Raw genomic sequence first — 72,089 nt, forward strand, 5'->3', positions numbered from 1 at the left:
GGTCTTACCTCCCGTACCAGACGGGCGATGAACCGTTGTCGTCGACTCGGGCCACGACTCCTATGCCGTGTGCGAACCCGAGGGGCCGAGACGATATAGTAATTGTCGTCCTTCCCTGCACACAGTTTATATAATAATTTATTTTTTTTAATAATAATACCCTTCCGTAGGGTTAAAAAAAAATAAAGTCCAATTGTTTAAAGTCCAAAGTCCAAAATAAATAAATAAATAAATAAAAATTACAGTTTTCCTCACACACTCTAAAAAAAATATTAAAAAATTAAAAATTAAATCCTAAAATTGTCCTTTTTTTTTCTTCTCTTTTCGCTTTTCGCTTTAAGCTTTTTCCTCTCCAAGTCCTTAGTGCTCCACTTCGAACCTGTAAATCAAAGACAAAAAGACAAAGTAAAAAGGAACAAACAAAAAAAAAATAATAAAAAAAAAAAATAAACCTAAAAATTCTACCTAAGCACAAATCCGCGTCGGTGGCGCCATTTTGATTAAATATTTTCTGTGTGGTTGTAGTAATGAGGTTCAAACTCTCGGACTTGTGAAGGATTATAGAAAATAAATATATATACAAATATTGACAAATTGGTAGAGAGGTACTGGGACTAATGATTCGGCCAATCTTCATAACATAAGGGTTAATGATTTATTCTCAACAATAATAGCTCAAAACATATATGGACTCTTATTTTGCCAAAGTCGATTCTCAAAACATTGCTTGTAAGTACTAAGCATGATGTATCAAAACACCTAAGCCAAGCATACATCATCAAATTAAATAACAACCAATTAATTCAAATCATATTTCAATTTTAAATTAATGCAAAAGTCTTAAAAAGAATTAATGAAATTACCCCAAGTATGAAGTTTGGCCTCCTCCGTCGTCCCAGTGTTGGGTTTTAGCTCATCATAGTAAAAATGCTCTCAAAATAATTATTTATTGCTCAAAAAGTTGTTTACAAATGATAAAAATGAGTAAAACAATTGAACAGAAAAATCGCAACAGAAATAACTGTTGCAAAGGCGCTGTTCAGCTGTTACAAAAAGAACGATAAATGTTAACTGCTGTTGTACGAAGAACTACGACCCACGCGTGTACGTCTTAGACACTGTTGATAAACGACTGCTTCTGCGAGTCCGTTCTTCGTGTTCTTCATCTTCATCCATGGCAGCAGCAGCAGCAGAGAGAAATCATGGTTCTCGATCTGCAGCGTTCCTTCTCTCCTCCCAACTCTCGACCCTCTTCTCTGAGTCTCGTAACCTCTTTATATAGCCAACAGGGGATGAAAATATCTCGTCATAACTCTGAATCCTCTCGGTTGAATGCAAGAATATTTTCTCTTTACTCTCACAGGAATCACCGAGATTTCCTTGTATATATTCTAAACATAGAATCCAACGTCGCAGTGAATATATTCTCAAATAACTTCCATATATCCGAACCAATCACCAGAGATATTCCCGGTCCCTGTTGTGAACAAATTCTCGAGAATATCTCCCAGAATATTCACGTATACCCTGTTTAGCTCTTGATCGTCTTATCCAGACAATTTGGATCCATTCCAAGACCCTTTCCTCGCCTGATGAGGGCTAAGAAACAAGCCCAAGAGAAATCATAGCTTTAATCTCTTCATGGATAGCCCAAAATCTCGATTCTTAACTGTCAGACGTGAAACACTTCTTTCCCGCCAAATTTTTCATTCAAATTTTGGGAGGAAAACTGATCTCCCCCTAATCCAGTTCTGGTGTCCCTTTAGCAATTTGGGGCTGAAATAGTAATTTTTCTGGGTTCCTCCGGGATATTTCTGGGACGTTTCCGGTGAATTTCTGGGTGCCTCCGGTACATTTTCCGGGGGTGTAAAACACTGCTTTTTGAGCCCATTTCGCCGCAAGGGCTTATTTCTCTAAAAATACCTACAAAGACATAAAATCACACAATAAATATAAAATCGAGCACTAACAATGCATACAATTGAGACATATTAGACACAAAATGTGTCTATCAATCAATCCTTGTCTTCATCTTCGTCTTCGGTCTTCAACTGTCGATGATAACTCTTGAACTTCGTAGAATCTTGACAATGTGATTCTTTCCTCTAATTCCTTGTTGCTTGAAACTTCATTATGAATATTTCTACTTCCATTGGCTTTATTGAAAGAATACAAAACTAAAAACGAACTAAACAAACCAAAATATGATACAATGAATTTTTTTGTCTTTTTTTTTTTTTTTGTTTTTCTTTTTCTTGTTCTTGTTCTTCTTCTTCTTCTTCTCTTTTTTCTTTTTTTTTAATGAGATAAGAAAAATAAAACAAATACAAAATGAAAACAAAATAATAAAACTAGTAATGAACCTAACAAGGATTGATTGCCGAAGACGTTTCTATGGATGATGTGAGAGTGGTGCTAACTGCACGTTGAACGGATAACGAGGTAAGTAAGCATATTCTCACCTTCGTTAAGTGGTTGATTTCCTTTCTTAGAGATCGTCAGAAAGAAGAAGGCTTTTCAAAATGATAAAAGATGTGGGTTTTCAAAAAAATTCGAAGGGTTTTGTCTTCCTACTATTCAACGTGTCACAAGATTCTCTCTTCATTCCCACTTGGACACATGTGTGACCCATAAAAAGATGTTTATTATTGAGAGCAACTTCATAAAACCCTTTCTGGTGAGGCAGAGTCGAGACTTTCGATCACTCTCGAACCTGGATTCTTTCGATAAGGGATGGTTATTTCTCTCTCAGTTTTTAAGGATGAGATTGTGTTCATATATGTGTTTAACTTCTTATGACTAGTGTGCAGAATTTCTATGTCTTCTTAGCACGTTGGATGCTATCTTTTCGGAGAACTTGTAAGTTGGAAAAGTAGGTTTTGTGGGTATATCTCTAGTAAACCCTCACGAGACTAAAACTCGTCCACTAGGGACGCCTAGGGGTTTAAAGGCTTGTTATACATGCTAAGTGTGACCGTGGCCTCGACGAAACGGAGTTGTATGTTTTAGAATAAATTTAATTTAATTTGCTCGAGGACTAGCAAAGTCTAAGTGTGGGGAATCTGATAGGTGTCTAAAACACCTTGATATTATCTATTGTTTATGCTTTCTTTGCTAGGTTTTCTTGTAAATTTTGTATCTTATGTTTGATTTTGAGTATTTAGGTACTTTAGAGTCATTATGAGCAAAAGAAGGAGAAAACGTCCATTTGGAGCGTAAAAGGCAAAGAGGTCATGCAAGCTATACTTGGAGCGAGCTGAGGCGCGCGAGAAGGAGATGAAGAATGAACTGTCAGTTTTATAATTGAAAGTTGAGTTGAACAAAAAGTTAGGTTGTCGGTTATTCGGAACCGACAAGCCATATATGAAGTAGGTGGCCCTCTATCCAAGATATGGGTGCCTAAAGTCATCCTGGGTTCCCCAGAGCTGCGGTGTTTTAATCCAAAATCATTCATACACCAACCCTAGATTTCAGAGAAAACTCTCTTAATCATTTTTCATAATAAGGCTGCACCATTATGGTTGAGATTCACAGAGACGAATTAGATGAATTCAGTGGAAGAATGGGTTTTGGAAATGATATTCGGGTGATACTGTGAATGGATGGAAGATGTTGAGTTTCATGGGTTGAAACTGGTGAAGATGCAGATGAAGTTCTTGAGCTGTGATGGAAGGAAACAAGTGAATACTGACGATGAATTGTGGTGGTAATTGTGATCTGGGGTTGCTAGGAATGATGGAAATAAGGTTTAATTGAATCTTGAAACGAAGAAAAAGAGGGTTTTGATGTGAATCTGAAGGTTAGGGGTTTGGTTTGGAGTTCACAGTGAGATGGGTTGAATTACAAGATGTAGGAGCAATTGCAGGTGATGGGTGATAAGCACGAAAGTGCTACATTTTATACCCATATTTATATTAGGTATGACTCAATATTTTGACTAATGACACTATTTTAGTGCTTTTGCAGAAAGTACAAGTGAATTCGATCATCCAGCGAATAAACATCAAAATGTGAGACTTAATGGTGAAGCGAGTCGATGTCAGCACACTAATGCCACCTAAGATTGGTCAAGAGTGACTTTATTATTGTTAGCATAATAATGGAAGAATATCACCTCCATGACCACGTGCAAATGAAGAAAAGGAAAGATTAATATATCTTGTCCTTCCATAAGTTCTCTTGCTATATTTATATAAAGAATCTGAAGGAATATTTGAAGCCAACTGACGTCATTTTGCAAATACAGTTAAGGTGGGACCCAGCACATGCAAGAAAATATCATGCTTTCTAAATGAAATTCATATATTATGGAAAGTGGAGATTCGGTGATACTTTACAATGTCTCGTCATATTATGACACGCGGCACAACATCATTGGGTGAATTTATATTTTCATGACATGTGGCAGACTTCTATTGGGAGGTGATGTGGCGACGAAGAAGAAAAACGTGAATTCATTTGTGAGCTATATTTATGTGTTGTTTCAAAATATACTAGGGGGCGCCCGGCCACAGAACTGGAAGAGAAACAGGAGAGGGATTTTGGAGTTTTGTTTTCGATTCTTCATTTATCTTTAGCTAAAGTTTGATTTTAATATGTTTACGGTTTTTGAGAAAGCCATGGCTAGCTAGAGTTATGTTAGGGTTTGGGTAGAAACCAATTTAATTATGTAAACTCTACATTTATATGCTCAATAATGATTTAAATGACTAGTAGTTTTTCTTCATATAGCTTGGTATTTTATTGTTCATGTGATTTTCTTGATTATTTATGCTTTTGAATTGATATTTCGTGCTTCGGTTAAATCCCTAGACGTGGTATGCAAGGATAGATAGGTAATGCTTTAGAATCACTACTCATGAAGCGAAGAAAACTAGAGCGGAGAAACAATATTTGTAAATGCATATAATAGATTTTTAAAGATTAGTATAGTTTGCATAATTAATTGGTGGAAACCGAAAATCCTAACAACCTTCTATCATTCTGTTTTTTCGTTAAAACTATTTATTGTTTCATTTTGTTTCAAATTTCTGAAAACTCATTAAACATTATCTATTTGATTATTTGGTCTTGGCATTAGTTAGAAGTAGTATTTTCACACTCCTCGTGGGAATGAACTGTACTTGCCATTGTTCTACTAGTGAGACACTGTGCACTTGCAGTATTTTATTGTAGGTTTCCGAACCTACCAAGTTTTTTGCGCCGCTGCTGGGGAGTGGTAGCAAAATACTCGCTAGTTGATATCATTGTATATAGCTTATTTTTAATTTTTGTAAATAATTTATTTTTATTGTTCTTTTAGTTCTTTTTACGCAGTTTGTTTCATTTTTTTTAGGTACTTTAGTCTGAAGTGCGGGCGAAAAGAAAGTATGCATTCGCAAGATATTTGCAAGAGCCACTTGGGAGATCCATTAGAGGTTTGCTTAGCTCATTTTGGGTATGATTTTGATGACGATAGTGTTATTTGTGGATTCAATGCCTTGTTAGACTCCACACCGCTGTTAGACACTAATAAATGGAAATCCAAACTAGAACCTCTAGTTTTGTTCTTGTCTCGACTAGTTCCATCAGTCGAGAAAGTTTCGACCATGACCTTTAAGCCATTAAGTTCATAATTTTTTTGTCTTGATGATATTGATAATGAAACCGTTTTAGATGATAACGGGTTTATGAGTCATGATATTATTGCTCCATTTGAGCCAACATATGTTCGTATGCCCTATTTTGCTCAACTGGAACCAATATCAGCCATAAAAGTTATTTCCGCTGATTTAGAACCTGATTTAGGGCGTGCACCTCAACTAGAAGCTATTGAAAAATTTATACCTCTTTGTGTGAATGATTTACATATCCTGACAATGCATGGATTAATTACTAAGGATTGTTATTTATGGGGAATGGATTCATATATATCTTTGGATGATTACAGTTTTTGCAGGTGCATATTTTCAGCTGACCGGATTGGTTGGGTTGATCCCCAACTTTTCAGACTCTATAATATGGTTGGCAGCTTACTTTGGGATATCAACCTCATTTTGTTTGAGATTATGTGCTATTGAAAGCAGGGAAACAATACGTTTCGTTTTGTGGGAGTCAACCCATCAGATCTGTTCCTTTTCTCTATCTTTTATTTTTATTTGTTTATTTTTTTTTGCAATTTATAATTTCCCACCTTGATTTCTACGTTGGATGACTCAATTACATTGAGGACAATGTAATATTTAAGTGTGGGGGAGTGGCACTTTGGTTAGGATTTAAAAAATAAATAAAAAATTATGACCAGTTGTGTAGCGGGTCTAAAAAAAATGATCAACTGTGTAGCGGTTCTTAAAAAAAAATATTATTATCGTTATGGTTTTTAGGGTCATGACCAGCTGTGTAGCGGGTCTTTTGTATGGTATTTTCTATGACCAGCTGTGTAGCGGGTCTCTCTCTCTCTTTATCTTATTATTTAACCAGCTGTGTAGCGGGTCTAAAAAAAACAAGAAAAAAAATGATATGACCAGCTGTGTAGCGGGTCTCTATATTCATTTGACCAGCTGTGTAGCGGGTCAATTCTTTGTTTTGATCGAGGACTAGCAAAATATAAGTGTGGGGGTGTTGATAAGCACGAAAGTGCTACATTTTATACCCATATTTATATTAGCTATGACTCAATATTTTGACTAATGACACTATTTTAGTGCTTTTGCAGAAAGTACAAGTGAATTCGATCATCCAGCGAATAAACATCAAAATGTGAGACTTAATGGTGAAGCGAGTCGATGTCAGCACACTAATGCCACCTAAGATTGGTCAAGAGTGACTTTATTATTGTTAGCATAATAATGGAAGAATATCACCTCCATGACCACGTGCAAATGAAGAAAAGGAAAGATTAATATATCTTGTCCTTACATAAGTTCTCTTGCTATATTTATATAAAGAATCTGAAGGAATATTTGAAGCCAACTGACGTCATTTTGCAAATACAGTTAAGGTGGGACCCAGCACATGCAAGAAAATATCATGCTTTCTAAATGAAATTCATATATTATGGAAAGTGGAGATTCGGTGATACTTTACAATGTCTCGTCATATTATGACACGCGGCACAACATCATTGGGTGAATTTATATTTTCATGACATGTGGCAGACTTCTATTGGGAGGTGATGTGGCGACGAAGAAGAAAAACGTGAATTCATTTGTGAGCTATATTTATGTGTTGTTTCAAAATATACTAGGGGGCGCCCGGCCACAGAACTGGAAGAGAAACAGGAGAGGGATTTTGGAGTTTTGTTTTCGATTCTTCATTTATCTTTAGCTAAAGTTTGATTTTAATATGTTTACGGTTTTTGAGAAAGCCATGGCTAGCTAGAGTTATGTTAGGGTTTGGGTAGAAACCAATTTAATTATGTAAACTCTACATTTATATGCTCAATAATGATTTAAATGACTAGTAGTTTTTCTTCATATAGCTTGGTATTTTATTGTTCATGTGATTTTCTTGATTATTTATGCTTTTGAATTGATATTTCGTGCTTCGGTTAAATCCATAGACGTGGTATGCAAGGATAGATAGGTAATGCTTTAGAATCACTACTCATGAAGCGAAGAAAACTAGAGCGGAGAAACAATATTTGTAAATGCATATAATAGATTTTTAAAGATTAGTATAGTTTGCATAATTAATTGGTGGAAACCGAAAATCCTAACAACCTTCTATCATTCTGTTTTTTCGTTAAAACTATTTATTGTTTCATTTTGTTTCAAATTTCTGAAAACTCATTAAACATTATCTATTTGATTATTTGGTCTTGGTATTAGTTAGAAGTAGTATTTTCACACTCCTCGTGGGAATGAACTGTACTTGCCATTGTTCTACTAGTGAGACACTGTGCACTTGCAGTATTTTATTGTAGGTTTCCGAACCTACCAATGGGTGCAGCTGGAATGGAGGAACTCAATGAGAAATTGAAGGGTTACATATGGAATCAGAAATGGAGTAATGGGTGCGAACCAGCTTCAAGTTTACTGAGCTGATGGTGGTGTTGTGTCAAGGGTGTTGTCTGTGTGATGTTTTCCAGTGAGAATGATTACAAGATGGAGGACCTGGTGATATGAAATAATTGATTTGAGATGCAGATTTGCAGTTGCAAGTAATGGATTGAGATGTTGCAGAGTGGTGAGAAGAGAAGGGTTTGAATTGGTTTGTCTGTGACAGTTTCAGAGAGGGGTTTGATTCAGAGATTGCAGGCTGGTAAAGGCAGTATCTGCTGGAGAGTTGAACTGAAGCCAAGTTGAAGATTTAATTGCTGAATTGTAGTTGATGTTGCAGTGAATATAAGTGCAATGCCTAAAGCTGGAGGAGAAGCAGTATTGCAGTTAAATGGGTGGAGCTGTAAAGTGTGCAACTGGTGCTAGTGAAATTGCAGGTGCAAAATAGGAAGAAATCACTGAAGATGTTGCTACGAGTAATTGTAAGTGTTGCAGATATGAGAAGTACTAGATGTTAAAGGAGTTGTTTGGTTACTAAGGTTGCAGGTCTTAACGCTGCCGCAAACATGGAAAAATTGGTGAACTTCAAAGGATTAATGGAATTGAATGGTGTTGTGTTGTGGTCCTGGTGACTGAAGGAAATGAAGCTGACTATATGACCAGATGGGTTTGAAGCTACGAAATGAGCTTAGATGCATGCTAGGAACTTTGCAGAAAATGAAGCCACAGAATATTGGTGCAACTGAACTGAAGTCCAGGTTGATGTCGTGACTTGTTGATGATTAGTTGTTTACAGAATTGGTTGTAGTTCGAAGAATTTGGCAGAGCAGTGGAACTGCAGGTGGCGCTGTATTGTTAAAGATGCAGGTGAATGGGTGAGTTTCTGGGCAGGTATTGACGCTGCAAAATGGTCGAAGCTGGTGCTTTCGTTGGTTATTGTAAGCAGGTGCTGCAGAAAATGGAACTGTTGGAGTTTGAAGCAACGGTGAGGATTTTGGTTGTTTGGGTGTGAATCGTTGGGAATAACAAGATGATTTGCAGCTGGTATTGCAAGTATGAAGGAAACAGTGAAAGCTACAGGAACTGAGAAAGCTTACATGGGTTTTGGTGGTCACTGCCATGGGAAGATAGTTGTGTTAACTGCAATGGAGTTGGTGAATGGCAGTTGGCGTTTCACAGGAAAGAAGAGAGGTTCAGGCAAATAAATGGAAATGTTAGTATGAGGCAATGACGCTGCAATTATAAAGATGCGGTATGGACTTGAATTATTGCAGTGGTTGGATGTGTGTACAAGGCATGATTGACATTGGTTGAGAATGGGTTTGAAGTAGGTTGTCAGTTCCTTAGAACTGACAAGTTAAATATTAAATGGATTATGGGCCTAAGTTCTTGCAGGCAGTTTAGAGAATTCTATCCAAGTTTATTCATCTCTTGACCTGAGAGAGTCTATATAAGAATCTCAAAACACCACAATAAGGGATTATCCCTTCTTCTACTTTTGTTTATAGGGCTCAGAGCAACCATAGTGGACGAGTAAAACCATAAATCTGGTCCAGAAAACAGACACAGTGGGACGGAGTAAAGATTAAAAATTAGAGTATAACCAAATATCAAACTATATTTGGTCTGAAACCCGGACCAAAACTATATTTGGTCGAGCGGAGACTAAAAATTCGTTTGGAGTGGGGGGTTGGTATAATAACCGTTTGGAGTGGGATGGAGATTAAATATGCGCGCGGCGGTGGAGCGAACATATAAAGTCCTCCTATTTAATATAACCCAATATATTAAACCACACACTTGTGGCACATGTGGTGAATCATCACCGGGCCAACGTATAAAGTCCGCCTCACTTGGGCGGACATAAAATCTATGTTTGACCAAATTTTGGTCATTTCCCATTATTCTCCACCATTGACTAAACCCTAGAAACAAAAGTAGAAGAAGAAATAATCCCTTGCTGTGGTGTTTTGAGATTCTTATATTGCCTCTCTCAGGTCAAGACATGAATAAACTTGGCCAGAATTCTCTAAACTGCCCGCAAGAACTTAGGCCCATAGCCCATTTAATATTTAGCTTGTCAGTTCCAAGGAACTGACAGCCTACTTCAAACCCATTCCCAGCCAATGGCAATCATGCCTTGTACACATCCAACCACTGCAACAGTTCAGGTCCATACTGCATCTTCATAATTGCGGCGTCATTGCCTCATACTAACATTTCCATTTATTTGCCTGAACCTCTCTTCTTTCCCGTGAAACGCCAACTGCCATTCACCAACTCCATTGCAGTTAACACAACTATCTTCCCATGACAGTGACCACCAAAACCCATGTAAGCTTTCTCAGTTCCTGCAGCTTTCACTGTTGCCTGCATACTTGCAATACCAGCTGCAAATCATCATGCTATTCCCAATGATTCACAGCCAAACAACCAAAATCCTCACTGTTGCTTTAAATTCCACCAGTTCCATTTTTTGCAGCACCTGCTTACAATAACCAACGAAAGCACCAGCTTCGACCATTTCACAGCGTCAATACCTGCCCAGAAACTCACCCATTCACCTGCATCTTTAACAATACATCGCCACCTGCAGTTCAATTGCTCTGCTAAATTCTGCGAACTACAACCAATTCTGTAAACAACTAATCATCAACAAGTCACGACGTCAACCTAGACTTCAGTTCAGCTGCACCAATATCATGCGGCCTCATTTCCTGTAAATTTCCTAGCATGCATCTAAGCATATTTTGTAGCTTCAAACCCATCTGGTCATATAGTCAGCTTCATTGCCTTCAGTCACCAGGACCACAACACAACACCATTCAATTCTATTCATCCTTTGTAATTCACCAATTTTTACATGTCTGCGGAAGCGTTAAGACCTGCAACCTTAGTAATCAACAGCTCCTTTAACATCTAGTACTTCCCATATCTGCAACTTTCACAATTATTCGTAGAAACATCTTCAACGATTTCTCTCTGTTATGCACCTGCAATTTCACTAGCACCAGTTGCACACTTTACAACTCCACCCATTTAACTGCAATACTCCTTCTCCTCCAACTTTAGGCATTGAACCTATTCACTGCATCATCAATTGCAATTCAACAATTAGCTCTTCAACTTGGCTTCAATTTAACTCTCCAGCAGATACTGCCTTTACCAGCCTGCAATCTCTGAATCAAACCCCTCTCTGAAACTGTCACAGACAAATCAATTCAAACCCTTCTCTTCTCACCACTCTGCAATAGCTCAATCCATTACTTGCAACTGCAAATCTGCATCTCAAATCAATTATTTAATATCACCAGCTCCTCCATCTTGTAATCATTCTCACTGGAAAACATCACACAGACAACACCCTTGACACAACACCACCATCAGCTCAGTAAACTTGAAGCTGGTTCGCACCCATTACTCCATTTCTGATTCCATCTGTAACTCTTCAATTTTTCATTGAGTTCCTCCATTCCAGCTGCACCCATCACCTGCAATTGCTCCTGCATCTTATAATTCAACCCATCTCAATGTGAACTCCAAATCAAAACCCTCATTTTCTTCGTTTCATGATCCAATTAAACCTTATTTCCATCATTCCTAGCAACCCCAGATCACAATTACCACCACAATTCGTCACCAGTATTCACTTGTTTCCTCCCATCATAGCTCAAGAACTTCATCTGTATCTTCACCAGTTTCAACCCATAAAACTCAACATCTTCCATCCATTCACAGTATCACCGGAATATCATTTCCAAAACCCATCTTCCATTGAATTCATCTCTGTGTATCTCAACCATAATGGTGCAGCCTTGTTATGAGAAATGATTAAGAGAGTTTTCTCTGAAATCTAGGGCTAGTGTAGGAATGATTTTGGATTAAAACACCCCAGCTCTAGGGAACCCCAGGATGACTTTAGGCACTCATATCTTGGATAGAGGGCCACCTACTTCATATATGGCTTGTCGGTTCCGAATAACCGACAACCTAACTTTCTGTTCAACTCAATGTCAGTTATAGGAAACTGACAGTTCATTCTTCATCTCCTTCTCGCGCGCCTCAGCCCGCTCCAAGTATAGCTCGCATGACCTCTTTGCCTTTTACGCTCCAAATGGACGTTTTCTCCTTCTTTTGCTCATAATGACTCCAAAGTACCTCAATACTCAAAAGCAAACATAAGATTCAAAATTTACAAGAAAAACTAGCAAAGAAAGCATAAACAATAGATATTATCAAGGTGTTTTAGACACCTATCACACATTTTTTCATCACAAATAATCATACAAATTTACCTACAAAGTAATCATACAAATTATCATTCATTTTCTTCACAACTAATCAAAATTTCATTTTTTTTCCATCACAAATAATCAAATTAAACCCCAAAAATTCTAAAAATCAATTTCAATCACATATCATCTAAATCATCTAAATTTCAATTTCAGTCATGCACTGTAACACATATCAATCATCAATTTCAACAAATTTTCATCATAATAAAAAAATAATAATAAAAAAAAACTATTTTTTTTAAAAATCATACCTTAATCGATTTCGTGGACGGAATTGAACGAAAATACTCTCAAACGATCACAAATTCAATGTAGAACAAACCCACATAAGGAATTGAGAAAAAAATCTCTAGACTTGTTGATTGAGAACATGCATTTTTGGGAGAGTTATGGAGAGAAATGAAAAATGGGGGAAGAAATGAGGAAGATCGATCTTCTGTTGAAGAAGAGACGATTTCCCTGGCGCTGAATGGTTCGGCGCTGGCGTTCCATGAAACAACACGGTCAACCTGGTTGACTAATCAAGCGCTATTCCATTCGGCGCTAGGTTTTTGCGCTGTTCAATTCAGCTCCCAACGCTGTTTTATTCTGCGACTAGCATGCTAGATTAGCACTACCATAGGACTTAGGAGGTTGTCCTAACTGATGTGGACTGCTAATCTAGCTGCTAGATTAGCGCACCATAGGACCAAGCCACGTCCGCATCTATCTTTCCAAATTTTCCAAATAGTGTTTGCCATTTTGATAACTCAATATCCATCACAATCAAAGAGGTTATTCTTAAACCAATCTAATCTTGCACAGTTACAACTGCAGACTACGTTCTTATTTTAGCAATAAAAATAGAAAGGCAAATTGCCATAGAGAAATGGTAATCCCACGAGATATGTTTTGCTCTGGGGAAAATATCCCCTCAATGTCTCATAACTCTGACCGGTCTTTCAGTTGAAGGGACAATATCAATTACACACTTCCAAAGAAAATTTACAATTTTTTTAAGAGTATTTGATCCCAATGGAGCTTTCCAAAACTTTACAGTTTCTTCGTCACTATTACAAATGTTTTTCTGCTTAATCTCCACCAGTTTGTTATAAGCGGAATTGAAAATAAAATATTGATTTCTTGTTAAGGTACACATGAACCGAACTTTTGTAGAAGCTGGAATACTCATGTTTTAGAATCCTATCAGCTATTTCAGGGAGAAATATTTGATGAATTACGACGAATTTCCATGACTTGGTGTCGTGGTTTATTAAATCATTTACGATATTATAATTATGAGCTTCATCAAAATAAGTTGCAGGTATTAGAGGTGATTGGCTATCATATATCCATCCATCCTTTCATATGAGAATACTGTACCATACCCTACAAAATTTATATTACCTTGAATACTCTATGTCATACCCAAGTTGCATTTTTCTTGTGTTTACAAATGAGTCAAATTTTCAAATTCATTAAACTTCAGATTAATCATTAATAATCATTTTACAAGACATAAAATTAAACAATAATAATTTGGAAAAGAAAATAACTAGACTTTAAAAGTAAAAATTTGGGGCAATGTTCTTCATCTTGTTTATCTTCTTCATTTCACAAAACTTCCGATCAATGCGCTCATGAACGGAGTTTCCTTTGTTTGTCTTTTTGTTTGTCTTCAAATTTGTTTTTCCTTGATTTTCCTTGTCTTGAAATTTTCTTTGTCTTTTCTTAGTTCCATTTTTGACTTGATTGATATCCCAAAGGACCCAAGCTTGAAGACTTCTTTGCTTTTTTACCTACTTCTTTATAACTATCACATATTTTCTTAACGGCACCTTTAAGCACTATTTCATAAAAATCAAGTTGCATTGCCGAATCAAGTTGGGTTTGAAATTGTTCCATTTGGTAAGAATTGAGAGATAGAGAACTTTGATTGAGAAAGAGAGAAATACAGAAAAAATTCTACACAAAAATTTTGGGATAAGTTTTGAATTTGAAAATTACCTATTTATAGGAGATAAAGAACTAGCCGTTGGCACTAGACTTAATATTGAACGATTTTCGCGTTGGCGATAAAAACTTTATCGCTGGCGATATTATCAATATCGTTTCCTAAAATTTCCGTTGCTCTGTGGTTTTTCATAGTAGCGCGCAATTCATTTACCGTACCACCTGATATGTCAAATAAGTTTTTTTAACCTTGCGCATACGAATAGGTCTTATGGCAGCCAGCCAATCCTAAATCCATTCGTGGTCCGACAGTTGCATATATTATCAAAAGGTAATGTTGACTCGTATGAATTGGAGTGAGCAAGAATTCACTCACAATTCACACAAGTAGATACTGTCGGACACCTTTTTAAGATGGTGAAAACGAGTTATCCCAGGTCAGTTTATTTTACACTTAGCGTAAGCATATCACTTCGTAGTCGTACTGTGTACATTTACTGTCACACTCTCTAAAAGTCTAAACCCTAATTTGACAAAACCCTAATTCTAATATTCTTTTCTCTTTCTTACCAAAATAAACTGCAAACCTACCAAAGCCGTAAACAAAGAACTGAAACCAGAAGAGACTGATGGATGGATAGATAGATATTATGATTATATCATCCAAGAAACAACGAACAACAATATCTAAGTGAACTTCAGATAAGAGATCACTTTTTGGAATATTATTTGGGCATTTTTTTTTTCTGCAGTTTTTCAATAATTCCCTTGTATCAGGCGATGGAGTCGGACTCCATTGCAGTTTCTGCGGTAATAGTGAAGAAGACTATGAAAAAGGAAGAAGATTTGTTTTCAGAAAAAAAATTGAGTAATGGCGGCACTGGTGATGGGGTAGATAATAAGAAGAATTCGGCTTCTTTAACTAGTAATGGTGATGTTGATGATCAAAAAGAACAAATTGGATTGAAATCATCAGCTTGGAAAAAACCTGTCTTTAATGAAAGTAAACAAGGTATTGAAGTTCCTGTAATGGGAGCTAAATCTTGGCCAGCACTTGCGGAAGCAAGACCCAAAAATTCAGATTCTGTTGCTCATACTGCTGTAAAGCCCATTGCTGTTGCTTCTGCCACCACTACAACGACTAATACTCCTTCCCAGGTATAAGTAATTTCATTTTAAGTGACTATTATCTTGTTGTTGATTTGGATGTTACAATATTTAAGCAACATTGTCTGCATCTCATATTAATTTTGTAGCTTTTGATCTATTAAAATGAAATTAAATATACTTATGTCAGGAAATTATTTGGTACATGGATATGAAAGTGAAATCCTCACTTATATTGTCAAAGTTTTGAAATTTACCCATCAAAGTCTTGGATTAGATTTATTATAGTTCACCACTGCCAGGTTTTGTAATCCATATGCTGTGATACAAGTCTGACCAATGCCTATAGAATTAAAAATCAGAAAGTCAAGTGGATTAAAAAGAGGAAAAATGGATCATTACAGGGGGTTAATCAATAGGAGGGGTAAGGAAGGGAGAGAAAGAGCAGGGAAGACTCCAGGAATATACAAAGGTCTGGGTGTGTGGGCTAGCAAGATCAAATAGTCAACAATTAAGTTTATATGGTTGTAACACGGGTACAATGATATATTGCTTAACTTCATTGCAGATGTCTATCATTTATACAATTTGACTAACAAACAAGTTGGTTCCATGTGCAAGTGATTTTTTTGTTTACGTTTTATCAATGGTTACTGAACATTTTTTTTCTCTTTTCCTAGGGACCGACTGGGCCGCATAAATCTAATAGGTCCGGTAGCACCTTCTCCCCAAAACAACCTGTGTCACATCATAAAAAATCGAACACTTGGCGCAATCATCCTCCGAATGGTGCACCACCATTTCCTGTTCACCCCTATAATCAACCACCAGTGGCACCTGTTTTTCGCACAGTTGTACCGCCGCCGCAATTCCCCGTTGTTTACCAGCCTCGCCCTGTACCCTTCCCCAATCTAGATTCTCCCATGGTAACCACTGGTGAACCCCCAATTCCAGCTTTTGTTGCTCCTGGTCATGGTGGTGGAGTTGATGCTAATAGAGGATTTCAACCTCCACCTCAAGGAGGTCTAAACAGTTTTGCTAATAGGCGGCATAATGTCCAAGAACCTGGTGGACGTTTCAACCATACAATGCGTCATCAGCATCCATTCAATTCTAGAGACAATATTAATGTGCAGCAAGGTTTTGGGCCTAATACATTTATGAGGCCACCTCCATTTATAAGGGCCGGTACAGGGTTCATAAGTGGACCAAGTTTTCCTGGTAAACTGGTGCTTTTATGTTTTTAATCAATTGTTCATTTTACATTCTCCATTAAGTTCATTAATTTCAGGCATCTTACACATGTGACGTTGTACATATTCAAGTTCTTCTACATTCTTGCTGTCTAAAACTGTTTGTATGTACAGGTCCTCATCCAATGTACTATCTCCCTATTGCACATCCTGATTCCACCATGGGTCCAGCTCCTCGTTTTATCCCATATCCTCCACCTCCTGGGCTTCCCACAACAGCACCAGTAGATACACAAGCCTTAGGGATTAAAGTACTGAATCAAGTTGAATATTACTTCAGGTGACGGGGTCTATAACATGCTCTCTTGTTTGTTTTTTTTAAGTGAAATAATGGATTTATCAATTTTTTTCTGGGACTCCTTTAACTTCGAGACCAAATGAGCCTCAGATATGCTCTTGTGTAATCCTATTTGAACGATACATGTAACACAAGTAATTCTGTTTGTATACCTTATTACTTTCTAAATGTGCTTATTGGTCTCTTACAAATTCCTGCTTTTATTCTTGGCAGTGACGAGAATTTGCAGAAAGACCATCACTTGATTTCTTTAATGGATAAACAAGGATGGGTTTCAGTTTCCAGAATTGCTGATTTTAACAGAGTAAGACTTATTTTTTTATATATTGGCTAATGGACTGGAGTATGCGTATGGATGGAAATCTAATGCTACTATTGAATTCACTTTGGATGTGTTTGTTTTATATCCCAACTGATGTAACTCATTTTCCTTCATCTCTGATATACAGGTTAAGCAAATGACAACAGAGATACCCTTCATTCTGGATGTACTGCGTGGCTCTCAGACTGTAGAAGTGCAGGTAAGGCATCTTTACTTCTTCAGCTTCTTATACGTCGTTTCCAGTTATAAATATGTTTCATTCTAATGCAGTATTTCCAAGTCTCCTATATTTTAATGCTTCTTGTGTTGATTTGGTGGTTTCTTATCAGGGTGACAAGCTACGGAGACGTGATGACTGGTTAAAATGGCTTCCAACCTCTGGACAGCACACAGTCCAGTCTCCGAAGGGCCAAGTTGACGAGAAGTCTTCTTCAGCTTGCAAGAGCGATGATGTCAAGATAAAGGACATCTCTGAAGTTCAAGGGACACAAGTTCCATTGAGTAATCTAACCATAGAAGAGCCGGTGCCCTCAGACAAAGATTCTTCGAGTGTAGCACGTAGTATGAACTGTAACAAGGAGAAGCTGCTTCATGGAGTTGAAACAGAAGCATGCCAAGGAGAAGTTAGGGATTCAAGCAGGAAAATGAACGGTGCATCGAGTTTAGAAATGAAGGACTCACAGGCTAATACCCGTTCTCAGGTCAGCTCTGAATGTTCAAATATGACAACTGCACGTGCAAATCGCTTAGATGATGAATTTGAGAGCCAGCCAAAGGATTTTACACTCGAGTCTACTGAAGAACAGAGCACGTTCATGCTTGATGAGGAGATAGAGTTAGAGCAAACCACTGTCAGAAAGGATCATACTTCATCTGGTTTAAGGTAGCAATCTGCTTCTTCTGTTACATCATATTCGTTACCGCAAGTATTTTTTGGTATCATGCTCCACTCATTCAGAATAAATAAATAAATATATATATATATATGCTGCGAAAGTTACTATATTACTCTTTATTTGTGAAACAAGTCCTTGTGCATCTTTCTAGGGTATAACTGCATTTTTTAAATATGTAACCAGGCTTCTTAGTTTATGTGCTTAGCATTAGTGGGAGGAATACCTGCAAACCAACAAGTATTATTACTTTGGAGCATTTTATAGTTTCACTCATCGTTATTTGAGAATGAGATGAAGGTTTAGAAGTAATTCAAGGATGGAGGGATCTAGATCACAATGCATAGAAGCAACTAAACTTGATTTGATGATTTTTATGGATTACTCCACATTTATGAATTCTACTGAGAACAACTACCTGCAGAATGTTTGTGAGAGGTGAAAGTTATAATCCAGTTGTATGAGTGCCCAAGATTATTATGGGAGTCGATGTTTTCTGCAAGACTAATGACAACTGTTTTGGAGTAACCTGTACCTGATACCAGTGTTCATGACTAACTTTTGCTTGACCTAGATTGCTTCGGAGGTGTTTTTTTCCCTTTGTATAGCAGTGTAGAAGGGTTTGGGTTTTGCAGGCTGTTAATTTTGTTTATACTTTGATTTGTTTTTTTACAAACTGGAGAAGTCTTCGTTATATATATTCAACATCAAAAGTGTCTTGTATAACTCGTGTTTGGGGGCATCTGCACATTCTTCTGTTTGAATTTTATTGGGTCATATGAAAAGGGAACGACAAAACGTTTGAAGGCGTTGCAGTATTTTCTGGAAATCTGTTATTTTTCTTTCATTATTTGTTCTTGTGTTAAGATAAGAGCATTAGCTGTTCCATGATTATGTATTCCAATAGGGGTGCTTCTGTGTCTTGTCTCCTGCTTTCCCCTTGTATCTTCAATCATTTTGTTTCTCTTTCAAAAAGATTATTATGTTCTTGTTCTTGTTCTTTTTTTTTTCTTTTGGTATTTATCGTGAACCCTTCTGACCTCTGAGAGGTGTACTGAAGTGATGTTGTCTTAGACCGTCTGTGCTGGTATTGTGTACTGTAATTGTGGTCTGGCTGATCTATTTTGGTGAATTATGGCTGTTCTTCATTATCCATATTCGTTAGTGGTTAAATTATTGTTAAAGGGTACTCCAAAGCTTGATTGTCAACTAACTAGATGAATAACATCTGCGCTTTATGAGGTTGGATAAAAAATTCAAAATGGAGCTCGACCTTTTGGTCAAAAACTATTGCCTGGTCAGTACAGCGTAACATAGTACAAGCTTATATCAGAGTTTCCTAAAGTGAGTCCCCTATAGTATGATCACCTAATTAGCTCTGACTGTAGAGATTATGCATGGATGGTTTATTTGTAAACATCAACTGGTTTCAAATTTTCTTTTGCTGGAAAATGTACTGGTTTCATATACCGCCACTAAAATGTGGCTGTTGATATTTATCTGAAAGTTTATGGCTATAAGGATTTTCCTTCTTCTTAATGTCCTCATTTCTGATTGACAATTGCTCCCTTATGTCCATAAGGATTGATGAAGAAGACGAGGACACAGATCTCAATGATCAGGATGTGCAGAGACTAGTTATTGTAACCCAGGTAAGGTTGACTCATGGATCAAGTAATTACCAAATTTTCTCCATTTAGACACTTTCTTATGAATACATGGTTGTATTACGCACATGCAGAACAGGATTGGCGAAGATTACAGAGCTAGAACAAGTGAATCAAAACCTATGTCGAATGAGCTTGCTTCTGCTATTAATGACGGCCTCTACTTTTTTGAGCAGGTTGTTAGCTGATTTTCTTAGTTGTTGGTTAGTGTCATTTCCGTATTGCAGTTCTTATGCACATCCTCCTTTCTCCTTCCCAAATGAATGTTTTTACTTTCTGGGTTGTTTCGTTGAAGAATTCTGTTGTATGGCATTTTCAGGAGTTGAGATCTAAACGCTCTATTAGTAGGAGAAAATCCTCGACTGAGACTAAAGAAGGGGATTCTAGACATCTTAGCTCCACAGCTGGATTACCAAACTCCAAAATAAGTAGTAATAGTCCTGGGAAAAGTCTCCCTGAAGATCCTGGATCCTTGCATCCAAAAAGGAAACAAAACAAAGGTGGTGCAAACAAGCAACAATCAATCCCTAAGCAACGCTACTTTCCTAGCAGCCTGCGGAATCAGGGCAGTGGTCGTAAACGTAATGCCATAGTATCAGAAAGTCCACCCAGTAGTTCGGTTGGCTTCTTCTTTGGTTCAACACCACCAGAAAGTAGTCACGGGTGGGTTTCAAGTGATCCTGTCTCCCCATGTTTCTGAATTTTTTCGATTTTCAAATTCCTGACACTCACTTGATGTAACAGATCTTTGTCGTCCAAGTTGAGTGCTTCCCCTCATGGGATTCCAGCTGGGAGTAGTCCACCAATAGGCTCTATCCCAAAGCCCTTCCCAGCATTTCAGCATCCAAGTCATCGGCTATTGGAAGAGAATGGTTTTAAACAACAGATGTATGGAGGCTTTCACTCATCTTGGTTCTTGCATTATAATCGTACTACTGGTTAGGATTTTCTTGCTTAGTTGTTTAAATGTTGTGGTCCACATGGGCATCAGTGGGGGCATATATGAGCATAAAGCTCAGATAAACTTAATTTTCTAAATGGCACACGATTTGTGTACTATTGGCCGCCTACTGATGGAGCTAAATGTGTTAGGAAAGACTAAATTTTTTGTCCTCAAGAAGAATAACTTCTTTAACCTACACCCATCCCCCTGTGGGCCCAACAAGTCTGTACAAGGTTAGCATCTAGCATTAAGGGTCAACTTCTCTTTGGAATATGTGATGTAAGGTTCAGGCCTACGTTCAAGAGAAAAGGCAACCAATTGTGACATGGGATACCCAATAGAATGGTGACAGCTGGTTCAAGACTTCTATGGTTTACTAATTAAATGGTTTACTATCGTTTTCGCATGAATATTAGAATGTTGAGGGGAAACACACCCCGAAAAAGATATTCATAATCTAGGTTTTGTGTAATTGGTACATTCACATTTATTGGGTGTTGAGTGTGTATCTTGAAAGTTGACTTGTTCTTGTGCTTCTTTAGGTACTTGAAATACCACAAAGGTTGCCTAAGTGATCGGAAAAGATCAGGAATTGGCTGCAGCGAGGTGGCTTTTTATTCTTTAAGCTTATATATTTCCTTCCCTGTTGATGCCTCAATTTGTTAGCCAGTCAAATTCTTTGGATAGTGTGCCACACACTGACCAATTTCCGATGCAGATAGACATTTTGATTTTTCCAGAAGGCGCAGTTCTTAAATCATGTCAGTGAAGATGTGAATTTGTTTAATATGCAGGAAATGAATACATTATACCGGTTTTGGTCTTTCTTTTTAAGGAACATGTTTGTTCCTTCCATGTACGATGAGTTCCAAAAATTAGCTCTAGAGGATGCAGCTGCCAAATATTACTACGGGTTAGAATGTCTTTTCAGGTTTTTCAGGTAATTAAATCTTACTCTTCCATTAGTAGCAAAACAGAAATGCTTGTGCAGTTATTGCTCTCCTGATATTCATTTTGTGGTCTTTCCTCCTATTTTTTCTCTTGAAGTTATGGCCTGGAAAAGCACTTCCGAGAAGAAGTTTACCAGGATTTTGAACGTCTATGTCTTGAATTCTACAAGAAGGGGAATCTTTATGGCCTTGAAAAATATTGGTAACTCTTCTTCATACTTTTGACTTATGTATCTTGGTTTCGCTGCATATATGTGAGATGCAAATAGCAAGTTAGTGCCAATAATTATCCCCTAGGGGTGAAATTAGGCCACAAGATGAAGTAAAGCGACTCCTATGCGTGTTGCCAGATTTCGTGCAAACTGTTCAAAACTTTCATAGCTAGACTATATTTCTGTGAACTACGGGCCTTTGAATCCTAAGTGTCAGAAATGCGAAAGGCCACTGGCTGCAGTGGTTGGAGCAATCCCAAGTGTAGACCAATACCAAGATCATTTTCCTACTTGAGCATTTGTCGGATCTGTGGTTTGGGCAGACACCAAAATGGCACAACCAGTCTAGCCTGCCTAATAAGATAAACTAAACTGCCAACGTTTTATGAGCTTTCCGGTTTCAGTGTTATAATATGGGGTTGCTGTGGCATACATCAAAACTCGTCTGGCCCGCCTGATAAGATAAACCAAAACACCAAGGTTTTATGAGGTTTCCAGTTTCTTTGGTGACCTGCTATGGATCTCCTATCATTCTGCACATATGGAGCTGCAGTTTAAACCTGTGTACTTCAGGCATAATAACACATGTTTGCTGTTCGCCTGATGAAACTTAGATGTAGAGTTGATGCGCAGATGTGCTATTTGTCATTTGTAAGCATAACAGTGAGCCATCCTAGTACGAATAGTGCTGTCTCAATCTGAATTTACAGATGATTGTCTTGTCTTGCAAAATAGTAGCACCCTATTTGAAGTTTTCCTAGTTTGGCATCAGATTATCTACTTTAGATGTTATACCTTCTCGCTTACTCCAACCTTGCCTGATGCTGCACCCCCTAATTCTGGTACTGCTCTCAGTTGTCATTAATACTTAATTGAAGACTAAAACAACAGTTCGACTGTAAGTGTATATTAGAATCATATGTTGATCCGTATTACTAGGTCTAGTTCTAGAAGATTTTGTGCAGGTTATAAGTGTGACTATGTGCTACATAATTATTGGTATTTCTGTATCAGGGCTTTCCATCATTATCGAGAGGCGCGAGACAATGTAAAGCCCATGAAGAAGAACCCTGAGCTGGAGAGATTACTGAAGGAAGAATTTTGTTCCTTGGATGACTTTCGTGCTAAGGAGAAGGCACCTGCAGCAAGAGAAGCTAGTTGCAGCAATGGGAGTGTTTGTGGTCCCTCTGAAAAAGAAGATAACAGAGACACTCCTCCTCCACCTTCCTCAGGGCAGGGAAGAAGGAAATCTAACCTGTCAAGAGAGCTGGAAAAATCTAGCAAGTGAAGGGCCACTGGGAGTTGATGCAGCCAACATTCATTTTGTATGCTGAAAAATAGAATGTGAGCTGGAGAGATGCATGCTGGAAGACATCTGCTTGGGAGAGCATGAGCCTGACACTGTTGTAAGTTTCCCTTTGTTTTGGTCTAATACTGTCCCCGAGAAGCTATGGGTAGTCATTATGCAGATTTTGGAGTTCTCTGCTATAGAGGGGTAGTTCAAATGGTTTCTTTCTGTTTTTATCTTTTCTCCCATGAGATTTGTACATAAACAAAAAAAAAGAAAAAAACAAAAAAAAAAAAAAAAAAAAAAAAAAAAAAAAAAAAAAAAAAAAAAGGAAAAAGAGGAAAAAAACAAAAAAAGAAAGAGAAAAGAGAGAAATTGAATAGCTAGTCTGGAAATGGTGGAAATTGACGAATAAGAGATTAAAATTTAACATGCTCAGCCTCAAGTTTTCTTGTGTTCTCCTTCATGCTTCTATATTTTATGTCCATAAAGGCAAACCTGCTCTGTTTTTAAATTGTCCTTCGATCACATTGCAGTTTCACCTTCATTCAACATCCAATCCAGCAAGTTATCTTGCCACCAGCAGCTATAAGCTGTATAATGTATACTCAATGGGGAAGCATAACACATACTGTATTTATCATCAAGGAAGAAGCTGCTGAAGCAAACTGGTGGGAAGTTGTCGAAGATGTTCAGCTCAGCTAGATCCCATCCTTGGTGGAAAACCCTTCGATAGAAGTTAGAAGGCTGTAACCTTCTTGCATGAGTAGTTTTGGAAGTAGGACAATAGAAGCAAGTCGAGTCTTCCAAAAACGTCCGTGTTGATGGTTCAACCCCAAACTCCAAGTCGTTAGAATTAGCTGGGTATCCCTCTCTAAGACCGAGTGGTCATTCGTTTCTCCAAATTAGGCAGATAGTCCAGTCTTTACATCAGAAACTGTTTCCCAATTGTATTATTCTCCTGCCACTGCCCTTTTCCGGTTATAAATAAGGCCGACATGCAAATTCTAGCTAGTTCTGGTCATATTCGATCTTCGTATTCCTTCAAGAAAAGAATCAGTTAGACAGCGACAAGGCTAGCTCATAAATTCAGAAAACGGAATGAATTACTCCTAGTTAGTTTTATTCTGCTGTCAATCACAGTTTGATTGGTAAAATAGTTCCAAGTATACTACTAAAACCTGGAACATAAAGTTCGATCATATACATTTACTCACGAAACATTCATAAAGGGGAACAAAACTCGTTGTCATAAAGAAACATAAAGAACAGTAGGATATATAGCATTGATAAAACCAGTATTCCAAGTTTTCCGCAAGTAGATGATACCAGAAAAAAGAGAAACAGACAACTAGTCCGAAGAGAAGGCTGTTAGCCTGTAACAGCACCTAACTAGCCAAAAAAGAGAGCTGTGATAGCTGTAACAGCACCTCCAGAACAAACAAAAGACCTAATAAGGTTTACCCGTCCCTAAAACAGTCATAACCTACAACCAAAATAGGCTGCTGCACAAGTAACAGTCACAGCTTTATGTACACCCCTTCCAAAAGAAAGGTCTATGTTCTCAAAAACACTTTGACCATTTACAAAAGTATCAGCAGCTCACTTCTCAACAGAAGAACATGGAGCTGCTCACGTTAGCATGAAGCTTGGGAAGTTCAGGCACAGGAACTCCAGTGGCAGATGTTACCCCACCATGGCTTGATGAGGATTCAGACATATCTTCAAACTTGAGAAACTGTTGCATCTGAGCTGCAGCAAGATGTGCATAGCACACAGGGGCAACTGGAATAAAAATGATAACACAAATCACAACATACTCAACTGACTACAACAATTTGGTTGAAAATACAGGCATTGAATTTTGGGTGAGGTCTTTTAGTAGGAAAAATCAGGATACTGGATAAACAGGCTTACCAACAGATATCGCAGTAGTGCTTCTTTGGTACCTGCAACAAGCAAAGAATTTAAGTGTTACTAAAACTCTAACATTTGCTAAGCTCCACATGTAAGATAAGTTAACATGTAGTCGACTTACACATAGGATAGTGAGTGCACCAACTCCTGCATGTCATCAGCCGTAAACCCAATCTCATCCATCAGAACATGATAATGAGTGGGACGAGTGGTTCCCTAAAGAGAAGAATGTTAGAAAACCATTAATGATCAAAGAGTATTGAGAACAGTGATGAACTACAAGGAGCACTGAGAACACGTGTGGCAAAGAACTTACAATCATTCCAGCATGTGAACATATGTAGAAATCATTGTTGCGGGGATGACATATCTGTTTGTCAATAATTGTACCTACAATAGGTAAACAAAATGTGTTTCAGCATTTAAATTAGAAGAAATTACCATTCTCAGTCAAAATGATATATAGGTAAGTAATCCTAACCAGGTGGAACATTATCAGGAGATCCACTCTGAAAGAACTTAGTGTGATGATTTTTCTGTGCAATGATCACTGTAAACTTTGGGTTCCATTTGTCATCAAGAAACTTGCAGGCCTACATCAACAAAGAAAAGTTAATGCTAGTATTTTAGTCTATCAAAGAACTAAAGATAGTATTAACAAACAAAAGATAAAAGGTCACCTCTATGATTTGGTCTAACTCAATGTTCAACACTTGGTTGAACTGCGACTCACTGACCCTATCAAAGAACTAAAGATAGTATTAACAAACAAAAGATAAAAGGTCACCTCTATGATTTGGTCTAACTCAATGTTCAACACTTGGTTGAACTGCGACTCACTGACCCCATCCCTGAAACCAAACAAACGTAAATAGACATGTAAGAAAGATATGGAAACAACCTTATTTTTAAGGGGAACCACAGAAAATACTATAATTCACACTCAGTAATTATGAACACAAGAACACTGTTCATGTTCGCAATCACAAGGATCCATGGCCTTCCCTGTTATTCTCACATTAGGAGTTGAAAAACTACCGGCACACCTGAAAATTATTATTTGGTCAGGCTTTTGTTTACGCGAACTCGTATAGAAGTCCAGAAGCAGCTCCCTGGCAATGAAAAAAAAAAAATGAAAACAAACCAAACCATGACGTCAGACCTAAAAAATAATTATAAACAAAAATGACTGAGCATACAGCCCATAAGAAATAAAAATAGATTCTAGCAAAGCATGTATGCATGTGATGAGACTCCACTAAAAAGTATGAGCTGTATTGTAGATTCAAAATATCCCCAGATTCTATACTCAAAACAGCTAGTTCACTTATAGGGGAAAAAGTAAACAACAAACCTAACAATGCCTTCATCCACTGTATCTGACACTTTCTTGAACAAAGAATCAATCATTTCAACTTTCGGAGACTGGGTCCTCACTGAGGCTCTATACTTCGAGATCAAAGGCCATTCCCTGGAGCTAACCACCTAATGAGCATAATCCAAAAAATGACCAAACATTGTAAATCAAATTATCCTGCTCCACAGAAATAAACTAAAAGCACTACCAAAACCGTAACACACCAAGGAAGGAGACCAAACAAAGGGTGACACTTACTGCAGCTATAGATGGTACATCAGATTGGCCAGGAGACCCGTGCGATACATCCATGCCAAGGATAATGGTGGGAGCCTTGCCGACAATGCTAGCGGGAGAGCGTTCAATAGACAAATATGAATTCATACCACCAAGCTATGAAAAACAAAACCAAGATATAATGAGAAAAAATGCACAATCAGACAAAATATCACAAAGAACGGATCAAATGCAATTAAATTTGATAGTTACTTTGGCGTTGATCTTCAACAGCACATTTGTAACATACTGGTCGTTTACTTTAGTTGGTGCAATACACTGAGTAACGACTCCAAATTCTGTCAAGCATTTCCTTTTCCATGGTCCTACAATATTAACCTTGATAAGTAAAACGCTAGGCACATTATTAGGAGAGGGACAAAGAGATAACAAAACAAAAAATGTTAATATCAGCCAACCATAGACATCTGAATTTTTCCTCTCTGCTAGAATACAGAGAAGAAATTGAGGGGCCCCAGGAAGTTTTGCTTTCATTTGAGCAAACATATTATCTACACGGACATTAGCTGGGCTGCGTCTGTGCTGGGGATTCTCTTCGAAGACATCAAATGGCTCATCAATGGCCTGCAGGAAGAAAATAGCAAATAAGAGCAAGACAATAGCACCTAAAGATAAGCTATGGCGAGGAAGACAAAAAACACTTACAATTCCTTTTTGCTGACCGCATCTGGTTAGGTTTTGAAGAAGACTAGGGATATTACATCTAGCAGAGAAACAGACAACAGCCCATTTCCCAATCTTGGTTGGTTCCACTAGTTTCTAAAAAACAAAGTATTACTTGTTAGGTAAAATAACATGTAAAAACTTCACCAGAATAGCAGTCAAGACCATTAAGCACCTTATTATTGAAATTCCATCTCCCATTACGTGGACAGAAATCTTCACCATTTCCCACCTTCAACTGATACAACAAAACAACATACGAAGAATTAAGCAAAGCGTTGCATTATCAGCTTTCAAGTATATTCATAAACAGAACATCGACCATAGAGAATACGAAAGTAGAGTTCCCTAACAATGAATAATACCTTGGGAGCCATAAGAACACGCCCTTCAATTTGAGTAAACTGACTGCAAATTGTAACACCACTAGATTTTAGCATTGGATCATTATCATAGTTGCTGATTTTCAACACCTGCAACAAAGTTAAATTTAATAAAAAAAACGCCATAAAAAATAAAAGCTTTGGCGGCATACAAATAAATAAATAAACAACGGACGCTTACATTACTCAAAGCTTGCATTCGCTCCTGGGGTTTTTGCCTTGATTTTTCCACAAGCGAAGATCTTTGAAGAGTAGACAGTGCCTTAGTGTAGCGTTGCAAAGATACCAATGAACAAAGCTACAAAGAACAAGAACCACAATCTACACTGAACATCAGTACATTCAATGCACCAGTTTCAAGGCAAAACATACTACAGGTGTCATCTTTACCTCAACTGGGATATATGTCGGCCTTTTCGGCTTCCCAACATTGATGCATGGGTAATCAGCAGAGTACTCTAGCTCAGTATGCCGATGGTTAACAAAATAATCATACACTGTAAGTTCGACAGTTCCACCATCTGCATCTGCACCCTTCGACTTCATCGAAAACCTGCAATGTTGAAAGGTTTAGAGACACGAGATAAGAATCTGTATGCCAGATAGTAACATCAGGATACTATCTTTTTGTTAAACAGTAAGGGGAAAAAACTACTATAGAAGCAATGGATGCTTACATTTGTTGACGACAAGGCAACTCACTCAGTCCAGTGATCTTATACTCTGAATTTGAGGGGCTAACCTTGACCCTTAGATTTTTAAGGGTTCGCTTAGCCTGTCAACATTCAAAACTTTCAGTGAGATAACTCTTATCAATAAAACATATGCCAATGTTTGAAGAGAAATGATGTTTACCTTGTCCCAGTTAATTTGGTTTGGATGATTCACATTTTGGTTGCCCAATAAAAAATCAATTACAGGTCCTGGCCTTATTATCATGGTAGTGGATACATCTGCAGTAAATTCGAAGTGATTAAAATATGAGCCCAAATAATACATTAAATTTGCAGCACCAAGAGAATAAGGAAAGCTTACCAATATTCAGAGATAATCCACCTTGAGTGGTCCTAAAACTGGAATGAAACCCTCTACATCCAAGGACTCCACCACCCAAATCAACAAAGTTCCGTGGCTCATTGTGGAAGAAAGACTGACGGACAAGTAGACAACCCCTGCAATTAAGCAAAGCATCAGCTGAAACACTTGTATAGCAAACACAAACCGTTCCAAAATTAGATAAAAAGATTCACTTACTGTCTTGCTGCATGCTGTCGTAAGACTATATCTAGAACTCTGAGAGCTTCTTGTGAGTTCTCGGTCTCTTGACCACGTAATGCATTTGCTATGGCCTGCATGGGGATCTTGGCAGCAAAACTTATCTCTACCTTGAAACTCTTTGTCTGGTAAGGACGCCTAGACCTCTTTCTATCTGTTTCATTTGGACTGCCTTCGCCACCAGGGCTCCCGTTCGCATTCCCATTCCCATTAGCAGCAGTTCTAAATTAAGAGACTTGAGTTAATAATAATGCAGCAGAATGAAGAGAGAAAACAATTTACAGCAGTCCAGCATTACATAAAAGAATACCTGTTTGATGAGGCCTCTTCAAGCACAACAGTGAACTCAAGTTTGTTACTTGGAAGGGGACCCACAGTAAATAGACTCTTTTCCCCATCATAAGAAAAATGCTTCCCAGCCAACTCGGTATCATAGGTCTCTTTCACTCGATCTATCACTTTCCTACCAATGCCTTTACCATCCACAGGTCGCCCATCTTCGTAAAACAGGGTAACCTGATCCACACAAAAAAGAGCAGTCATGATAGGTTTTTTCTTTCAATTACTTTCAATTAAAGCACATTATTGGCACAGAATATGCAAATACATACACAGTAGTGGTAGAAGTAGCCCTCCAAATTTGAGACGGCAACTTTAAAGTGATTGGTGAGCAGCTGTATCTTCTGTCCCTTGTTTCCAAGGCCCTTCCTGGCCATGGGGACACGTTTTGGTTTAGAAACCTTTGGAACTATTTCAGCAACTCCACCATCCACTCGTAGTGGTACTACATCAGAAGGGAGTGGTGGTGGTGGGGGCAAGTCTGTAGGTACAGCTCCATCTGGCTCATTAGATCCCATCTCTGAAACCTAAACAACAGATGCAACAAAAATTATGAGTTTGCTTAAAACCCCATAAACCAGCAAGTTCAAGTAACAAACACAACAGAACCCCAAGCCCCTTGAAACACTTCTGAAAATAGTATAACAACATGCAAAATACCCAAACACTTAGTCCAGCTAACGATAATCATATAAAACTGATTGATCTAGAGACCATAGTGAGTTGGTACATCTCATCCTTTAGTACTCCGTACTGCATGCATGTAATTCAATATGCATTATGACTCCAAAATTCTTACACCGTGAACAGATAATCTTAAAGCACAATTCAAAGCCCTAACACCATACCAGAAAACTAGAAAAACCAAAACCAAGTAAAAAAAGACACAAAAAAAGAAATGGTGAGACATACCAACATGAATCATACAGAAAAAACTCCTACAGACATACCAGAAAAGTACAAAATCCAAGACAAGCAAAAAGGACACAACAATAAGAGTGAGACATTATTATGTACTTCAAAATTCTTAAATTATGAGCTGATAATTCTAAAGCATAGTTAAATAGCCCTAGCACCATACCAGAAAGGTAAAAAAAACCAAGACCAAGTAAAAAAAAGACCTAAAAAGAGAGTGAGACACACCAACATGCATCATACAGAAACTATAAAAAGTATGAAAAGTTCTTCCTTTTACATACCTTAAACAACAGAAACAAAAAAAATCCAGACTTGTGCAGAAAAAAATCAAAATTATCAAAGAAAACCTAGATGAGACCCACAGAACAGATGATAATCACCAAATCAGAAGTAAAACACTACAAACCATAAATTCTAACACAAAAGATAACCAATTTTAGCAACAATTTTTTTATTTTTTTGCCAAAAAAGGAAATGTATATGCATTGCACCGAATGAAAGTAAAATTACTGAAAAACTAGAGATTAACAACAGAAACTTGAAGATCTACAACAAAAAAGCAACACAAACTGAAACCAGAAACAAACAGTGAATAAATCAAAGGCATAACAACTTTTTAAAGACTTGTATTTGAGAAACTAGAAAGAAAAACCCTAGATTTTACCTTGTTCAAGCTTCAGATGAAGTATAAAAACCCTAACTTTTCTTTAGTTCTTCGATCTCTCTCACTCTCTTTCTTGGTTTCTGTCTCTAAAAGTTGGAACTCAATGTTGTTCTCTCTCGGTCACGGTGGTTCATGTTCTAAGCCTCACTGACTGATCTATTAAATAGTGGAATAGTGGAGTCCTTTGAAATTTGGGCGTTAGCCCATGCCATGTCAAACCTCGAAAGCCACGTTCATTTTTAATACCTAAAATACTCTCTATTTTCCCCAAATTAACAAATCTGTACTCCATGATTAAATATTATATTTTGATTATTATCTTCTTAAATTCGATCGATATTTCTTCCAATTATTAATGAGAAGTTGAAAACGTCATTTTCAATAAAAAACCCTAAATTAATCCGGGCCGTTTATTCAACAAAACCTGATGATGTCAAATCAACGGTTTAGGTTAGCTCTATACACCATCTTTTTTGCTAAATCGTCATGCTATCCAAGTGGCAGGTCAGGTTCATACGTAAACCCATCTGTTGTTTTTGAATCAAAATTGTGAAAGTTTTCTCATTGGAATATGTATCGATAAGTGTACGTGGTGGAATTAATGATTATGTACTTTGTGATGGATGTGTATATTAGTATTAAATTACGTAGTGGTTCGAATTCTCTCGTTTAACCGCCTCTTAAGAGAGAGAGAGATGAGAAGTGCATCGGTCAACTAAAACAGTGGGTTTCAGTTCAGTTCAGAGGTATCAGAATGCAGAACACGTTATGGTCTTTTGGCGGTAGTTATACAATGACTATAACACCCTGAATTTGAAATACATTTGGAATGTCTTTCGCTTACTTTCTCTTCTTGCTTCTGCTATTTTGGTGAAAGTCTCTCATAGCCCATAGGCTCGCTTACGCATGTGAAACAAACAAAAAGAAGGTATCTGACGTCCCAAAGCAAGAAAAGGTATCTATGTTGGTGAAAGTCTCTTTTACATTTGTATTCGCATGCAAAGGCTAAGAGCAGTGTGCTGCTGTTTTGGAAGCATTAAGAGAGGAGCAGCAGGGTGATAGTAACATTTCATCTGTATCTGTATATATCATCAATAAAAATGTAAAAGAGGGTATGCGTAGATATCTCATGAGATCTTGTGACAAGTGATGCATTGTGCACAGTGCACACATAAAAGGCTTTAGATGGCAAACATGGCCCTCTTCACAATGAATATCAATGTTATTTTCAGAACTCTTCCTCCTCGAACAGGTATAGACTATGGATTTCTTTAAGATTTGGAATGTAGTAGTTAAGAGGCCAAAGGATGCTCAGAAGTTTACAAATCTCAACGAGAAAGAGAGGAGCTACAATAGTATGGTGAAACACTGAAACTGGATTGGGTGTATTTTAATATACTGTATAACTTACAAGAGGATTCACAACTCTGCTGGTATAGTAATTATAAAAGGCCTAAAATTGTTAAGGTAACTAACAAGGACTAGATGAATCTAAACCACACAACAAGGTTCCCATATGCCAAGAGATTTGAAATAACAAACACTTGTTTTATCCTAAAATGCCTCCATCTGCCAGGGATTATGATCCACCATCTTCTACATCTTCCTTGATCTCGTTATCAGTTCCAACACTGAACCCCACAGCATTATTATGTCCAAACAGATTAGGTTCCAATTGACCTACTACATCACTAATAGGTGGACCTGTGGTAGACGAGTCAGTATCCTTGGAGCTCTGTTCCACTTTCTTCTTCTTGAGAGGAGACCGAGGACATTCTGTTTCTGCAAGTGTTGGTGATGTCTTTTGCTTTACTTCGGCTTGTGAAGGCTCGGAAGCTTGGAGGACGCCACCTAGTTTCTGCTGCTCTTCAATGATTTTTTGCAAGTACTTCCCTTGAGCTTCAATTCTGAGCTGCAGTTGTCTTTGCACCTAAATTCCAAGCATATGGACTTAATTAAATCGACGTATTCATCAATGGAAGTCAAGGATAAAAGTGATCTTTAACCTTGTTAAAAACTTGTGATGCAGGAACTACATAATGTTTGAAAGCTCAATGAGCCAAAAGAATAAAATCAAGGGAACAATGAATAAAATGATAAAGGAAACATGGACATTGTTTTCATCCAACTTCTGTGCTTTGTAGCTATTTTCATTAAGGTTAAGCAAGGTAAACGAAATTCCACAGATACGGGGGTGTCTTACACATGCTTGTAAGAAGTTAAAAGAGACAATATCCAATATCAGATGCTTATAAATCAGAACCAAAGAGAACTTTAACAATACCTCAAGCTGTTCGTGGAGACGCTTTTGGACCTCCATTTGCATCCTAAGTGCTTCGTTAATTTGTACTCCCCTGAAGAGGGTATTATTTGCACAGAAATGCCGAGAGTTAGAATCTTGCTGTAAAGTCTGAAACTGTTTGCTTCACAGTACACCTTTCAGACGGGAATTATAAAGGGCAGTGAAACAAAGCAAACAGTAACCAGAAAAGACGAAGGAATAAGGATACCCACGAGGCAGAATCCAAGCTAGACAAGCTATCGCCCGAGTCTTTTTTCTCGTCTTTCGAACCTAAAATATGACACACAAAAAACAAGATTATGAAACTGTATCTAAAGTTAACTACAACAGAAACCAAGTCTAAAAGAGGGGATGCCTCTATTACCATCTGCAGGGGATTCTGGTAAGTACTTTGCAAGGCGATATTTCTGGGAAGAAGCAGGTCACAAATGATGTTAAGTTCTTCAGAGAAGTATATATACCAAACAGTAAGCCTAAAGAGTGACAGGAAAAGAGCTACAAAAGTACCTGCAAATGGCTTTTAACATGATAAATGGTTAATCCAGGTACGCCCATAACCCTCAGAACGCCTTTTGGAGTCGCTCCTGAAACAAAAACAAGTATAATAACAAATCAAATAAACCAATTTACAGCAAAAGGTCGCCTTGCAGTACGTACTGACTCTTAAAATACCTACTTATTAATTTTGTCATCAAGGTCTAGTGTTTTGCCCTATCCAAGCATGATAAAATGTTATAAAAAAGGATAGTTACTCTGATTAGTGTTTTTCTTCTATAAGATACCATAAAAAACCGAGACTCATCAATTGATGGAACAAAACCTAGACGTATGACACATCCATACATATTCATCAGCAAGCACCATCCTTAACATATAATCATTTGTACTCCTGGTACAACTGGTAGAATTTGAAGCAAAGAATGCATTCAAGAAGCACACTGTTGAACCACAAATTGGTTTAGGAAACGTAACCTAGTTCAATACACAAACATCTAATTAAATCAGAACTAAAACTAAAACACTAAAAAAAAAAAAAGAAGAAGAAGAAGTGACATATCATCATCAGTAGCCTAAGCCAAGACACGCCAAATGTCACCTGACATGGGCTTCCTTACTCTTAGTTTTACAGGAACTAAGGCTAATTTCACAATCCTTGATGCAGATTGATAAGACCTTTGAATTGGCTAGAAGGAAGAGATTATTTTACAAGATCAAGGAAGAGTATGGTTCATTCGGATCAACTTTTATAGCAAGTCTTAAAAACCCAGATGGGAAACATGGTGATATTGACTCTTAGCTAATCTTGTACTTCCTTCAGACACAAAGGAATTACAGTAACCAAAATAGAGGGTGATTAAACCGTTACAGAGATTGTCTAAAAAAAACTAATATTCAGGGTAAATCCCATTCGCTATGAAAGAAAAATCTATGAACTTCCCTAATCCCAGCTTCTTTTGCTAAGTGTTGTTTCGATTAAGATAAACCAAGAAGGAACCCAGATTATTGCACAAACAAATCCTGCATACTTCCACCAAAACAATTTAACAGATCACTCCGTCTTTATAAGACCAACCAAAAGGCCTAAATCCATGTTAGTTGCACCCAGTAGACCAATGATAGCCGACTATACAGTATGTACCTTCGAAGCTACAAAATGACCTCATAAACCAGACTAAACAACATAAAGGCAGGAAGAGCAACACAAAAAACTAAGTAAAAACTTGCCAACTCCAGACAAGAATTTAGCTTCAGACGCTACATTTTTGTTCGACTTTCTAATCAAAAATCATGGCGAAAAGAAATGCAACTGTCTCAAAACCACCATGGAATGCAGGTAGGATTACAAGAAGTGATCACGCTATGTGGGATCACAATATGCATGGATAGTACGAGGGAATTGTGGTTAAGAGTCCAATTCAAACATAGACAGCAACAGTTAGCCAATAGGAAAATTGAATAAACAAAAAATAGTTTAAGGTACTAACATCCAATCTACTCGAACCAAACACAGATACAAGATAAAGCGAACCAAGCTGAACCCGGAAAAGGAGAATTCAGCAAAGGAATATATAAACGTACACTCTCAAGCAGTGTGGTGCGCCTATGCTGCCTACAGCCGCCTGAATTTCTGGTGTTTTGCGCCTGTACTGATGTGGGGCGGATAGGCGCCACATTTGAACCGAAATTAATTTATTTGGCTGGGCGCGCATTGGGTTTTTCAAACACAACTCAAATTTTTGATTGACAGCTATACAGTACCCTTTACAAGTGAACCATAGGTTTCCAATGTGAAAGTTCAAATATTTTGATTTATATTCATCACCACACCTATCTTGACATGTGTTGTACAACTTAGAAATGGTGTTGAACTTGCATCACCTTACATAGAACCTCATGTGAGAAGAGATTTTACTCTCTACACTATGTGGGACTAAAGTTTCTCCACGAAGTGGCACCATGACATTAAATGAATTACAAGGGTCTATGTTGAATACTATTCTTATGTATGATGTATCTACAACTAATGCAAAAACTTGTACATATTTGAAATATTTAATATATCAGCACAGTCCCCATTTAGTCTTTCCAGGCGCTAGGCACCCGTAGCCACCTAGCGATCACTTAACGAGTTTTGTTAGACAGCTCTTAAGGTTAAATATGCCTAATCAAAGATTACTAATACAGAAAGATCCATTTTGGAGACATTATCATGCCAGCTAACCACACATATGTCTTGTTTGATACAATAAGCAAACAGAAAACTGCCCCCCTGATTCAAATTCTATTATAAAGGAAATAGTAACCAAGTTCAAGACATTTGTCATAGAAGATACACAACATCACAACTGATGGGTTCTGCTTGAGATGGTCTACCTATTGTGTCACAATGTTACTAATCTCTGTATGGATCTACATCAGCCCATCAGTTGAAACATACTCAATGTTTGAAAATACTTACTGTCAGGTCCACCGAGTTGGGCAATTGCATCAACAAAGCGATCATGAAGATCTGAAGTCCATCGTAACCGTTGCTTTCCATTTCCACCTGATGGAGCTGAATTGCTTACTGTGGGGCTCCCGCCAACTCCCATATTTGGAAGTTGCTCTGCACCCTGAGCCTTATGTGGCACTAATCCCATAGTCGAGAATTTCTTGGCGTGGTACATCTTGAACTAACACCTAGTAAAATAAATATATGCAGAACAATGAGCACTAGAATTCAAAAGTTACATTAGAAAACAGAAGGAAGAATGATGCTCTCCAATAAATGTGTAAACAGAGATGATATTTTTTAAGATAAAAAGCAGATTATTGGAAGAATCACAAACTACACAATCACTCAGCATACGAGACACATCAGTGAATGCATTGTCATGTCGATAAAACCGATGGAAGACTAAATCAATCCATAACTGAAAAAGGAAGTAACGTGGGGTATTCTGAAACTATGCAACAAATACTATAATTTATTCGGATATGCCAACATAGTGCCATATTTTTGCAAACAGATCTAAGCAACCTTTCAGACAGATATAACTAATCCGATATTCTGTGTTCAGTAGAATGCTACTAGAAATCATGAGATTCACACGTAAATCAGCTTATCTGGGTAAAATTAACATATTGCAAGTCAAGTACAGTTAGGTTACTTCTAGAAACAATTTTGTATACGTAAAATGAAGGGTATGATAGTATATGGGAAAGTTTTTTGCATTTGATTTTGTGAGGAGGCAAAATTCTGTGGTACTTATGAAGCACCAGTAAAGAGCGCATGCTGCTACATAACTATGGTACAACCAAACCAGTGAGCTAGCTATCACTGATGAGCAAATCTCGAATGCAGCTTCAAGTAAGAATCCTTGCAGGTAATTGTGTTGGCATTTGAAAGTTTTTTGTGAGTGCCAATAGAGTCACGTGCTCTGACATGCAACTTGTGCCATCTTCTTTACTTGTGTATCAAATCAGCACAATTATATCTATACTCTTTACGGCACGGAAAGCCCTCTAAGGATAAGCCCACGACACACACTTAACACATTTCTCATTAAGTATGCTCCTATGCCTGAGTTGATTGCGTATTCCCAGGATAGTACTAGGAAAGTAACTTTGTAACCTCAAGTAGGATAAGTCTTGGTTTGTTCGCCACATCTGTACTCTCACATGCATCACCATCAAATGCATGTGATTCCATAGTTCTTGTGTTTTCTTGGGATGGACACAACCAGTTTTTTTATCTATTCAGCTTCACTAAAACATCCCAAACTATGAAGAGGTTACCCAAATTCTGTCTTGCCTTTTTATTTTTGATATGTCTGTCTTGTCTCTTTACAGTCAACCAATTCATAGCCATCAAAAGGAAGCCCTAACCATATAAATTTATCAACCTCTATGCATAACTCAGAATAGGTTGACAACTTTCAATATTTGCATTTATTGATACTCCCGAGGCTCGTTTAAAAGATGATAAGCAGAAATACTGTGCTACGTTTTCTCAGTATTCATTTTACTAAAAAACCAACGGTTTAATAAATCTGTACTCTATTTACAGGTTGAATGAATGAATTAAAATGTTAATTATACGACACATTGGTGATGATCACGTTGCACATATCAGCACGTGGCAACTAATGTCTACGCTAATAGCACCCAATCATATAAAAGATACCCGATATAATGTTCATTCCTCTTTAAGAAATAAAAAAAAAAAGAAGCAAAGAGTTAGGAGCTAATTCCTACAAGCGTAAATTATTGTAGTCAAAAGCATGAGTCAGTGAAGGGGATTATTCGTGCAGGCAGAAAGCGTTCCCAGATCGCCATTTTCTCAAAAAATGTATAAAAAGACTCTCTTCTGAAGGTTTAGCTGTTGTTACCAGAAAAAAAAAATTGCACTAGATTTCAAATTATACACTAATATCTATAAACAATACCCCGTCCTAAGTTCCTAACAACAAAATTTATCCTCATATCTTTATACACTAATATCTAAAAACAATACCCCATCCTAAGTTCCTAACAACAAAATTTATCCTCATATCTTAAATTTTGCTATAAGATTGACATAGGTACAAATTAGAGTCAGGAAAAACCTAAATTGTACTCACAACTCGTTTTACAGAATGAATGAATCAAAATGTTAATCCCTTATACGACACATTTTGCGCATATCAGCACGTGGCAATTTCCCAATCATACAAAGATACCTAATATAATGTTCGATCCTCGGTTTCTATTTTTTTAGAAAAAAAGAATGCTAGAGTTGGGAGCTAAAAATTCCTACAGAAACGAAAATTATTGTAGTCAAAAGCATGAGTTGGTATAGGGGAGTTATATTGGCAGAAAGAGTTTCCAGATTGCCATTTTCTCATGAAGTGTATAAAAATTCTCTAATCTGAAGGTTTAGCTGTTGTTACCAGAAAAAGAATTCCGCTAGATTTCAAGTTACACACTAACATATATAAACAATATACACCATCCTAAGTTCCTAACAACAAAATTTATCCTTACATCTTCAATTTGTTATAAGATTAACAAAAGAACAAAATAAACTCAAAAAATACCCAAATTGGAAAGTTTAAGTTAGCAACCAAAATTTAGGTATACATAACTACCTAAACAACTAAATTATGAAAGGAAACATGAAATTAAGATATAATAATGAAACATATAAATCAGAGAAGGCTTATAATCTTTAATTACCTCCTGTCCTGCAACTTGAGCTGGTGGTGGTCTCAGTCAAAAATCTCAATTTCAATCTCAATCAACTTCTCAGAACACCATCTTCTGAACATATCTTTCTCTCTCTATACGTATACTTCACTTCTTAAAAGATCTGATCTGAAAACCAACCTAACCCGAATTTCAAACCTTATTGTTTTCTGACAGTCAATAAAGTAAAAAAAAAACGACTCTGCACAGAAATGAACAGAATTAACTCTGAAATGTTGAAAAATTGGTCTTGATACACAAAAACAGAAACAATATCATAAATTTAATACAGATAGACAGAAACTAGGGTTTCCCAATTCTGATAATGAGGTTTGTGAGTGAGAAATGTTTGATTGGAGAAAAATATCTGTTTTGTTTTTGCGAGTGTAAGGTTTGTTTTGTTTAGGTAATTTGAGAGAGAGAGAGAGAGAGAGAGAGAGAGAGAAAAGAGGTTATAGACATAGCGTGTAAAGGACGGCGACATTCATAAGGACGTTTTTGGTTAGAGATGATCTTAACAAGGATAATCTAACGGTTTACATTCGATGATTCATATTTCTTGTACATAAGTTAAAGTGTTATCGTCTCTATTGGTGGATATGTAGTGGTGATTTGAGACCGTTAATGAATCCTTGAGGTGTATGGTTGTTATATGGCGAGAGATCTGGTTGAAGGTTTTGGCCGTCTAATTGATAAGATAAAATAATGGGACATGATTAAGGATGATTCATTAAACGGTCAATGAATCTGTTACAATAAAAAATGATGATAGGCCATATATCATGTCATTCACTTGGACGGTTGCTGGATGTATAAGTCGGGACTTGGCATAGTTTGGCCAATCTTGCTGCCGCTTAGCTTGATGACTCTGTTTTTCAGAGTGTAGGTTGGTGAGGATACGGCGAGTCATTTGGTGGATGATCTTATGATATGAACAATGAAGTAATAGTGTCACAAAAAAGTCATATCAAATCTCTTAGCACATAATGTCGAAAGACCTACTGGGTCACACCATTGATAAAAGATCTATTTCTTCTCACATTTTGGTTGGTCTGTTTCTTCTCGTTTCTTATTGCAAAAAGTTCCACGTGCATAACAAGAAAGCTAATAATAATAGCAACAACCAAACGATTTTAGTAAATTATCCTTATTTTCAAAACTAAAAATGGAAAATTTCATTACCATGAATTACACGGAATTGATGGAATATCATAAGATTATCCTATAGTAGTAAGCATGACAATATCCTAAGTTTGGCTGTCAAGTTTTAAAACGATTTTTAGAAGTTGAAAAGTTCACTTTCTTTGAAGCAAAATAGTTTTGCTTATAAGTTCTGCTTCTGTTCTGGAAAAGCAGATTTATAACCAAACGCGTTATTAGTTACATGCTCGTTTTATAAAGCTTTACGTATTCGAAGATACTAAAACCATCCACTATTTTAAATTTCAATCAATAATTTATCATGTACCTGTTGGGTTATATATGGCTTCAAAATTTGTTTTTTTATTGTTTTTATTGTAAGGGTGGTGTAGGAATAATTAGGGTTGAAATATTATTATATTTTGTCTTACGAGTCGAGTATTGATAAGTTGATGTAACAATAATTGTCTGATGCAGTTATTAGGGATTGGGCTATTTAAGTCCAGTGATTGTCTCTACTAAAACTTATCAAATGAAAAACTAAATTGTTTTCTTCTGAAAGTTGGGCTCTGTTCATCAAAGAGAAAGCAACTTGTTGTTATTTATTGTCCTTTAATCCTTGTGGTTGTACATCAGTATGTGTAGATGGGGAAAAACGAGTTGCTGGTTTTTAAGGATTTGAGGAGACGACCGTGCGGAGGAAACTCCTTGAACCAAGCGTACTGTCTAACCTCACACAAATGCACTGTAAGAGGGAGTGCTTTGAATTCGAGAGATCAATCTGTAGGACTCCGGCCTAAACCAAGACAATGGTCGTTCAAGAGTCAATTCGGTCACAAGAGAGGATGGTTCGATCTATAAGAGGGAAGCTAAGAAATGTGTGAGATCAAAGATTGTAGATGTGTTGTGTATTCTGCGTAAAGAAATAATATAAGTTCTGATTGATTGAATTTGCTCTGTTGAGAGTAAATGTTCAGACGATGAGTTCGTGCACTCTTGTTTTACAAAAATTGTCTGTTGTTTCAATCATGATTCAGAGACTTATTTATATTGCTAGAATTGTAAACACCTTGATCCCATGAAGTGTGACAGTTGCTGGAGTCAAAGAGTGGGGAAGTGGAAATCGTGTTAAAACCAGTTGCTCATCGTGCGGAGACTTGGTTGATTTTCCATCCACTACTTTGCTAACTCCTCCAACTGATTGCACGACTTGCTCACATTCTCATCATGTGTATGAACACACGTGCCATAGACCGCCAGACCAAAACCCTAGTTAATATCCCCCCATGTAACACGATTGATGTCTCGTGATTGTGAGTCTGCAAGGCAGACATGTATTTATTTAGTCAGTTGTTGACTTCATGGGACGATGAGTCCTTGTATTGCTGAGTCGAACGTGATTTGCAAATGTTCTAAGACTCATGAAGTATAATTCTCGAGTAAATGTTGATAGTTAAAGTGAGCAAATATTGTTCATTCGATGGATTGTTGAATATTGATAGTTGAACCAATATTCCTTAGTCTGAGCAAATGTTGCTCGTTTGATGAATTATTGGTAACATAATCAAACAAAATATTAATTTAGAATACTGGCAACTGAACCGAGTATAATTAATTAAAATGTTGATCACGAGATCAACGTAAAATTATTAGCGTTTGAATCTGGAATTATGAACCTTGGATTCGAAAACCCTATTTTCGATCAATTGATGATTTATTGAAAATCAACCACGGAGTGAAAGAGGGACCGGCTACATGGGATGATGAGTCGACCATGTAACGCCTAGATGCTCTAGTGAGAAAAATACCAACGTCTCTTGAAAACCAGTTGGTGAAAAGATGATCAAATGTTTGTTTAATCATTCATTAAAATTATATTCGTCTGAACCTTAGGTGATAAAACCTAATAAATTATGAAGAGATGAAGGACCAACCAAGGGGTTATGAAACCGGCCCTGGTTGGTCATGGGACCGACTGACGATCGTTTTATGATTCCAAGTTGTTTGGAAGAGTTTGAACCTAATGTGAACAAATTAGGTCAAATGATGAAAATGTATGGGACCGGCCTCTTGCAAGCCAAAGAGCCAACCTTGGTCGGTCAAGGTAATATGCTCATGTCACCAAAGTGTTCGTGTGTCAGTCCTGAGAATTTTGATATTTTCTGGCGTGCATTTGAGCATTCATTTGAGAAATATATGAAAAATTCAGGGTTTTTGTTGAAACTGAGGAATTTCCATGAGATGATGGAAATAATAATAAAATAAAGGATTACAAGGTGTGGGACCGGCCGGACGGCTAGCAAGCCCGGTCCCGTGGCACCTTTCCCAATTTTATGTAATTTCCTTAATGTGAAGGAAATACCATGAAATTGAGGAGTTTCATAAGGTTAAGGAATTTCCATGAGATGATGAAAATAATAATAATAATAATAATAAAATAAGGAATCATAAAGTGTGGGACCGGCTATGGCTAAGGCATGGCCGGTCGGCCAATAAGCCCGGTCCTATAGCACTTTTTCCTAATTTTATATTATTTTTCATGGTTTTAGGGAAATACCATGAAATAAAGGAGTTTTCCTTAAAGTGAAGGAGTTTCCATGAGACGAAGGAAACAATGATAATTAATAATAACAAAATAAGGGACGCGTGGGACCGGCCACGACTAGGGCATGGTCGGCCGGCTAGGGCCCGGTCCCGTGAGTCTTCCCTAATTTTATATCTTTTCCTTGATGTGAAGGAAATATCATGAAACCAAGGAATTTCATGTGATTAAGGAAATAATAATAATAAAATAATAAGGAATGCAAGGTGTGGGACCGACCAGCTAGTGAGCTTGGTCCCGAGACACCTTTTCTAATTTTTTATTATTTCCTTGATACGGAGGAAACACCATGAAACTGAGGAGTTTCCTTAAAATGAAGGATATTTGTTCAAATGAAGGGATTTTCATGAGATCAAGGAAAAATAATAAAAATATAATAAAATAGAGAATTAGGCGTGGGACTGGCCACGGCGTGACTGGCCGGCCGGTGAGCCCAGTCCCCTAGCGCCTTAGCTAATATTTTATTATTATTATTTTTCTTCTTATTTTGCATAGGTTCATCGTTCCTTCGTATTTTGGAATGCTCATTCGTGCATTCAGGTGCTCTTCGGTGCATTATTGCTGAGCACACTTGCACCATTTTGGTCGGGGCTTACTCGATAGCGGCTCAGATGCCCGCATATTGAATATTTATCACTAACTCATGGAATTCTGCTGGAAGAACCACGAATTGAAGTAGTGGAATATTATGAAGAACGTAGAATATTTTCAAAGGATTCAGTTAATGAATCTAATGATTTAGAAATAATTAATTGATGGCTCTATACTAGCACGATCGTCTAGGAGCATTAATTATTCAAGAATTGAGCGATATGAGCTTGTTGAAGCGTCATATTTCTTTTATATAGTCAGGGAAAACATTGTTACATCCTGAAGACGGTATTGTTCTATACTAGCAGGAAAACTGTCTAGGAGCCGTCCAATCGTTAAGATTTTATATGCATGTATTTTATATAGTCAGGGAAAACATTGTTACATCCTGAAGACGTTATGCTCTATACTAGCAAGCAAGCTGTCTAGGAGCCGTCCAGTCGTTCGATTCTATATAAAAGTGATTACTGAAATTGCTCAATATTCATGAGATATGTTGTTGCCTCAGTTGAGAGACTGCATATTAATGTATGCTCTGAGAGACAATAAACTCAGTCAGAGACTCTTGCGGCATGAGTTTTCATGCTTCAATGAGAGACATGAGCCTCAATACTCATCTGATTGCTGGATCATGAATATGTACATTTATGGTTTTACGATTTTAGCCTTTGTCGAAAATCCACCATTTACATTAAGTCACCTGCTTAGTGAGGGACAATCATGTTCCTCAGTCAGCACTGGATGGTGATTTTTTTTATTTACAGACGAAATAAGTAATTGAACTTAGTCGTAAGATAGAATGTTACCAGACTTTCGATTGTACGAGCGAACCATGGCTTGAACGAAGATCCCAGTAGCATGACAAAGCATTGTCTAACGAGCGTAAATTGGTGTAGCACCGTTTTTTTTTATTTCTTTTTCAGAAGTTGATAACTTGTTCATGTTAATTGGTGTAACATCCCATATGCATGTATAGACGTGAGTTTTGTAAAAACCCTAGTTTTAGGAACAAACGTTCGATCGTTAGTTTAAGAAACTAGCAATAATCCCTAATGTAGGAGAGATTTTTTTAAATATGTGAGATTTTAATAAACTCTCGTTTCATAGGTAGATGCTTGTATGAGAGAAAAAGTTTTTTTTTTTTTGAATAGACGTGCATCTGTTAGTAAAAATTTTGTCTATGAGCTTTCATGAAAAATTTATTTTCGAGATGTAAGCTTTCACAATTTTTGAAAATATACTCTCGAGGGAGCAAATATATATATATATATATATATATTCAAATTTACGTGAGTTTCACGTTAAAACGTATTTTTTGTAAAATCAATGTTTTGATTTTGAACAAACGTTGAAAGTAGACAATTATACATGGTGAAATAATGTCTGTCTGTGAGTTTTCACAATTGTAGAATGGACGCCTGTCCAATTTTTGAAAAACCAGTGGATGTTAAAATTCACGTGGGTTGTTCATGGTTTTATGAAAATCAAGTCATGATTTTGAATAATGAATCTTGCTCGTCTTTGCAGGTTTGAAGGAACGAGCAAGTTTTCGAAATTCTGACGTTATAATCACTACAGCTAGTGAAATTGTAAATAGGTAAGAGTTGGATTGTTACCATTTTTGTTACGCGTTTGTTATTGGTATATCCATGACTCCATGTCTTTCGTCTCAGATAGTGGCGACTTCTGGTTACAACCACTCTTCTGGCTCTTCCGGGGAACGCTCTATGAAGTCAAAGATGGAGACTTCTGCAGATGCTCATGCCGAGGTGAATCAACATTTCAGAGACACTGAAAAGATGATACATCATATGTCTCTCGATAATCTGGGAGTAGTCCGTGCTAAGATATATGCTTTATGGGTAATAGCAGATGCGGAGGGAAAGCAGGGACGTGATGAAGAAAATAACTGAAGATGAAAAGCTCATATCTCATCAGTAGAAGAACCGCCGACTTTAGCAAGTGAGATTATCGGCTGAATATGAAGTTCGGCTTCGCGTTGATGGTGTAGCTCCTGATTCAGATGTTGATGAATGAAGAATTTCGTCATAATTCGTCATCAAAAAATTCAGAAGTTAGGTCTTCTAGCAAAAATGTTGTAGAATCTTCGTCCGATGTCGGGATTTCGATATCTACCCATGTTTCTTCACCCTTAGAAAATTTCCAAGCTTTAGCAAAGAAGCGTTTCGGCTTTTGAGCACGTTTAAGGGCCAAATCGACGAAACAGTAAACTTCCAGGAGACTTTCAGAAATTTTTCAGCTGGCCTGTAGTCCAATGTGTCAACCACATCTCTTTGCTCGTTTATCTAATTGTTGTGAATTTTGAATATGTTGTAGAGGACATCCCTACGAAGAGAATGGTATATGACTCATACCTAGATTCTTCACCAGTTTCTCCCAGCTCGCTGCTTTGTGCGGGACAGTGTAAAATCATCTCAGACGAGCTTGTTGTAAAACACTCCTGTCGTGTCTTTAGACCATTCGCTTATGTCGTGAACGGTTGGTGAAGGATTTTAATGTCATTGACGCATTTGAGGTAAGGACCCGTGATTGATACATGAGCATGGTGCTTGCAGTGCCATCTTGTTTTTGTCAGTCGTAGAAACATCACTTCTGAAACCTTGGTCACTGGACCTTAACTGAGGTTGCTCTCAAGAGGCGATGATGTAATTACCATGGTTGTAGCATTCGTTTTATGATGAATAATTAGTGTAGGTGAACTTGGTGCCAGTCAGAGTCTTGGACTGTGAACTGATCGTCATGATCAGTGGACCGTCAGTCCCCAGCATTTTGTTAAATCTCTCCCTTTCTTTTTCCCTTCTTATGGCAAGACCTAGATAGAGGACCCAGGTACAAAAAACTTGACGTAAACTCCTAGGTGGTCGAAGTAGGAGGTACCTTGATGAAGGACTTAGCGAAAAGACCTGGTGGACATCGATCGACTGTAGAGGTTATGAATCCCGTCCACGAATTTCTGCTTGCATGTTGTATGCTCTGGAGGCTGTAGGAACCTCATTCGTCGTCAGAATTCGGTGATTGACCCCAACTTTTGAATCTAAGAGACCGAGTTACAACATGACACCTCTGAATGCAAGTGTGGAGAAAATATGGGAAGCTATAATTTTGATGGAGAATATACCAACATCATGGAACATGGGAACGGAACCACCTCAAAGACGCAGAAGTCATGAGTTAGGGAAAGGCTACACCTCCCCCGGAACCTGAGTCATGGAGATTTGGGAAAGGCTCAGGGAAAGGCTACACTGCTCCCGGAACCTGAGTCATGGAGATTTGGGGTCAATAAAGCCCATCCGGGAAAGGCACCTTGGATTCTGAACTTAAGCATATGACTTAGGTTGGGCGACTAAGGTAATAAGGACTCTCCCAAGGAGCGCAGAATCTGACCAAGGCGCCGAGGTACACGGTTGAGTCAAGAGTGCCAGGGGCGTCTGGAGTGTACCTTGCCATTCTTGATAAGTTTTGGCTCTGCGCTCGGCCCGAAGAAAACCCCACTTAGGGTGCAGTCTCGTAACCATAAGCCCTATAGGTAAAAGGGATAAGAGGCTGCGAAAACAACTGGTTGTTGTTAAGACCGGATGGGAGGAGCCAACCTTGTATGGTAGAGGTACGCCTCCTTGAAGGGGCAACCAGGGGGAAGATAAGGGCGGCACCATCCATTAGGGAGTTGATAAGTATCTTAAGACGCAAATGTCATGAGGCTTTTTATTCGCAAGGGTATTAAGGCTTGTCATATTTGTGCGACAATCCTGAAGAGGCAATAATACAAAAGAAAAAGATAAGACGAGATCAATGGATTTTCGCATGAAAGTGCGAAGATGTCCTGCGATTTCGTCGCAAGACGGCAATGTAATGGGGCTTTATTTTTGCAAGAATATTTAGGCATGTCATATTGTCGCAACATTCCTGAAGAGGCAATAATACAAAAGAAAATTTTAAGGCAAGATCAATGGGTTTTTGCATGAAAATGTAAGGACGTCCTGCGATTTTGTCGCAATGACAAGAGGTGGCATAATGATACCTTTAACTAGGAAGGAAAAATAAGACCACACATGAATGAGATTTTGAAAAGAATCAAAATTCACTTCGCATATGATTGCGAAATTATACATAAACAATTGCGAAGTTGAGGCACAAAATAAGAAAAATCTGCAAAATCTCTCATTTGGATTCAAATAACAGAGGCAAGTATGGGAATGAATGAAATTAAAAAAATGTTATTTGTCTCCACATGATAGATTTACGCAGAAATTCAAAAATTAATGATTATGTTGATTAACCATATTGCAAGGAAGAATTGTTTTAATGAATGCAGGTCGAAATGAAATAAACTCATATATTAAGGAATATGGGGAACCAAAAGAATTCGCAAATATACAAAAAGAAGGAATAAATGTACAAGTATTACAGAAGATCAAATAAAGAAACAAAGACTACTTCTTAGTTGATCCTTCATCATCTCCATCAGACTTGTTCTCTTCTTCGTCTGCATCAGAACCTTTATCTCCATCAGAACCTTCATCACTCAGATTCTTCATCATCAGCTTCGCTATCAGAGATGTTCAGACTAGGAATGTTCTTTGGGATCTCCTCCAAGAGACAAGGATAATCAGAGTGAGGAATAATATGGTCATCACAAACCATTTGGATAGTTTGATTGCGAAAGTGAAGAGCGTCGTTCTTAAAGTTCGCAACAGTGATCTTGATTTGATTTTTTAATCTAGAATATTTGTCGTTGCGAGAAGAAAAATTCTTTGCGAGTTCCTCTTTTTCAGCTTCAAGTTCCTCAACTCTTTGGCGATATCTACTTTCAGATCCTGGGAAGCATATAGCAATTAATCAGTAACTTGATAAAAACTCGTGTAAAACCAAAGATTAATAAAGGAAAACAGTTAATGACCTTCTCTCTCAGAAATCATATCTCTAATCAAGGCTGTATGCTCAACTTGGAGACTAACATTTACACCTAAATCTTTTCTGGCGTTATCCAAGATTGTCGCGGCCCAAGCGAACTCATCATCACTATTTATGAGAAGACGAGAACGAACTTGGTTTTCCCTCTCGCTAAGCACAACATTTTGACGATTGGCTTCATCTCGTTCAAGTTGAACCTCAATAAGAGTCTCTTAGAATTTCGCCAAAGCCTTAACACCTTGATCAGAGATACGATCTTTATCATCTATAAGTTTGCTAATCTTGGTTCTTAATTCATTGATATTCTCTTTAGAATTGAGATAAAAACGTTTAAATTGGTTGGCTCAACCTAAACTAGATCTATGATCAATCTCTAAGAGGCAAAATTTGGATTTAAGTTCATTCAAAGGCAGAGATGAAATTTATCATTAGAGAAACTATTCAAAGATTTATTAAGATGTTCAAGAAGAGTGTCATTATCTAAGGCATCGGGAAATGAACGAAGAAGAATGGCTTCATCAGAAAGACCATAAATGTCTGCAAAAAGGATTAATCAAATAAGATAAGACAATAGGATGAATGAATGAAAAGAAAGGAGAAAAATTATATACCATAGAGCTGATCATTAGCTTTTTGAAGAGTAGAAATTTTGTTCCTTTGCGAAGAAGTGTCGGTTTCCAGTTGTTTGTTCTTCTCGCGAAGACCTTTGACTTCAGCTTCTAATTGTTCGTTCTTTTCACGAAGACCCTTAGCTTCAATTTCCAGTTCCTCATTCTTTGTACGAAATTGAAGATTCTTCTTTTCAAGAATTTCGCGTCTCCTCTCCAGATCTGAGGCAACAATGAAAGAAGTTTTTCCAGCCTGCGAGAAAATACAAGAAATGCTAAAATAAAAAGAAATTTTGAGTCACAATAATGAAGAAGTAAAAAGACGAAGGCATACCAAACTATTGAGAGAATTTAGGAATCTAGGAGTCACTGATCTGGAGACCCCACGAAGAGAACTATCACCATCCAACAAAGGAGTATCACAAATAGTTGCGAGAGCTTTGCATATACTGGCGAGGCAATTATCTCCCATCCCTTTCCAAGAATCAGAGAAGATACCAGATAACTGTGCCATAGAGGATTCAGGTGGAGAATCTTTATTCGCAGCAGAGTCGTCATCATCATCTTTGTTGTCTTCATCATCTTCAGAACCATCAGGGAAATGAACATCTGAAGGAGGAGGAGAATTCCCTCTCTTTATTTTCTTTGAAGAGGATGCAGATGATTTTCCTTTGCGAAGAATATCTTTACCCTTATCACCAGCCGTCGCAGCTTTGGTGGGTTCTTCTACTTCAACAATAATATTCACACACAAATGAAGATAAGAAATAGAGGCAACAATATATTGTTTAAAATCATAAAAGAATATTTCTTACCTCATCTGTGTATGACCGAAGAGCTAACAAGGTACTGGCTTTCCCAGTCCTATGGTAGCTATCTTTCAGTTTCTGGATCTGTAGAATGTCGCAAGAATCAGCGAACAAAAGAATAAAGAAAAATAAAGAAATGTAAAGTGGGCGATGGAAGAAACATACCTCTTTCTTCTTCTCGGGCCAAGAAAATACCCAAGGTTGATAAGTAGCGAGATTCTCAGGAAGAACATTTGACCCAGCAATGTAAGGTCCTTTCAGCATCAAGGGAAAAACGCACCATTTATCATCTTTGGATTGGCGAGGGGTTGTGTTCTTACCAGAGTGCCAATCAATGTCATGCATGAGCATTTTATCTTCAGCAATAACATCCTTCCTTTTCAAGAGAATACCCCAGCGAGTATTCTCTTTCTTCATGGATATTAATTCATAATTTTCGAAGAAATTCGCTACTGTATACTTCTCAGCGACTATTTCTAGATCTACGAATTTAGGATCCCTAAGTTCTTTGGAATAAAGAGATCCTTTACCAGCACCACGGTTAGCGAACTCCAGCATCAGACGGATGCAATCCCCACTCAATTGGAAGATAGCTCGCGAAAACCCCGAGTGAGCAAGAATTTCATAAAACAGAGGAATATCTGGGTCATAAAGAGGAATGGAGAGACCTGCGAGAATTTGACCCAGCGAAAATATGATTGATTGATCATCAAAATGTTGATCAGAGAAAAGTTTGATAGAAAGAATTGACTTGGCACTTTTACCAGGAATGGTAGAAAGTGTGAAACCCTTCTCAGCAAGATCTTTTTGAACATCCTTTAAGGTTTTCTCATGTTTTTGACCGCTTGGAGGCATATCTGAATATAGAGTATGGGAATGGATGAAAAGTAAGAATATTTAAGAGGGAAGAATTACAGTAGCAGAACTTACGGAAGAACAATAGAGTTGCAGAGATGAGAGAGTAAAAAGAGAAGAGAAAGTAAAAAGAAAATGGAAAGAAGAGTAAGAAGAATATATAGAGAATATTTTTTTTACTCGAAGAAATAAACACCATTAATGCGAAAAGACGTGAGCGGTTGAAAAGCAGCGGTTACAGAAGACGTGTCAAGAAATAGATGGAAGAAAGGATACGTGTGATAAATGCAGAATATGAAGAGATGGACAGCTGCGGCATTTCTCACATCATTCTCTACTTCACAGAGAAGATATGAGAAGAGGCAAGATGTAGGATCAGAATCTCGCAGCAATAATGCCTCAGCGAAATTATTAACAACACAACACAACAGTGTCGCAGAACAACTTCAAAAATGACATAATAAACGACGTCAGCTAAATCATGAGAAAAATGTGATGGTACTGCGAAAATTAGGGAGTTCGCGAGATTAACATTTGTAAGGTTGCGAGAATGTCGCAAACCATATCCGAAAATAAAGGACAGATTAGCTGTCATCCACTATATATTTCCCTATAAATAGTCATTCAGTTGTAAAGAAAGGGAGAGAGATCTTTTTTGAGTGAGAAGCAAGTAAATAGGAGTGAGATCTTTTTTGAGTGAAAAGCAAGTAAATAGGAGAGAGAAAATTAAGAGCAGAGGTTATTCTTGATTCCTTTATCTTTTCTTGTAAGATTGTTTAAAGATTCATCAATAAAATTAAGATTGTTAATCCAAAAATGAGTTGAATGTTAATGAAATCTTGTGAGGGGTGTAGTGTAGGATTTCCTGCAACTACACAACACTCCTTTCGTTGCAGTAGTTGGATTCAACATTTGTGCAGACATCAGAGCTTTCTTATTTTGTGGCAAACATGAACACTCCTGCAAGGATACGTCCAAAGTGTTCTTTGCCAGGCTTGGACATCATCTCAGTAATGAATGTCTCAGTGTTCGATTCGGAGAAATGTCAGATTCAACCACTTGGTAAAATACTAATGCGGTGAAGCTATCATTCATCTTGCAATAGCAGAGTTGCTAGCATATTAAGTCCCCGTGCTAGGATAACATGTGAGGAAATAAATGACGTATACATGGGAGGAACGAGACTTGCCTGAGTACGGAACCTCTTGATGAATGTCTATGCATCTTTGCAGGTTTTTGCTTCAACCTCGACAAAGTTCGAAATTCCTTCAAGTGCTCTGATGATGGAATACCCGCCAAATCTTCTGGATCAGAACTTTCTTCATTGGAGAGATGTACAACCAAAGGTGCTTTGTCAGTAACCATCTTTTCAGCATGAATCCACGCTCGTCTGAAGAACATGTCATATCCTGGATCTTCCTGATTATGTGTGAAACTTGGTTTCTGCCTAGGTTGAACTTATGTTGATATAGCCATAAGTATTTATGAGCCTTCCTTCAAGGTCTCTGATTGAGATAGATCACAAATAGCTTCTTGTCAAGTGATACATGAGGCTCTGAGGGTTTTCAGCGAAATGATGTTGATGGTGGTGTCAGCATCGACCAGCATTCTTCTGAATTCATTTCCTCTGATATGGTATGTGGTAAGCGGTCCTCAGTCGTGCATCTCCTTGTCTGTGGATGAAGGTTCAAGGAGTATTTCCGGGATGGACAGACGTCTGACACAATGTAATTCGGTGTTGTGAACATGTCTTTCCTTTGTGCCTTAGACAAATAGAGAAATTTCACAGATATGCTCGATCAACATTGAACTGCTTCTTTGACTGGTTCTTCAGAGTGTAAAGGTTATGACTGGAGAGGATTATTGTGTACTCCTTCAGTCCCCAGTTGAAGCTACTAGGGATCAACCTTCTCTTTGAAGATGTGCTTAAAAATATTTCAGTTACTTGTTGGATGATCGATGAACCTATGAAGGCGACAGTACCAGAGATTCTCCATTTCTTCTTCAGTTGGCTCTCTCCTAATGAACGACAATTTGATTGCACCATCTTGAACCCAGACTTCCAGTAACTCGATCAATCCTTCATGAGAAGAGAGAAGTTTGAGTCTGTCAGACCATTTTCCCGTTCGTTGATGCCGGGTTGAGGTTTGAGCATTTCAGGATTGGTTATCTTTTCTTTGTGCTTTCAGAGGAGCCTGGGATGTTGGAGAAGCGTTCTAATATTGTGTCTCGGCTTTCCTTTCAGCAACAACATTTGTTGAAGGCTGGAGATTGTACTGATTGTTGACTAGGCGTCGGCTGCTTTGAGGTTCCTCGTCCTTGCAGATTTTGCTCTTTCCAGTAAAGCAGGTGCAGTAGTCGCTGATCGTTTGGCTGCTTCATGAAGCTATGAGAAAGTTTGGAACCAGAGATTTTCCAGAAAGACTCTATAGACCAGGATCAATCCTTTGATGTACAAGTCCATAAGTTGTTGTTATGTGACATTCGGGTCGTGACAATCCAAAGCTTGCACTCTGAACCTCTTCACATAATTATTCGGATGTTCATTGTTCTTCTGAGACATTTTTCCTAAATCAGAGACAGTGATCTGTTCTGAGACGAAGAAGTATTTTCTGTAGAAAACATTAATCATTTCTCCCCAACTGGTGATACTTCCTAGTGCAATGTTGTTGTACCATGTGTATGCTCTGCCTGTCAGAGACTTTGAGAATTCCTTCAAACGGACGACATGGTTGTGCTCATGTTCACCTAGTGATTCCAGAAACCAAGAAACATGTTCTCGAGCATTGCCTTTTGGCAGAGGAATCCTTTGTGTAGCAGCAGCGTACGGAGGTTGGTCACGGTGGACAGATGATGTCTTGTCTTTTCCTCGATCTTCTAAAAAGTGCTTCAGGTCCTCTCGAGTGATGAAACTTGCAGGTTCATTTGCTGGTGGATCGTTTGCAGCTTTGCGGACTTCTTCATCATCTACAACATGGATTGGAGAGATTTGAGGATCAGCGGTTGAAGATGTTTCTTTAGCTTTTCCTTTCTCCTGTTGAGGTTGAGTTTGTTCAGACGCAAGCTTGTCCGTGAGAGTTTTGAGATAAGCACACAACCCTTTCTGCGTTGCAGCCATTTCAGTCTGAACCTTCATGAGATCAACTATAGTAGGCTGATTTCCTATGGTTTCTTCAGGAGATTCGCTAGGAGGTGGATTGTTGACAGTGCCAGTAGCATTACTTACAACATTGACATGAGTGATCACTGGAGCACCAGCACTGGAGGAGTAGTAGTAACATATGGCATGACATTGCTGGATGGAGGAGTGGTATTAGCGGTACCACTAGAGCCTGCAACGTTGAGAGGAGTAATACTTGCAGTGGCAGTACTACTAGAACTTACGATGTTAGACTCGGGTGTTGAACCCGGATTGGTAACTGTACCAGACCTAAATCTTTGTGAGAATTGAGATTTCAACCGAGAGATTAATCTCGCACCGTGGTCGCCAATCTGTAGATGGGGAAAAACGAGTTGCTGGTTTTTAAGGATTTGAGGAGACGACCGTGCGGAGGAAACTCCTTGCACAGAGAGAACTGTTTAACCTCACACAGATGCACTGCTAGAGGCAGTGCTTTGAATTCGAGAGATCAATCTGTAGGACTCCGGCCTAAACCAAGACATCGACCGTTCTAGAGTCAATTCGGTCACAAGAGAGGATGGGTCGATCTGTAGGAGGGAAGTTGAGAAATATGTGAGATCTGGTGATCAAAGATTGTAGGTGTATTGTGTATTATGCGTGAAGAAATAATATAAGTTCTGATTGATCGAATTTTCTCTGTTGAGAGTAAATGTTCAGACGATGAGTTATTGTGCTCTTGTTTTACGAAAATTATCTGTTGTTTCAATCATGATTTAGAGACTTATTTATATTGCTAGAACTGTAAACACCTTGATCCCATGAAGTGTGACAGTTGCGGGAGTCAAAGAGTGGGGAAGTGGAAATCGTGTTAAACCAGTTGCTCATCGTGCGGAGACTTGGTTGATTTTCCATCCACTACTTTGCTAACTCCTCCAACTGATTGCACGACTTGCTCACATTCTCATCATATGTATGAACACACGTGTCGTAGACCGCCAGACCAAAACCCTAGTTAATATCCCCCCCCCCCCATGTAACACGATTGATGTCTCGTGATTGTGGGTCTGCAAGGCAGACGTGTATTTAGTTAGTCAGTTGCTGACTTCATGGGACGATGAGTCCTTGTATTGCTGAGTCGAATGTGATTCGCAAATATTCTAAGACTCATGAATCGAACGTGTCTGTTGAGACAGAGGTATAATTCTCGAGTAAATGTTGATAGTTAAAGTGAGCAAATATTGTTCATTCGATGGATTGTTGAATATTGATAGTTGAACCAATATTCCTTAGTCTGAGAAAATGTTGCTCGTTTGATGAATTATTGGTAACATAATCAAACAAAATATTAATTTAGAATACTGGCAACTGAACCGAGTATAATTAATTAAAATGTTGATCACGAGATCAACGTAAAATTATTAGCGTTTGAATCTGGAATTATGAACCTTGGATTCGAAAACCCTATTTTCGATCAATTGCTGATCAATTGATGATTTATTGAAAATCAACCACGGAGTGAAAGAGGGACCGGCTACATGGGATGATGAGTCGAACATGTAACGCCTAGATGCTCTAGTGAGCAAAATACCAACGTCTCTTGAAAACCAGTTGGTGAAAAGATGATCAAATGCTGGTTTAATCATTCATTAAAATAATGTTCATCTGAACCTTAGGTGATAGAAACTAATAAATTATGAAGAGATGAAGGACCAACCAAGGTGTTATGAAACCGTCCATGGTTGGTCATGGGACCGACTGGCGATCGTTTTATGAAATTCCAAGTTGTTTGGAAGAGTTTGAACCTAATGTGAACAAATTAGGTCAAATGATGAAAAAATATGGGACCGGCCTCTTGCAAGCCAAAGAGCCAACCTTGGTCGGTCAAGGTAATATGCTCATGTCACCAAAGTGTTCATGTGTCAGTCCTGAGAATTTTGATATTTTCTGGCGTGCATTTGAGCATTCATTTGAGAAAATATGAAAAATTCAGGGTTTTTGTTGAAACTGAGGAATTTCCATGAGATGATGGAAATAATAATAAAATAAGGGATTACAAGGTGTGGGACCGGCCACGGCTAGGGCATGGCCGGACGGCTAGCAAGCCCGGTCCCGTGGCACCTTTCCCAATTTTATGTAATTTCCTTAATCTGAAGGAAATACCATGAAATTGAGGAGTTTCATAAGGCTAAGGAATTTGCATGAGATGATGGAAATAATAATAATAAAATAAGGAATCATGAAGTGTGGGACCGGCTATGGCCAAGGCATGGCCGACCGGCCAATAAGCCCGGTCCCATAATACTTTTTTCTAATTTTATATTATTTTTCATGGTTTTAGGGAAATACCATGAAATCAAGGAGTTTATTGAAATAAAGGAGTTTTCCTTAAGGTGAAGGAGTTTCCATGAGATGAAGGAAACAATGATAATTAATAATAATAAAATAAAGGGCGTGTGGACCGACCACGACTAGGGGATGGTCGGCCGGCTAGGGCCCAGTCCCGTGAGTCTTCCCTAATTTTATATCTTTTCCTTGATGTGAAGGAAATATCATGAAACCAAGGAATTTCATGGGATGAAGGAAATAATAATAATAAAATAATAAGGAATGCAAGGTGCGGGACCGGCCATCTAGTGAGCTTGGTCCCGCGACACCTTTCCTAATTTTTTTATTATTTCCTTGATACGGATGAAACACCATGAAACTGAGGAGGTTCCTTAAAATGAAGGATATTTGTTCAAATGAAGGGGTTTTCATGAGATCAAGGAAAAATAATAAAAATATAATAAAATAGAGAATTAGGCGTGGGACTGGCCACGGCGTGACTGGGCGGCCGGTGGGTCCAGTCCCCTAGCGCCTTAGCTAATATTTTATTATTATTATTATTTTTCTTCCTATTTTGCATAGGTTCATCGTTCCTTCGTATTTTGGAATGCTCGTTCGTGCATTCAGGTGCTCGTTGGTGCATTATTGATGAGTACACTTGCACCATTTTGGTCGGGGCTTACTCGATAGCGGCTCAGATGCCCGTACGTTGAATATTTATCACTAGCGGCTCGTTAAGATTCTATATGCATGTCTTTTATATAGTCAGGGAAAACATTGTTACATCCTGAAGACGTTATGCTCTATACTAGCAGGCACGCTGTCTAGGAACCGTCCAATCGTTCGATTCTATTTAAAAGTGATTACTTAAATTGCTCAGTATTCATGAGATATGACGTTGCCTCAGTTGAGAGACTGCATATTCACGTATGCTCTAAGAGACAATAAACTCAGTCAGAGACTCTTGCGACATGAGTTTTCATGCTTCCATGAGAGACATGAGCCTCAATACTCATCTGATTGCGGGATCATGAATATGTACAATTATGTTTTTACGATAGCCTTTGTCGAAAATCCACCATCTACAGTATGCTACAATTGGTATCCGATTTTCATACAATTATTTATGTTAATTGCTAACGATGACATGGAAGAACAAGGGACTTTGTCTACTGAAGAAGTTAGTGATGCTTCTCCTTCTAGCAATGATTCTACTATTGAGATTTCCTTACATGCCTTAACAGGGAAAACTGCTCATGATATTATTCGCATTTCTGGTCACATTAATAAACGCCCTATTGTGGTTCTCATTGACACAGGAAGTACACATAGTTTTATTGATGTTTTTTTAACCAATAAACTGGGTCTTCATGTATCTCCTACTGGACAAATGGTGTTACAGTTGTTAATGATGATAATACAATCAGTAAAGGGTATGCCAGAATCTCAATTGGGAAATGCAAGCATACCTGTTCTCGGCTAATTTAAGAGCTCTGCCTCTAAGTGGTTGTGACATCGTGTTGGGAGCTGATTGGCTACGATAACTTGGTGATGTTCTTTTTAATTTTATACAACTAAAAATTTCTTTTCTACATCAAGGGAGACAAATCACACTTCAGGGTAACTCTTCTAAACCTTCTCAAAATTTAATTACTGGGTCTTCTTTCAAGAAGTTTATCAAGAGTAATGCTTCAATATGCAAACCATGTTAATCCAATTCCAACTGCGGTTTCTACTCTCCTAGAGTCATTTGCACGTGTTTTTGCATGACCATCTGGCCTACCACCCTCTAGATCATTAGATCATAAAATTCCACTCAAAACTGGTTCAAATCCCACTTCTCAAAAGCCTTATAGATGCCCTTATGTTCATAAGTCTGTAGTTGAATCCTTGGTTAATGAGATGCTTTCCACTAGCATAATACAAAATAGCCACAACCCTTTTGTTGTACCTATTCTTCTATTCAAAAAGAAAGATGGTACATGGAGATTTTGTGTCAATTACCGCAAGCTCAATGACCTTACAGTTAAGGATAAAATTCCAATACCTCTTATAGAAGAGTTGTTAGATGAATTGAATGGGTCAATGGTTTTCTCCAAAATTTATCTATGTTCGGGATACTATCAAATCTGGGTATATGAGGTTGATATTCCAAAGACTGCTTTTCACACCTGTTATGGCCATTATGAATTCAGAGTGATGATATTTGGTCTTATTAACACTCCTGCCACCTTCCAAGCACTCATGAATGAGGTGTTTCAACCATTATTTTGAAAATTTGTGCTTGTATTTTTTGATGATATTTTGGTTTACAATCTTGCTATTGAAGCCCATTTGGAGCATCTGTAGCTTACATTATCGTTGTTCAGAAAGCATTATTTGTTAGCTAAAATGTAGGGGTGAGCATGGGCCGGTATGGACCGATATTTACCTCATCCGCATCCAATCCAATTCACTACGGCTTTTTAATTTGGTATCCGCATCCAATCCAACATCCAACGGATTTGCATCCAATGGATTCACGGATTGGATGCGGATAATCCAATGGATTTGTGTTAGTTAAAATTTATAATGAAAAAATAAAGCCAATATAGATGAATTATTATAGAACTTACACATTTTATATATGTATATAAATAAATAAGTGACATGGACAACACTCCAAGCAAACACCTTAAAATTTCCAAAACTATCTATGTATTTTTCTAAAAACTATATAAATGCACTTAATCTAACAGATATGGATTTCCAACGGATTTGCAAGGCTGCATCCGGGCCCAATCCGTAATACGTTGGATTTCAAAAATCTCATTCACGTCCAACCCATTAGCGAACAGTCCGAGCATCTATCCACAAAAATACAGTTGGTCCCGGTTAAATCGGCGGATTACGGGTAAAATGCTCACCCCTACTAAAATGTCTAAGTGTGCTTTTGCTCAACCACGCCTAGAATACTTGGTCCATATAATTACTGCAAAGGGTGTAGCAGCTGATCCTGAAAAGATTGTTTCCATGGTTAATTAGCCTCAACCTAAAAAATTGAAGCAACTTAGAGGGTTATTGGGCCTTACAAGTTACTACAGGAAATTCATTCAGGACTATGGTACCATTTGTAAGCCACTGACAGACATGCTTAAGAAGGATTATATTTCTCGGAGTGACGATGCTACTACTACTTTCTCTACAATTAAGTCTGCCATGACTTTCATCACCAATTTTTACATTCTAGATTTCTCCAAGCCATTTACGCTAGAAACTGATGCATGCTCCTGGGGTGTGGGAGTTGTCCTTATGAAAGACAACAATCTCGTTGCATTCTTCAGTAATCCATCGGGTCCTAAAGTATTAGGCTTATCTACTTATGAGAAGAAATTTTTGGACATTGTCATGGTTGTCCAAAAATAAAAGTATTATTTAAGAAGTCAAAAATTTATCATTAACACGGACCGCCAGAGTTTGAAGTACTTGATGGAACAAAAGTTATCTAATACATTGCAGCAAAAGTGATGTATCAAATTGATGGTTTTGACTATGTCATTAATTACAAAAATGGCAAGGATAACAAAGCTACAGATGCTTTGTCTAGATTACCTGCTGCTACATGTTCAACTTTGTCTTTATCTCAACCTCAATGGGTCCAAGATATCATTTCTAGCCATGAGTCAGACATATCACCATAACAACTCATTACTCAGCTCTTTGTGACTCCAACTCTGCAAAATTGTTTTTACAAAAAGGGAATTTTGAGGTTCTGTTTGAGGGTGAAAATAGTTTCTGTTGATCTTGGTAATTTCGGGTGTGTGGGTGAGAAACGAATTTAAATCGTAAACAATGTACTGCAAGGGAGTACTTTATATTCGAGAGATCAATCTGTACAAATCCGGCCTAAACCAAGAAATGACCGTTCCAGACTTGCTTCGGCCACAAAGTGAAGGAGAATGGTTGGTTTTGGGGAGGGAAGCGAAGAAAGTGTTGAGACCAGAATAGTTGATTCTGGAAGAGTAGTTGTTTTCTACGACTTGTATCAGAAAGTAGGAAGCTAACAGATGGAAAGCTAGCAAATGTTTTCTGAGTGTTGTATGTTCCTGACCTGAACTTGTTGTTCTGTGGAAATAGGTAATGCCTATTTATACAAGTCGAAGTGAAACGTACTCTGGTCTCATTAAGAAATGGAATACGGGTGAGTAAATGGGAGGAGGTGGTAACCGGTAACGCCTGGAATTGATGTTCCATAAAAGAAAGCGTTTCACCATTACTCCTTGTATTTAATAACCGCCTCATCCTTATGACACTTTCTTATAACGGGCGTAGTGTACGCCGCACGCTGTAAACCGCCAAACCAATACCCAATGAGCATCCCCCAGTTTGTGACATGTGTTGATGTGTCGAGTGTTTTCATGGAAAACATGTAGCACGTTGTTGTTTTCTGGCAAGTTGAGCTTGGGAGACTTGCCGGCTCGGTGGTGACCTTCGACGGTCGAGATTTTGCATCTTAAGAGGAAAGGTAGCCGTTGATTATTGCAACCCTCCGTTTGGTAGCCAGTGACATGAAAGCATGATCAGTATGGCTTTAATATGGCCTAGTTTAGGCTCGGCCAAAAGTTAGGGTTTTGGATTTGTTTAGGCGCGACCAAACTAGGGCCAAAGGTTGTCATGCGTTAGCTGGTAACCTTGGACGGCTAAGATCTGCACCTTAGATGAAAGATTGGCCGTTGATTGTTGCAGGCCTTCGTTTTGGTAGCTGCATAAGGAAGGTCGGAATGGTATGGCGCGACAAGGTGGTTGGCATGCCATTGGCACATGTGGCATGGCATGCCTTGGCGCGGTTTGGCGTGGCCAAAACTAGGGTTTTGGGTCAAAGGTTACCATGCGTTGTTTGGCGACCTTGGACGACTGGGATTTTCATCTAAGATTGAAGGGTGGCCGTTGATCGTCGCACGCCTTCGTTTTGGTAGTCGTATAGGGAAGGCCGACATGGTATGGCGCGACAAGGTGGTGGGCATGCCATTGGCACATGTGGCATGGCATGCCTTGGCGCAGTTTGGCGTGGCCAAAACTAGGGTTTTGCGCCAAAGGTTACCATGCGTTGTTTGACGACTAGGATTTGCATCTAGGATTGAAGGGTGGTAGTTGATCATCGCACGCCTTCATTTTTGGTAGCCGCATAGGGAAGGCCGGCATGGTATGGCGCGACAAGGTGGTGGTTGGCTTGGCATGGTGGGGCCAAGGAAAGGTACGGTTGGCTTGTCATGGTGGGGCCAAGGTAAAATGGTGCGGACGGCTTGGCATAGTGGGGCCAAGGGTTTGGCACGGACGGCTTGGCATGGTGGGGCCAAGGGTTTGGCATGCCACTGGCGCATGGTGCGGCTAGCATGGTTGTGGCCAAGGCAAGGTGCGGTTGGCTTGGCATGGTGGGGCCAAGGTTTTGGCATGCCATTGGCGCATGGTGCGGCTAGCATGGTTGGCATGTCTTGGCGCGGTAGACGTGGCTGGAATGGTTTGCCATTGGCACAGTGGTGCGGCTGGCATGCACTAGTACAGAAATGGCCTTTAGCCACGCCAAATATAAATTTGCGTGTCACGCCTTTTGGGTTTTGGCGTGTCTATAGGGTATACTTCTACCCTATAGACACGCAATGTTCAATGGGCGTGTTCATATAAGTGCTTTCAGCCACACCAGGGCTACTAGCGTGTCAAAATTTCAACCGTTTAGTCACATTAACTTCAAATTTTTGATTGGGCGTGTTTATAGACCAGTCTATGGCCACATTAGGTATTGGGTGTGTTTATAGACCAGTTTATGGCCACATTAGGGAGTTGTGGCGTGTACAAAAGTTTAGTCACGCCATTTAAGGTGTGGTTTTAAAGTTGGTTCATTAGACACGCCAGTATATGCGTTTCCATAGTGTACGATTGATTGACACGCCAAATTCAAAGTGTGGCCAAAAAGTTCTTCTTTGGACACGCCGGTATATGTGTGTCCATAGTGTAAGATTTATAGACACACCATTATATCGTGTCCATAGTGTAGGATATATAGACACGCCAAGTTGAAAGTGTGGCCAAAAAGTTCTTCTTTGGACACGCTAGTATATGTGTGTCCATAGTGTGCGTTCTATAGACACGTCGGTTTTATAGCGTGGCTAAAAAGTTCGTTTTGAAAAAATTAATAAAAATCTTTCGCCCATATTCGAACGCATGACCTCGAAGGATTTAGATAACGTACCAATCCACCAAGTTGCCCATCTTTAGATGTTTTTGATTAGTGTTTTGAAAATACTAGATTGGTTGAACTACTCAACATTTAAATAAACACGCCAAGTTGAAAGTGTGGCCAAAAAGTACACCCAAAACCCTCAAGACTAATTCCCTAGCTTTCTCTGGAATAGATTCTGACTTGCATGTTCTGCAAGTTATTGGGTTCTCCAAAACTATTTCTGCAAATCTTCTAAACACCTATAATCAAAATTTCTTTGGTAATCCGTTGCATTGGAATGCTATAAATAACTTGGGAGTCTGCAATTTGGTTTCTAAAAGATCCTACTCCTGGACTATGTGTGCTATCAAAATTTCCTCTCAGCTACCACACTGCATTTCTGGTAAGATTTTTCATTGCTCTCTCAAGCATTCCTGTACTAATATGTTATTCTATCTCTATAACTTCAAAGTTGCCTATGCTACCAGTTGGAGTAGTTCATATGAATGCCCAGATAAAACTATTAACCCCATAAAACAATTTCAAACCTTCATGATAACGAGAAAATTTCCAAAGGTGTCTAGTTTTCTTTAGTTATTCCCAAAAATGTTATAAATTACCAAAAATGTTTGAATATGTACCCATTGCTTGATATTGTGTACACAATATCAAGAATCCACACCTATAATGTGTACACATTATACCTTTTTCGGAATTTTTAAAAAACTAGACATTTTTAGTAAATAACTTTCTGTAGAAAACACTTTTGGGCATAACCCCCTTTCAAATTCCCCCTGCTATTTACTATAGTCACCATATCAAGCTCAAAACCAAAATTAAACACAACACCACTCAACCAAGCATAATACAATAACCCAGAACCACATATACATTCAATTGAACATCATTGTCTTTAAAACCAACACTATCAAATCCAAAATCAGCACCACTAGCATTAACTGTTTATCCATGAGAAACATATGCAATATTCAGCCAAAAAACATTTACAGGAATACTTACTTTACCATCTGGAAGGGGATGGTTGAATACTGGTCAAGCTCCTGGTGCAACCCCAGAGGTCCCCACACCACTTCCAACAACCTTCTTGTTAGCTCCACTCCTTCTGGTGCAGCCCTCCTCCTTGGCACAAATAGTTTCCCCTAGGAGGAGGCATAGGCACTACTACATCCTCAGGAATCTCATTAGAATCAGTTATCTCCCCTGGTCCGAAGATTGCAATATCATAAGCATCCTCTGCCAACTGTCGCATCACTGGTGCCAGCATGAAGATATTGGGGAATACTACCACATCATTGGGGAGACCATGAGTGTCATTCTCCCGAATCTTAGCTTTGCATGCAACTGGAACTGGTGCAGAATAGAACCCCTGTCTAGCACCACCACAAACCACCTGCTGCTCCCCTACAAGCACCACACCTTCATTAATCACAAACGGCCTTTGTCAGGATGAACGGCATACACCACCCACCCTTCATCAGCCCCTTGGAGTTGAGGAAGTTGAGGATCCAACGCATAACACTGGCACTATCATGCATAACAACCCTATCCTCTTTGACTTCTCCAACACCTCCAGTACCAACTTGCATGTTTGGCTTTGGTTCCTCACTGCTGCTACTGCTTATCTCTACTACCTGTCAAATTGGAGAAATGGGGGAATCCCAATCAATAACACCATCACAGTTACTAATAAAGCCAATTACAACTATGAAATTCACTTTCAACACCTTGAACCCAACAATTCTTCCATGATTATCAAAAATCAATACCTGGTTTTCTTGCATATTCATCTTAGCCTTCTTTTCCTCTGGTCTACCCATGGATTCCTGATTTGTAGACATGGCTGGGCGATCATTCAGATTTAGATATGCATTATAACCTCGCTTAGACATAGCTTCAACAATTGGAACACTGAAGGGATTTTGCGGAGATGGAATGTGGAAGTTACAGAGTTACAGAATTGGAAATTAAAACTGATTTCTTCCAAACAGGCCTTATGGACGAGAAGACCAACAGTTAACAGTTAACACATCTCACCCATCCTTTTTCAATCCTCGAGATCAATTAGTTGAGATATCGTGGAGGCACATGCCTACTAAGTGCATGCAAAGACCTATTGAACGCCACCCCAACTTATTGGCCGTTAAGAGGCGGCAGCAAACACTTGGCAGCTATTTGGCAAGCGGACTCTCTAAGCGGGCTACCCGTGACCCGAAGTCGAAACCCAGTACCGAACCGCAGCTGCCCTCAACTATTTTCGTCAGAGACGGGCTTGAAGTGGCAAGTGGAAGCCCAATTACCTTAAAACTTCTAGAAGAAGACGTTGTCATCCTTCTGAACAAGCCCATCCTTCTGAAAAAATTAATAAAAGCTTTCGAACGCAATATTCGAACGCATGACCTCAAAGAAGTTAGGTAACGTATCAATCCACCAAGCTTCCCATCTTTAGACGTGTCTATAGGGTGTTTTGAAAAAACTAAACTGGTTCAGCTACTCAACATTTTAATAAACACGCCAAATCAAAGTGTGGCATGTTATAATATGCATGGGATATGGTGGCTATCCACTTAGCACCATAAGTTACACCAAGCACCTTGCGTAAGCACCTTGTTACACCAAGGACCTTGTATAAGCAACTTGTATAAGCTACTTAAGCAATAGTAACCTACTTTGTTGGATGAGATTAACACCTAAAGCTAGTGGGTGTTGAATTGCATGGTTTGCAAGCTAGAGGTGTTATTGCTACATAACATCCTACATGTAGTGTGACATGTAATACTAGGTGGTGTATACAAGCTAACACCTTAAGACTTGTATAAATATCTCCCTTAGGCTATTGTATTTTGTATCCCAATTTCTTAAGTGAATAAGAAATTCTCCCTTCTCCCTTATTACTTCTCTTAATATCCATTTTGAGTTTAGTGGTTAATTAGTATTTGCTTTAATTATTGTTAATATTACTTTGGAAACGTAATATGGCCAAAATTTTCCTTTTTTGGACACGCTATTATATGAAGGACTGTTCTAGCAGGAAGAGCATTTTTAGCAGGTTGCAATGAAGCCTCCCAACTGGTGCTGCCATCTCCTAGTATGCATAAAACATAAAGAGTTAATTAGACCCCAAAGATAAACATCAAAGTTTGGTGACCCACCAGATACTCCCTTAATGGCAGTTCCAAAGAGGGTAAAAGTCTTAATGGGAATTAGGTGTTGAAAATAGGTCTTGATAGGGTAATGATGGTTATTAGAGTGAAGGGGACACAGATGGCTTTGAATGGGCGTAGTTAACAAAGTGACATGACGGCTAACTAAGCGCCATAAATGGAATTGAATTGGCACAATGGGGTATTTGAGGGGTTAATTAGCAGAGAGATTACCATTTTCAGAGAGATCTTTAACAGAAGAGGAAAGGTTTAGGTTTAGCAAACTAAATTGAGAGTATGGCTGATCCTGCCCAGAATTCAACCAATTCCATCGGAAATCTTCCAAATGCACCACCAGTAACACCTGAATTTGCACAAGCCAAGTCAATTCTCCCTTCTTTGAGCATAGAGGAATTGCAGCAGTTAAGAGAAGATGCACAGTCTGAAATTGATCATCGGATTCAAGAGCAAACTCGTCAGAGAGAGGCAGAAGAGGTTGTTCAGGAGCGGAAGAAAAGAGATTTGAGGCTCTCTACAATGCATGGCTACCCAAGTTCTTAGAATGGCAAGAACGGAAGGATGAGGAAAAGGCTGAGAAGCAGGCCAAGACCCCAAAGTTTGGCAGTTCAACAGAAAGTGATTCCGAGGCCTCAGAAGGGTATGAGTATGAAGTGGAGGAAGTGGATACCAGTGACCTAGATTCGGATGCTGCGGAGGACAAGCAAAGGATGAATTCTTATCATGATGAGAAGGCGAGAAGGCGATTTGAATATGAACTTGCCAATCCCAAGATTTTTGCTCGCACCATGAGTGAGGGTGAACCTGTTGCAGTGAAGGTGAGCCGTCGAATCGCTGATCTCGATGATGAGTCAAGTGAGGAAGAAAGGGAAGAAGGGGATGAGGATAGTGATGATGAATCATCATCCAGTGGGACTTCTCCTGCACCATCTGATAGCGAGGACTATGGTGAAGAGGGTCTGGATACTGATGAGGATGAACGGTGGTAAGCTCATCAGAGTTACCAGGAAAGGCTAGATTTTCAGGCATTGCATAAATCCTGAAAACGATCAACAAGTTTTTTGCAAAACAACTTTTCTGGTAATTTTCCTTCCTTCTACTCTTCCTGATGTTGGTGCGAAAGATGGTAAGTTTCTTTGTATTTTGAAAGTTGATGCGGACGGTTTTGGATTTCCTTTTATTTTGATTTTGTGGGCAAGTAGTAAGATACAGGGAATTTTCTTGTTTTGGATTGTAAAGTTGAAAGGGGTAGTCGTTGTTTCAAGTTTGTAGTAATGGTTTGTAATGAAAGGGGTTTGGGTTATGGCCTTTTGGTGAAGGTATTTTGAAATATGTAATGGTAGTTTAAAGCTTTGATCTTTTGAGGGTTTGATAGTTGTGTGAACTTGTGGTGCTGATGCGGAAATTGAAAAAACTTGATATAATGCTCAATGAGCTGATAAATGTTAAAGGAATGTTTGTAGTATTGGACTTGTTTTTGTTATTGTCTTCTTGTTTTTGTAAATGTACAAACAAGCAATGTTCTTGGTGAATGATTCTAAAATTCCAATGATTGTTAAGTAGAGATGGGTAGGAATGACTGAATTAATGAATCAATAGGGTATATAAAATGTTGTTTAAGATGGTGGGTATTACTCCAGTTTATAAAATGTGTTGGAGTAAGATTAATTCAAAGACTATTTTAGGCCCAATTCCAAAAAAAAATCTATGTGCAAGCCTAGTACTATTACTACTAATCCTAGCATGACAGAATATTAATTCAATAATCAGTATAGCCAAATCCAAACTCATCCAACATTGCTAAAACCCATCTGCATACAAAACCCCACCATGATTTAAGAATCAATTTTTTTCAACAATCCATACATTCATTCTCTAGTTAACAGAAAAATCCAAACAACTACATTCTATCACCTGGCTTGTCGCGTAGTCCTTGGAAATGGTTGCTCAGATGCAGTCGTTTGAGAAGCAGGGACTGCTGTTGGTGCTGGTGCTGGTGGTTTCCTTGCAGTTCTACCCTTAATGTCGTCCCGATAGTAATCATCCCTGGATGTCCTTTGCAGGTCAAGTTTATCTACCTTTGGCAATTTATACTCATTCCGACAAATAACTGTCGTACTGAATTCCTCGTCGACTTCATCACCATCATATTTCCAGATTTGGGTAGGTGCACCTAACACAATAGACTTTGTTTTAGTTTCCTGGTCTGGCACATAAAATACCTGCTTAGCTTGGGAGGCTACAACGAAAGGATCATCCTGGAGTCCCAACTTATCAAGCTCAACCAAAATGTAGCCAAGTTTTTCTTTTGAGACCCCTGCTTTGGTAACCCATTTACACCTGAAAAGTGGCACTTTCAGCGAATGATATGTCAGCACCCATATCTCTTGTAAAACACCATAATAATCCGCCATATTAAGGGTAATCTCCGCTTGTCTAATGTGTGTTTCAGTTGCCTCTACGTAAACCCCGCTATTCTGGTTAACGGAACCATCATGAGATTTTATGCGAAACAGGTATCCATTGATGTGATATGCTTCGTATGTCTCTACTTGTGCATTCGGTGGGATTGATAGCCACCTTAAGTCCTGATTGGAGTTTTCCCTAGAGTCTGCCCACTCATTGTCAACCTGAAATACATTATAAGGATTAGCCTCCATCTCAACGCAAAAGTTACATAGCAAGAGTGACATTTTCTGCAAACTCTTAACACTTTTTGTAACCATTTGGCGAACTCTTCACGATGTTTTTGATCTAGCTGTCTATCACTCATACCAAGATATTTATCCTTCAAAAAATTCTGGTGTCAGCTGGACAGTGCAATGATTAATGTTATTATCTTTACAGAAATTCGGACACAGAATCAAAAACTAAATAAAAAATGAGGTTATTTGGTTAGATCTAGTTATACTTACTCAACGTAAGGAGCAACTTCAGGCGAATTCCGCAATACATAGAAATACGCTTTATCAAACAGATCCTTATCAACGCGAGGAAACTTAGGATTTGACATTGGTTTTCCCCTGAAAGAATAAGAATCTTCGCCAGTGTCAGATGTGTTGAGTTTGTCTGGTGGAATTCCGACTGTATCTTTCATGCTTTGTTGGTGCTCACTGATAACCTCAATTGTCTCTTCCGCAAGGTTCCCTTCAGCAATGCTTCCTACAGGTATGTTTCTGTTTCGCACATGCCCTTTTATGACCTTCATGCACCTTTCAAACAGATACATCCATCGAAAGAATATAGGACCACAAATTTGCACTTTCCTGGTAAGATGCGCAGTTAAATGAACCATGATGTCGAAAAAGGATGGAGGAAAGTATTTCTCGAGCAAGCACAACGTCACAACGAGATCCGACTGCAATTTTTCTAGCTCTGCCACCTTGATTTCTTTGCTAAATATTGCCCTGAAAAAGAAACAAAACCTGATAATAGCATATCTTGTTGGCTGCGACATAATTGATTTAATCGCAATGGTCAAAAAATGTTGCATTAGTATGTGATAATCATGCGATTTTAGTCCGATAAGCTTTCGATCTTTTCGATTCACCAGTGTTGAAAAGTTTGAACAATACCCTTGTGGAACCTTTATCTCGGATAATGTTGCACAGAACTTGTCCTTTTCCTCTGGGCTTAATGAGTGACATGCTGCCTTTAGTATGTATCCCCCTTTGCCATTTTCCTGAGGTTGCAACTCGTCTCTAAAACCCATCTCCTTGAGGTCCATTCGAGCAGCAAGGTGGTCTTTCGACTTAAATTCATTGTTCAACAATGTTCCAACGATACTCTCACATACATTCTTTTCGACGTGCATGAAATCTATGCAATGGTGGACAACATGATACCGCCAGTAGGGGAGGAGCCGGAACCATATATTGAACTTTTTCCAGTAGCGCCTTTCGGTCTCCTTATCCTTCCACTTCCCCTTTTTTGGGTCGATGGTCTTTTCGATTCTCTTCATCTTTCCACCTCTTCCAGGGTTATCCTGCACGAATTCCACCACAATGTTCTTCTGTCCCTTTCCCCATTTATTCTTTATAATCTTTACCGCATTGTATATTTGTGACGGGGTCATAAGTTCCGGAGCCTTTTCAGTTTCTTCCTTTCTTTTGAACCCCTTTTGACGTCTGAATGGATGATCGTATGGTAGGTATCTTCTATGCCCGGTATAAACCTCTTTTCTACAATGTTTTAGCCTGACATAGTAAGTATTTCTCCCACACACCTTACAGGCGTCTCGTCCCTAGTAGGGGAAACCACACAGTGTACCGAGAGCAGGGTAATCATTTATTGTCCATAAAACAACCGCACATAGAGTAAACATCTCCTATTTCAGCGCATCAAAACATTGGACTCCCTCAAAAAATTCATTGAGATCCTCGACAAACGGTTGTAACATAACATCAATGTCCTTACAAGGCCCCCCATCGATAATTAATGACAGCATGGTGAACTTTCTCTTCATACACAACTCTGGCGGAAGGTTGTAAATCACTGTCAGAATTGGCCACACACTGTGTTGTTTTTGCATGCCTTTGTTTACATCAACCCCGTCATCCAAAATGCCTAGCCGCAGATTTCGAGGATCATCACGAATTACAGGATATCTTTCATCTATATTTTTCCATGCTGGTGAGTCCGCCGAATGCCGTAAAACACCCTCTTATTTCTTTTTGGTGTCGTGCCACAATAAATATTCGACAATTCTCTTTGATTGAAATAACCGTTTCAGTCTTGGGATAATTGGGAAATACCACAAGACTTTTGCCGGAATTTTTCATGCACCTCTTTGGTGGTGCCGTCAACTTTCCATCTTGATTCCCCACAGGTGGGACACTTGATGTCATCCTTGTATTTCTTCCTATAGAGAATGCAGTCATTGATGCATACATGTATCTTTTCGTAACCTGAACCCAAATCTCTCATCACCTTCTTAGATTCATATGTACTTTTCATCATCTCATTTCCTGGAGGGAGCATGGATTGTAACAGTGGTAGAAGTTCATTAAAGAACTTGTCGGAAGCTCCGTGCTTGCTCTTCAAGTTAAACAGTTCACACATTGCATATATCTTTGTAAAATCCTTACATCCTTCGTATAGGGGTTTCCCAGCATCATTGAGTATCCGTTGCATCTTCTCAGATTCCTTTGAATTTTTTTCTCCTAATAAAGCATTAACCATTTTTATAGTCTCCGCAGCATGTGTTGGTTCATCAGAGTGCGGACCGTCGCTGCCATTACCATCCAGAAGTGTCCACCATGATGGCTCATCTCCTTCTCCGTGCTTAGTCCATACGACATAATTTTGAATGAATCCAGAAGTATATAAGTGATACTTAACTTCACTTGCCTTGTGCACGTAGACGTTGAGATATTTCACACATGGACATAAAAACTTAACTTTGCCCTTGTTGTATGGTTTCCGTTTCCCAGTCGCAATATCTTGTTGGTATGTATGCGTAGCAAACTTTATAAATGCATCGACTCCGTCTTGATAATGCGGTTTGGTTCTATCGGTATACATCCAAGATTTATCCATTACTCTAGGATCTACTCTAGGATCCATTATGAATTCTCAGATACCTGGATGGAGAAAAAACTTATCAACATCTTGTAAAAATGTTATTGTGGTCCGAATAAAACTAAAAAATAATAAAACTTGTCACAAAGAGTAATCAAAAATCACAATGTGAGTTCAGTTATCATATATGAATCATACAAATAATCAGAGGTTATCTACCTACATACAGTTGCATGTGAAGACGATATTTACCCTACTATGACCATTAGAGTTACAATCTCAGTTAACAAAGCAGTACTGAAAAGAATTACTTACACGGTCGATCCGTTTAATCCGCAAAGCAAAACTGACAGGGGAATATATGGTTTATCCAGGAGATGAATCAGATGATCAAAGTAAACAACTTGTTTTGTTTTCTAGGGGAGGTTAGAAGATTTAAGAGCAGAAACATGAAATGATTTAAGACGAGAGAGATGAACACGTAGGGTAAATGGAGATTTGGCAATATCTTTACTAATAAATAATTTGGCAAAATATTTAAGTGTATATCGTAAATAATTTGGTAAAATAGGTAGGTAAAGATCCTTCAATTTGCATGCTGCACGTTCTATGTTTAGAATTTTCTCAGTCAAATCTTGTTATCCTGCTGCATAATTTTCTGCTTTGACGGCTCTAAATGACCGGAGTTAGATGCGATGCAATTAATATTCATTCCATACTGAAGATTTTTTTGTTCGTACCCGAATTCAGAAAATAAATCAAAATGAATCAAAAATAAATAAATAAATCAAAATGATAGGTAAAAAGCGGAGTAGTACGTGTTGCTGCAGTTGTTATAACGGTACTAAAGTAAAAAACTATCTTTGTATAAAGTGGAGTACGTGTTGGTGCAGTTGAAAATAAAAATCGTAAGAACTGCTATGGCCCCAATTAGAATTAAGTGAACTAAAACACACTACTATATTTGTGTGTTCTGTCCAATTAGAATTAATATCTAAAACCAAAGCTTGATTCATCCAATTAACATAATAGGTTTGATCATTGATGGATTTTATTAAAGTTTGTCAATCTGATTCAAAGATAACATGATTAAAGTTTGTGCCAGAGTAACAGCTGCCAGCATAGCCTTACATTCCAGCTCCTCAGCTACAACTCCTATCTTCATTCCTCCATTGAAGCATTGTCCTTGCACCCGAATGCAGCTACCTGCACAATTCCTAACTATTAGCCCTATTCCACCTTGTAATGAAT

At 38.3% G+C, this 72,089-nt stretch overlaps 3 protein-coding genes across 3 annotated transcripts; 1 reads left to right on the top strand and 2 right to left on the bottom strand.

The window, feature by feature from the left end:
* The first annotated feature begins 14,716 nt into the window (after positions 1-14,716).
* On the top strand, positions 14,717-23,603 carry LOC113309128 (la-related protein 1A-like). Its single transcript, XM_026557545.1, has 14 exons — positions 14,717-15,364; positions 15,994-16,534; positions 16,681-16,846; positions 17,078-17,168; positions 17,314-17,385; positions 17,516-18,069; positions 19,662-19,731; positions 19,821-19,922; positions 20,066-20,409; positions 20,491-20,634; positions 21,232-21,295; positions 21,484-21,629; positions 21,737-21,841; positions 22,866-23,603. The coding sequence occupies exons 1-14, from the start codon at positions 14,987-14,989 to the stop codon at positions 23,137-23,139; spliced, it is 3,051 nt and encodes a 1,016-aa protein (XP_026413330.1). The 5' UTR covers positions 14,717-14,986; the 3' UTR covers positions 23,140-23,603.
* A 788-nt stretch (positions 23,604-24,391) lies between these two features.
* On the bottom strand, positions 24,392-31,186 carry LOC113309129 (protein argonaute 4A-like). Its single transcript, XM_026557546.1, has 23 exons — positions 30,953-31,186; positions 29,643-29,897; positions 29,342-29,547; positions 29,011-29,253; positions 28,792-28,928; positions 28,612-28,709; positions 28,434-28,531; positions 28,147-28,309; positions 27,938-28,054; positions 27,739-27,846; positions 27,549-27,611; positions 27,356-27,469; positions 27,109-27,274; positions 26,903-27,015; positions 26,672-26,806; positions 26,411-26,541; positions 26,103-26,168; positions 25,844-25,907; positions 25,538-25,649; positions 25,373-25,446; positions 25,178-25,272; positions 25,057-25,088; positions 24,392-24,924 (listed from the first exon to the last, which is right to left on the bottom strand). The coding sequence occupies exons 2-23, from the start codon at positions 29,886-29,888 to the stop codon at positions 24,749-24,751; spliced, it is 2,757 nt and encodes a 918-aa protein (XP_026413331.1). The 5' UTR covers positions 29,889-29,897; positions 30,953-31,186; the 3' UTR covers positions 24,392-24,748.
* Positions 31,187-32,308: 1,122 nt separating this feature from the next.
* On the bottom strand, positions 32,309-39,402 carry LOC113310095 (myb family transcription factor PHL7-like). Its single transcript, XM_026558659.1, has 7 exons — positions 38,952-39,402; positions 36,214-36,434; positions 33,762-33,838; positions 33,619-33,661; positions 33,467-33,524; positions 33,237-33,306; positions 32,309-32,882 (listed from the first exon to the last, which is right to left on the bottom strand). Exons 2-7 carry the CDS (start codon positions 36,419-36,421, stop codon positions 32,532-32,534), a joined length of 807 nt encoding a protein of 268 aa, XP_026414444.1. The 5' UTR covers positions 36,422-36,434; positions 38,952-39,402; the 3' UTR covers positions 32,309-32,531.
* Between the last annotated feature and the right edge of the window lie 32,687 nt (positions 39,403-72,089).

Source organism: Papaver somniferum, chromosome 9 (assembly GCF_003573695.1).
Source record: "Papaver somniferum cultivar HN1 chromosome 9, ASM357369v1, whole genome shotgun sequence".
In the NCBI taxonomy this organism is placed as follows: domain Eukaryota; kingdom Viridiplantae; phylum Streptophyta; class Magnoliopsida; order Ranunculales; family Papaveraceae; genus Papaver; species Papaver somniferum.

What these genes read in the sequence shown, in the direction of transcription:
- LOC113310095 (XM_026558659.1), bottom strand. Translation starts at nt 36,421, where the DNA reads ATGTACCACGCCAAGAAATTCTCGACTATGGGATTAGTGCCACATAAG. An exon ending in CCAACTCGGTGGACCTGACA is followed by an intron (nt 33,839 to 36,213) that starts GTAAGTATTTTC and finishes TTTTTGTTTCAG; the next exon opens with GAGCGACTCCAAAAGGCGTT. An exon ending in TCTAGCTTGGATTCTGCCTC is followed by an intron (nt 33,307 to 33,466) that starts GTGGGTATCCTT and finishes TACCCTCTTCAG; the next exon opens with GGGAGTACAAATTAACGAAG.
- LOC113309128 (XM_026557545.1), top strand. Translation starts at nt 14,987, where the DNA reads ATGGAGTCGGACTCCATTGCAGTTTCTGCGGTAATAGTGAAGAAGACT. An exon ending in CAAGTTGAATATTACTTCAG is followed by an intron (nt 16,847 to 17,077) that starts GTGACGGGGTCT and finishes TATTCTTGGCAG; the next exon opens with TGACGAGAATTTGCAGAAAG. An exon ending in CATACTTCATCTGGTTTAAG is followed by an intron (nt 18,070 to 19,661) that starts GTAGCAATCTGC and finishes TATGTCCATAAG; the next exon opens with GATTGATGAAGAAGACGAGG.
- LOC113309129 (XM_026557546.1), bottom strand. Translation starts at nt 29,888, where the DNA reads ATGGGATCTAATGAGCCAGATGGAGCTGTACCTACAGACTTGCCCCCA. An exon ending in AGTTAGACCAAATCATAGAG is followed by an intron (nt 25,650 to 25,843) that starts GTGACCTTTTAT and finishes TTGTTGATGTAG; the next exon opens with GCCTGCAAGTTTCTTGATGA. An exon ending in GTTCACATGCTGGAATGATT is followed by an intron (nt 25,273 to 25,372) that starts GTAAGTTCTTTG and finishes TCTTCTCTTTAG; the next exon opens with GGAACCACTCGTCCCACTCA.